Here is a 72089-nt window from a genome sequence, read left to right as displayed (position 1 = left end):
GACTCCTGTTAGTTTGCTGGTTGAGGCAGGTTCTCCTGAATCAGTTCACATAAAAACCAAACTGCACCTGAGCAAACATTGGAAGGTGGGGAAAGAGTTGCTTTCAGTTCACAGCCACAAAAGTTAGAGTGACTTATGCATGTTCCAGTAGGGAAAACTTTCATGGCCAATTGTTTGATAAGATACGGCAGGAATTAATTTTAGCGGGGCTAGTAAACATGAATCATTGTATGGCTGGCCCCATTCTTCTGGATTTAGAGGTGTATTTGGAGGAAAAATATTAATCAGACTCTGTCTCAGTTGCTCTGATGCCCTCAGTCAACTGGTATGAGATAGCATATAGGAAAGCATTTGCATATATATTCTCTAGATAACAAAAAGAGTAAGTAAAGATAGTCCATGTGCTTCTTATGGTAGGCTTAATGGTTTGTAGCCACAGTTTGAGCTCAGCCTGGAGAGCATCAGGAACAGAAGAGCAGGTCAGTGTGCAAAAGCACATTACATCCAGCCCAGCAAAATGGCTTCTGAAAGAGTGCTCATCTCATTGATAGTTAGTCACTGGATCAAACTGTTGACAAATTTCCTTGTGTGAAATCAGGGAGGAAAAAAAACAAACAACCTTTTCCAAGCAGATGTGATGCACTACCAGTGTGTGCTAGCAGTCTTCTTTTCACTTAGGCAGAAGATTTCAATATGGGCATAAATTCTTTCAGGTGCTGCTCATTAAAACTGTGGTGAAGAAGATAAAGGCACAGCAAGTTGTCTGTCTTACTATTATCTGTCTGGCCTAGCGTATACTTTGCATGTTAGGGTAGGGACCACTCTGTCTAGTGTCTCACAATGTATTGATAGTAAGCACTGGATCCAGACACGCAATGTTGGATCATATCCAGAAAATGTTACAACTATATGTGTATATATCAAACTTGAAGTATTTAAACAGACCCCAACTCTGGTATATCGAAGTGTCTAGAAAACAAGTTTCTTCAAAAGAGCCTTTTCTACTTTGGAAGAAGCAAGAAAAATAGTAACAGGCAAGATACATTACAATATCTGGGCCTCAGTCCAGGAAAAGCACAAGTTTCCAAGATCCTCAGATTTTTACATTGTGGCCTATATTAAGGTCAAACCTTTTTTAGGTGCAGATTTTTCTTCTGGGTACTTGAAGAGGAAACAATGTTGGTTTGTTTCTGTTTTGTCTCTTTATGATGCATAAAAGAATCCTGTGATACTTGTTTTTTAAAAGGTTGCAACTTGGTTTTTATTGCTAGGCTCTATTCTTGTCTTGTCTTCTCGTTTGCAAGCAGTCTTGCTGGAGCTCTTAGGGCTGAGGATTGTGGATCCCTCCTTGAAGAGGAAGGGTACTGCAACTTTAACAAACTTTCTCTAACATGCTTTTTAGGAATCAAAGAAAGCCTACGAAAGCTTGAAACTTTGGAGTCTTTGTTCATTTAAAACAAGTTTTGCTTTCATTGTATCTCATAACCCTCCCGGTCTTCCAGACCTCCAGAATCTCACTATAGTGATGAGATAAATAAAGCATGAATTGCTATTGTCTGAAAAAAAGGCACTGGGAAAAATATCTCAAAAATAACATCAATAAAGAAAAAAAAGCTGAAAAAATATTGTGTCCTTTTGTATAAAATAGGGATGGCCCTTAAAGATTTTTGTAGGATAAAGAAAAATTCCGTCAGTGGGTTCAGCAGTTCATCTTTTCTGACCACAGTAAGGGAGGGTGTAGCCAGGGCATCGCTCTGCTCCAGGTACCATCCCCGTAGAGAGCAAACTGGCATTGGCACAGGTCGGCATCCAAGGCTGCTTTCTGGTCCTTCTCTTGAGTTCCCTTGAGGGCGGTGCTGGGGTGACTCCAGGTCAGGACTCTGTTCAGCCTGCCAGGGCAGGTGGTCCTGCCCCACTGCTTTGTACCAGATATTATATCTTACTGTCTGCCCTTGGCCTTGCTGATGAAAATCCTTTCCACTCACCCCCCTGCCTGCCACAGTTAAGCCTATGCACCAGTTGTTTTTAATGTTGCATGTGGATACATGCAAATATCATTACTAAGATGCTTTCTTCGGGTTTATCTTACTTTCTATTTGCCTTTGAATGTAAAGGACCCCAAAGGATTTCATACTGGTGCACGTACTGACCATTCAGTGGCACTGTTAAGGAAAGAGAGATAAGATATAATGGAGATTAATCTCTTTCTAGCCAGTCAACTACGTAGTATAACACTGATGCTACTTGCATATTTTTCATGAATCACTGACAAAATAGGTATCAATCTCATGAAAGAAGATAACAGTTTCAAGTGGCTGCTTTATTATACCTTAGTAACATGTACATCCATTGCACAGACTTTGTCTGCACACAGATACTGTTTGAACGTTTGCATGTATTGACAGTCTGACAGATGGATAACACATTAGACCTACCATGTATGTGCTGTGCAGATGTCCGTATGTCCACCCTGAGCTAATACAACCTGCTCTCTGTGTGGGTTGGCTGTTGGGTCAGTGCAGTTGTACTGGCCTGACTTGGCATGGGAAGTGCTGAGCTGGGCCCCTCAGTGTGTTCAGCGTAGCTGGACATCACAGGCTAACGAGAAGCATGTTACTGCTCTTGCTTGGACCTGTCTGTGGGGCAGCCAGCAAGCCTAGGCAAATGTCCCAACTCTTTTTTCAGTCAGATTTCTGGACAGATAAAAGAGGATATGTCTGGTGAAGCTGGCCCCTCGAGTAGCCTCAGTAATCTGTTAGTTCTTGGCCTCCTGTCTGCCAGTTTAATTCACTATTTAAGGAGTCTTCTCCTATGCGGTTCTGGAGTGCCACAGAAGTGGTTTGCCTTTGGTGCATGCATCTCCTCTCCTGCAAAGAAGGCCAACAGAAGGGGCAAAGCTAATAGAAAATGGGTTGTCTCATAATCCCCAGTGACTGAAGGATCCCTGCAACCTTGCTAGAGACATCATAATTTATAGTGAAAGCTGAAGTGGTGCAGAAGAGTCAGTTCTAGGCACTTTCCAGGGTGAACTCTGTGCATTTCCACAAAGACCTTGTCATTTCTATGTTGTTTTCTGGACTGTTCTTGAATTAAGTGGTAGCCACTAATCTCAGTGTCTCATACTGTGAAACCTGGGAAGTCCATGCCTTCTACTTCTGCCTCATACAAAAGCTTGCTTCATTTACAATGAAAGATAAGGGCTTCACTTTTTTCAGCTAGAGAATGTGTGGGTAGTAAAACATCCAATCTGTCAAATTCTTTGTGACTAATAAATATTAACTGCTTCATGTCTTCTAATTATCTCAGTTTTTTAAAATCTGTGGCCAACTACTTAAATATTAACCATCTGCCAAAAAGCACTCTTGGAAGGTTTATTCTACAACATGCAGGCAACATTGTTGAAAATGGAAACTTTTAATACAGTGTCTAGATGGATACGACAATTTTTTTCTTGAGTCGATAGCGTATTAAATTTTGTCAGGGTCTCCACATAATGACACCTCCCGTCTCCTCTAAACATTCCTCCATTTGAACATGCCTAAAGATCAAATTGGCACAGAAAGGCTGAAAAACTCCCTATGTTTAGGATATTGAACAGTTAGTTAACTCATGTTGAACACAATGGAGCTGGCCACAGGATATGCCCATTGCCCCTTCTATGTGATGCAATAACTAAACGCAGTAGGATACATGCAGAACAAGAATAATGATACTCATTTTCAATTCAAACTTAGCAAAGCAGATGTATACCAGCTGGGCTCCCAACTCATGGTCTTCTCACTTTCACTTTATTTTGTATTCTTCACTTCTCTTGATCTGGTAATGTCTGGAAGACTGATGCCTTAGGGGGAAAAAAGGAAGAGAGAGAGAGACTTTGAAATCCCAGGCAGCAAGCAGGAACAATCCAGACAGCAGGTGATATTTCAAAGCTTCAGGTCAAGATGAGTCATCAAGCCCTGAGGCCTTGTATCCCTTCAGATCCCCAGAAGTCTTCTGAATTCCAGAAGCTTATTGACCTCTTTAAAGGTAATAATGAATAATCAATACTGTATTTGATCCCTCACATAAAGGTATTACAACAAATGACACTAGATCTTTTGAAAAGAAGAATAACATTTTGATCTTACATTGTAAAATTGCTATGCTCAAGACTACCTCCTGGCTCATATGCTTAATTATGTAACGACATCCAGCTAGACTACAAAGGACTCTTGCAGAAAGCCAGGCTCCTCTGAGAATAAAGTGTCTGACAGAAAATGGTTAGACTCTGAGATCCTCTGCTACAAAATGATGTTTCTGATGAGGGTCCTATGTTGTATCTTTTTTAAGGTGTTCTATTTAGGACAGAGCAACCAAAACAAGCCCATTCTCAGTACACAAGATGCTGATTTTTTTGGGGGGAGACAAAGCAGATTTCAGGTCCGGTTTCACTAACACATGAAGAAAATGCCGTTTGGTGAGACCTTCCAAAAGGCTATAGAAGTGACCTATGTAAGGTTAAAATTCCTTCCCTCCTTTCCTATCATTCTTCCTTTCCCACCAATTATACTTTCCCTCCATTGTTATATTAGAACTGACTTGTGAGATACAAAGGGTGACATCACCCTTGAGCTGTTCCCTCACTAGTCAGTGAAAGTAAAATGTCTTTTGGCTGTGGAATAAACTGTGTTGTGTTACAGATGTCTGAGCACACATGGACATAAGGAACTGCATTTGCTATCCAACCAAGGCAAGGAGCCCTGCTGAATTCAGGAAGAAGTCCTGGAGAGGTGACTGCCTCCTTTCAAGATGTCAGGGTAGTACTTAATTTCCTTTTTCTCACTCTTTTTTTTTTTTTCTTTTTTTTTGGTGAAAGCTCTGAAATGCTTGTTTTAACTTGTAAGTCAGGATCCTGGGATGCCTGCCACATTGGCTAACGTTTCAATCTGAATTCCATGTGGGACTTACATGTCTTTCTTGTCTTCTGGGTTGGGATATGTACATCTTTATTGGTTTATGTAACAGTTGTCTCTCGTACATAATGAAGTGCGAAGAGAAACAGTATGTACAGGCTTGGATCTGGAGCTTGAGACTAATATTTCCACTAACAATGCACCAAGGGCATACTACAATACAAAATCTCTAGTATTGATTCTGACATGGACCTCACATCATCCCTGCTAGTAGCAAAGTCTATTTGTGGAGCTCTGACCCTGGTTCTGTGTTGCATTAATGGCTGAAAGCTCTTCATTCAGTGAAGAGGCAAAGCAGCTTCGCTTCCCATCGTTTTTAGTTGAGGACAAGGATTTAATGCTGCTTCACAAGCCGTGACTTCACAGGTTCTCTGGATGAAGAGTCTTGCTTTTATTATCTTTAATGTGACTAATGATTCTGTGCTCTGTTTATGAGGTACAGCAATTACTTGCAGGTGATTTACTTTCTTTTCTCTTCATTGTGCTTGGCACTGACTAGGTGAAAATGAGAATGTCTTGTTATGACTCTTGCAGAGATTCCTAAGTTGAAATCAAGAGAGAGGAGTCTTTTAAGATGGTCAGAGACCTACTATTTTCTTAAGTCTTAGGGATGAAAGGACTGACACCAACTCTGATGGAGTCCTGTTAAATCAGGTTTCAAGCATGCTCTGCTCTCCCAGTCCTACCACTCTCTTGAGTGAAGTTTGCATCCGTATTGCTTTTAGACCAAGTATGTATGGAAGGAGGTATTACATGATAAGAAAGTATAGCACAGTCCTAATGTTGGACTAAAGCTTCTTGGTTTTTATTGCTAGGTTTTTAGTGATAGGACGAGGGGAAATGGTTGGAAGCTTGGGCTTTGTGTGTGTGTATGTATATATATGTATGTATGTATTTGTGTGTATGTCTATATATTCACGTGTGTGTTTAGGTATATATAGAGATATATGCCACAGTTTCTTTTAAGGTAAATTTATAGCAGTTGTTGACAGCTGAAGCAATAACAAGAGGGAAATTAATATATAAAGGAACAGATTTCCTAATGGTTCTATAAGACAGCTTGTATTGTCTTTCTATTTCATAGAAAACTCCATGACTGTGCATCTAATAAACTCATGAAAGTTGGGATAACAAAGTGGTGGAATGCATTGACAATGAATGCAGCTCTCTTTCAACTGGTGATGGATTTTCTATAGATGGTATCAGTAGGCGCAGCAGAAATGAGACACAGTGTATTCCTTCCCTGGAAGAGCGCTGCAGCTTCTGACTTCTGTGCCTGGAACTCTTTTACTGTCTTTTGCTTGCTTTGCTAGTCTGGTGATGCTATCAAATTCTCATGTAAGCTTTTGTTTAGGGTTGTTTTTTTCTCCCCTCTCTCCATTTTCCCTCCACCCCGCCTAAGCCCCAGTATTTCCTTTCATGCCTTGGCTGAATGTAAATGAAACTTTCTGGCTGCCAAAGGCAAGCCTATAAATAAGCATAATCAAAGCAAACTTCATTTAAATGTTAAACAAAAACTGTGGTCTAACCCTAGCTCAGTCATGCCCTCTGGGATTGTCAAGTTAGTAGCATTGTACTAGCTTTCTTGTATATGGCAACCACAGTGACAGCAGTCTGGTAGAGAAAGATCCAGGAAGGTTTAAATTAGTTGAAATGCTGGTAGCAGTCAAGTTATGGCAACACAGTACTCAGCACATGTTAATTAGCTGTACCTTTTCACGCAGGTTGGCTGAGCTCTGTGTTGACACAACTACTGTTTGTTTGCAGATAATTTTTAAGTCTAGCTTGGGCTGCACTACACAGCAGCCACCATATGACTCCAATTTAGACATAACTTCAAGTACTGTCAGCAGGATTGCACTGAAAGGGCCTTGCTCTTCTCCCATCTCCCAGGGGAGATCAGTGAAAAGGAGGCAAGGTCACAAAGTGGGACCGTCTTGGCCTGTGACCAAGGAGGACGTATACTGCAGTCCTTTTCAAGAAAGCATGCTCATAGAGCCTGTTTAAAATCTCTGTAAGTCCAGATTCAAGGACTGAGTTATGATTAAGGCCCTCATCTACTGTCTATTAAACACTTCCACTGACTAAGAGGGCAGCGGGAAGAGTCTGAAAAGCCAGAATCTGCAAGCAAATAGTACTTTTCCATGGATGATACCTTTGATTTCAATATTTACATCCTAAATCACTATTCAGCCCTTTGAAGGCTCTGACCCAGAAGGCTCTACCTGCCTCGAAGGACTCCTTCCCAAGAGAAAGCCTCTCCCTTCTCTGTGATTAACTGTCAAAAAATATATCAGGCTTGTCTCCCATGTTGCCTAGTCGTCTCTAAAATCCTATTCAGACTAAAAAAAAAGCCCTAGCAAACAATGCACTGAAGGCAAGATATAAGTAAATAAAAATGTATTTTACAAGAAAAGAGTTGAAAGAGTTAAAAAAAGTATAACAGAGTCCGTTCCAAGCGTTTACATTTTGAAAACATTGATGAAATTAGTTTTTCACTGTTTTACCAGCAGTACTTTCAAGCTTCCTTCCCACGCTGTTGCGCAAGTTACTTGCAGAGTACTCGGGGATACAAATCACCACGCCTGACTCCTAGTTTCTCTAACAAGTGCTCATGCTGTGAAAGAAGCGGCATTCGGCTGCCCTGGATTGAGCAGGCTGTCAGACATCCCCAGAGAAGTTACCATGAAAAGAAGCTTCTTCGAAACTTTGTTTAGTGAGGGCTGTTAATCAAGGCCTTGATGCTCTCATTAGAGAGGGGAGGAACCATTTAAAGTCAGGAAGCTGCAGTATATGAAAGTCATGAAATTGAAATGAATGCATCTTTTGCCAGCTGGTTTCACACCCCCAGTTGGCAATCCACAAAGGTTTAGAAGGGGAATTAAATCCTTTTTTCAGCAGAAATAACTATTTTTGTGATTATCATATAGATTCCATGAGCTACACTTTGGTCCTATCAACACAGGCAGGCAGCTGCATGAGAGGTGGAAAGAGAGAAAATGATTGAGATGAAATCACCACCAACAGCTACTGCAGGCAGGAAGGCAGTGTTGGATCCCAGCCACAATACTTCTGCAACCTGGTTTGAATGGGCCTGATGGGATGCCGTAATGTAACCTGCACTGAACAAGCTACGTGGAAAGCTGTCTGAGATGGGGCTCTATTGCAAAGAAAAAATAGAGAATTCAAAGATTCCTTCCAGGCTTTAATTGCTTTTATTTTACTTGTTTTGCTCTTGGGGCTAAGGTTGCCTTCAGTGAAATGAGATTTAAAAAGTAGAGTGAAATAACACCCTAAATCAGAGTCAAGTGAGAAGACCTTAGAGAAGAAAGGGTTTTTCTAAGTGTTAGTCTTTAAACCAGCTGAAAGGCCCAAATGAAAAGGGTGACTGAAGTTTCTTATCCTGAATGGAGTACAGTTCTGTTCTTATTTGTTTTTCTTTTCCTGGAATCACTGGCCTTCTAAGTCCATTCAGTGTTATTAGGGTGGAAATGATTTTGGTCAGGAGATTGCTGCCTTACTTCAGAACTGGTGACTCAGCTCCCACCTTTATCAGCTCTGGGCATAGTCTTACCCTCCAAGCACAAATGCTGCAACTGAGTTTCCAGCTGCAGAGCAAATCTGTTTTGTGTATCAAAGGTTAGGATCATGTCCTCAGCTGTGAACTGCAGGAGTATAAATACTTTCTGGCAACTGGACTTTTGTTGTCTGGTGTATCTCCCTAGCCAACAATCGTGGCACCTGCTGTTTCTGATAGCAATTGCCCCAGCCCCTTTTGGATTACTGGAAGTTCACCCCTGTGCAAAGAGCACATGTATCTCGATGTCCCATTGTGATTATTTAAGAAGTGCCTGGGAGCCTTGTAGGGACTCAGCCCTGGGATGAACTAAAGATTAGTTTCTATTTACTGCAAAGTACCAGAAAGTGTCATAGCCAAACATCCCTGGCAGGAAAGAAGAGAACAGCTAACTGTAGCACTCCAGCTACCTCACCACTGGTGTGACTTGAATGTTCAAAATGGCTTTGGCTGCGCACGCAGGTGGAAGGTCAATGTATTTCCATGTTAAAGCAGGAAAAGGGAGGCTGAGAAGGAGAAAATAAGTGACCTTTTTGAGCGTTCTTAAAAACTACACTTATTTAGATGGCAAAAAGTGAGGAGGACTATCCATAAACTCTAGGCATTGGTTTAGTGGTTACTAAATATTAGGGATAAAAATTGTTTTTCTGTCTAGAAGATGGCATGACAGTTCTTGAAGGCTTACTAACAAGACTGCATTGTACCACCCCATTCCTCTAAAGATCTCACCTTGTGAATATTTCTTCTGTTGAGAAATAGAAATAAAAATGGGCAGGTCATGGTTTTAGAGACTATTTTTTAACTCTGTCTAGAAGACTCCAGTGATTTATCCAGCAAAACTGAAGAGAAATATCCACAGTCTCTTGTTGCTGGTTTGCCAGTTATTAAACACTACTCAAAAACGGCAGATCAGTAGTACACAACCTTTTCGGAACCCATGTGTCATTCTGACAACTTTCCAGGACCAAGAGGGGCAGACTTAATCTGCATACATATTAACATAAATTTACATAGGAATTGAATCAGAGATGAATGTGCACAGTTGTTATTATTGTGTATTTACAATAAACTTCACTGTAAGTGTTGACAGCACTTCACAAAACAGAGAGGAAGACAAAACATTCTTTGAGAGTCAAAGAGTAAAGGAAGCACCATTTTCCTGAAAATGGTTCCTCATGTCTTCCCAAAAATTTGATATAGCCACAGCCATTGAGGAATGCAGCTCTGAGCCTGTCATATGGCTATAACATTTGCATGAATGGCAACATAAATCTGATCTTCCACAGAGAGGAACGCGCTGTGGTCTGTGGTTGGAGGGACTCTGATTTTTTTTTTTTCAGTGATGGAGGTAAGGATTCTGCAATTTCTGCACCCTCCTCCAACACTGTATCTCAACACCTACTTTTTTACTGATCCACATGAGTTCCACATCTCTGAGTTCTATACAGCAAGAGGAAAAGTTTCACTTACGTTTTTCTCTGCTTGTTGATTAACTGTTTATTCACTAGAGCTGGCATTTATGAGTCAGAGGTGAGTTCTGAGCCTGTGCTGGAAGAGGGGTTGCAACACTGCTACACATTTGAGAGCAACACAAGGGAAATTTGCTATCTCCTGGTATGGGAAAGTCAGTGGTGCACAGTAGGGATACAAGTACTACTCTTTCATGCTATTTCATTCCAAAAGAAAGGACCCCCTCTGAAAAGACCTTTAAATAGATGTGCTTTTGATGTGGGGCAGAAGGAGAAAAAATATTCTAAGGTTGATTTTTTTCAAGAATTAATCAGCAATGGGCATTGACATTTAATAAAATGGCCTGTAGCATCCCTGGTCATAGAAGATCCTGGGAAAAACTCCAAACTGCCAACACAATTGCTGGATAAGCCAGCCTAAGGGACCTGGAGGGCACTGCCAGAAGAAATATTCCCTTTAACTTTCAGCCACAGTGGTGCTGTGCATTCATTACCAAAGAGGTGGAAGAACAGCACGATGTGCTCTGAATAAATTGTTCAATATACTTGTTTAGATCTTGGAGTTAACTCTTATTTGGACCATTTTACTCAACGCCTTTTCTCTTGAGAAAGTGCAGAATAATAAGTAAGGAAAAGGATCTACATGTCCAGCACAGGTCTCTCTGTACTATGGTTTTGGCAGTCATGTTGTTCATGATAGGGAGGGAAATGAATTAAAACTTAAAACCATATGCCTGTCAGTTCAGCTAAATCTGGTTTAGACACAGGGTTGAATGTGGCAGCTTGGGAAACATCTTGTTCAGAACTAAGTGGATACCAGCAATGGTTTGAGGGTCAGATGTGGTCCAGGTGTAAATCAGAGTAAGTCCCTTCAACCTTTATGGGAAACGTACCATTGTGGGAGCCTGGTGTTTTTCAGAATGTCTTTTGGCAAGTCAGACCTCCCTTAGGACCATGGCGTTGAGAGAAAAGCAGCTGTGAGTTGGGGCTCACAGTCCCAAGCGGTTTGCCATGGCAGCTTAACTAGTCACCCTGCATCAGCTACTGCTCATATGTGAGCTCTTAGCCTGTGGCAATTTATCCTAATCTTTTTTGACTCTGGGTTATCTGTGAGCCTAGGTCTGAAGACCAGAGAGAAACAATGAGCTTTTTAGAAGATAGTTCTTCAGTGGGCCCAACCTCAGGCTGTAACTGCACCTACAGGAATAGGAGATTGATATGGTAGCACATGGCTCTTTGTCAAGTTTTTCTGGGCTGTTTGCTTCAAAAGCTCATCTTTTATTCTGTGTGAGTCATTTGCTACTGGCACTCTAAAACAGGAGAATGAAACAATCCTGCAAATCTTGGGACAATTATTGGCCATTCTAAAACATGTTCATGCCTTATGTTTGAACAAAAAATCATAAATAACATTATCGCTGTGAATCAGAGTAACCCATCTCAGGGCTTTTGCTTACAAATTATCTCATAAATTATTCAGCCAGTTCCAGTTTTGGGTAACTTGCTGAAGGGAATCTGGGTCATAAACTGATATATCCTAAATTGGGCTAGTAACACTGTGGATTATATAAGGACTTTCACTGCAGAGCCTTAGGTCCTATCCCCTGCTGCAATAAATATTTAATTTTTTTTAATGGAGTATAGGATAAATCCAAGAGACTGGGAAAGCTTTGGTTTAAAATACACTATAGCCTACTGGTTAGGGACACTTCCCAGGAGAGACAGGCTCAGTTCTCTGGTCTAACTCTGGCAGAAGAGGGAGCTGAAACTAATCTCCAGCCTCCCAAGGAACAGATCCAGCTGCCAATAGATGGGAAAGTGGTCATGTTCCCTGCAGGTGCTTTCTGTGAGGCACCCACGTAGAAGAGAAGTTTGGGAAACACAAAAGTCAGACAGAGGAACGTGTAGTTTGTGAAAGTGCAGGTACAAGCATCAAGCTCCTTAGAGCCAGTGTAACACATGTCTCCAGCAACTGAAATGTAAGGTAATGTTAAGCATCTGCAAACGTAGTTGACCAAATGGGTGGAGTCTTGAAGATCTAAGTTTGAATTCAGGTGCCTAACGTGGCAGACCGTTACTTTAGTCTATTTAGGAGTTTAGGATCATGTGCTTTTATGTTTACTATAATCTTTTCAGCTCTTTCCCAGATTGCTATTTTGAGCTAACCTCAGTACCCACAGAGGGCTCCATGACCCATCCACCGACTGCTGAGTTTGCTATGAGACTAACTGCAACTCTGAGCCTGGTTTTTCCCTCCCATCTGGCAGCAAAAATGAACTGCTGCTGACTGAATGACCACTGATTCTCTTGGAAGCAGAGCTATGTGAACAGCAACAGCCAACTCTGTCACCATTTGTGAGGATTTGTAGCCTGGGCCCTGAGACATCTGGCTGAGATATTTACACAGTCCCGTATTGCACTCGCTGAGGCTCCGCGTTCACATCTGGAGTCTAGACTGAGTGACTCTATGGACTGGCCTTCAAGCCTCCAAACAGCTCATGTCCCCCTTGTTCTCTCACTTTGTCTTTTTATTGCTTTACTGGTTTATTTATTTGCTGTAGGTGCTTCTATCTCATCTCCTCAGACATTCCTGTCACAGCCACTTGAGAGCTTTAGTGAGGAATGGCAGTGACTGGTAGGGGAAAAAGGCTGTGTTGTGGCAAAGCTTCAGTCGCATGGTTATGGTAATAGGGGATGCCTGGTGCTTGATTACACTGTTTCTTCTGTGTTCTATAGCTGTGATTGTGGGAAATGACAGTGCTTATCTGCACAGTTTGCATTCAACACAAGTGACAGGGAGCAGGAGTTTCTGTAAGCTGTTAGAGGTGGCCACGTGGTTGAGCCAGGCAGGGAGCTGAGCTGACCATTACCCTGGGATAGATCCATCAGTAGGCTGCAGGTACAACCTGGGTCATCACAGAGCTGTTCTACCTCAAGTTGGTTGGAGTTGGTCCCCGTTCGTTGTCCCACTTTGAGGATGAGGAAGCCTAAAACAGGACACAGTGGTTAGTATTCAGTAGCCTAAACACAGGGATCTGAGGTTCCTGAGACATTGGCACAGGACTCGTAGATGCATCACAGGTCCTGTGGGAAAGGCTTTGGCCATCTAAAAGAGACATCCAGGTTTAGGAAATTAATCTTTTCAGTTAGTCATATGTTCTGTCTTTATGCTTAGTTGTGTGTTGTTCTTCCATTGTTCTTCCACTTGTGTACTGCTTTTCCATGTAGGTGGTGATGAAGCCACAACACATAATCCAAGAATGACTGAAAGAGACTTCAGGGCCTTGGGATGGTTGGTGAGGGAATCTGGAGCACAGGTCATTTTTTCTTTTTCCTTCGAATCACAGCAAGAAGGAAATGCACCGGCAGTGGAAGCAAGGTACAAGTATCCTGGGAAGAGTACGGGGACACTGCCCGGTTGTGTAGGGATGGCGTCAGGAAGGCCAAGGCACAGCTGGAGCTGAACTTGGCAAGGGATGCAAAGAATAATAAGAAGGACTTCTACAGGTCTGTCAGCCAGAAAAGGAAGGTTAAAGAAAGCATACACCCCCACCTTCCCCCGGATAAGCAAGACTGGCAGTCTGGTAACAACGAATGGGGAGAAGGCTAAGGTTCTCAACAACTTTTTTGCCTCAGTCTTCACTGGCAACCTCTCTTCCCACACCTCTCGAGTGGATGGGCTGCAAGGTGGGGACTGGGGGAGCAAAGTCCCTCCCACTCTAAGAGAAGGTCAGATTCGTGACTGCCTGAGGAACCTGAATATACACAAGTCCATGGGACCTGATGAGATGCATCCCAGAGCCTGATGTAGTTGCCAAGCCACTCTCCATGATACTGGAAAAGTCATGGCAGTCAGATGAAGTCCCTGGAGACTGGAGAAAGGGAAACACTGCATCCATTTTTAAAAAGGGTAGAGAGGAGCATCCTGGGAACTACCGACCTGTCAGCCTCACCTCTGTGCCTCAGAAGATCATGGAACAGATCCTCCTAGAAGCTGTGCTAAGGCACATGGAGGACAGACAGGTGATTCAAGACAGCCAGTGTAGCTTCACCAAAGGCAAGTTCTGCCTGACCAACCTAGTGGCCTTCTATGACGGAGTGACTACATCAGTGGACAAGGGACGAACTATGGATGTCGTCTATCTGGACTTCTGTAAGGCCTTTGACACGGTCCCTCACAACCTCCTTCTCTCTAAATTCGAGAGATCTGGATATGATGGGTGGACTGTTCGGTGGGTGAGGAATTGGTTGGACGGTCGCATCTAGAGGGTAGTGGTCAATGGCTTGATGTCCAGATGGAGATCGGTGACAAGTGGCGTCCTTCAGGGACAGTATCTGTACTGGGACCAGTGGTGTTTTAATATCTTCATTAATGATGGCAGGATTGAGTGCACCCTCATCAAGTTTGCAGGTGACACCAAGCTGAGTGGTGTGGTTGACACACCTGAGGAACTACATGCTGTCCAGAGGGACCTGAACAAGCTTGAGAAGTGGGTGCATGTGAACCTCATGAGGTTCAACAAGGCCAAGTGCAAGGTCCTGCACCCGGGTCAAGGCAATCACCCCAGTATCAATACAGGCTGGGGGATAAAGGGATTGAGAGCAGCCCTGCTGAGAAGGACTTGGGGGTGCTGGAGGACGAAAAGCTGGACACGAGCTGGCAATGTGCACTCGCAGCCCAGAATGCCAATTATATCCTGGGCTGCATCAAGAGCAGCGTGGCCAGCAGGTCAAGAGTGATGATTCTCCCCCTCTGCTTTGCTCTGGAGGGACCCCACCTGCAGTGCTGCGTCTAGCTCTGGGACCCCCAGCACAAGAAAGACGTGGACTTGTTGGAGCAAGTCCAGAGGAGGCCACAAAGATGCTCAGGGACTGGAGCACCTCTGCTATGATGACAGGCTGAGAGAGTTGGGGTTGTTCAGCCTGGAGAAGAGAAGGCTCCGGGGAGACCTTCTAGCAGCCTTCCAGTGCATAAAGGAAGCCTGTAAGGAAGATGGGGGCCTGTTGCGATAGGACAAGAGGGTAGATTTAGACTGGATATAAAGAAGAAATTTTTGACAATGAGTGTGGTGAGACACTGGCACAGGCTGCCCAGAGAGGTGGTAGAAGCCCCATCCCTGGAAACAGTCAAGGTCAGGTTGGACAGGGCTTTGAGCAACCTGATCCAGCTAAAGACGTCCCTGCTCATTGCAGGGGGGTTGGGCTAGATGGCCTTTAAAGGTCTCTTCCAACCCAAACTATTCTGTGATTTTATGTTTGTTTTTAACATGGGATGCTAAGAGCTTTTGCCTCATGCTGGTGCTGTACTTTCACAACAGGCGAACTCCTGCTTGATGTGTCACTGTCCTCAGCAGTATCGGTGGCTGCCACTCCTGCCTGCGCTGGGAGCAAGTCTTCCCAAATGTTATTGTCCTTATTCCCAGCCTCTCTTAATTTCTTCCTCTTGGGCATTTAGTCTGGTAGTTCCACTCGCTCCTCTGCCTGTCTCATATACTCCTTGTAATGGTTTTCCTTTGTTTTAGATTTCCTGGTTGCCTAACAGCCCTGTCGGCCACTGCCAAAGAAATACTGCTAGGGAGTCAAGGGCTAAATATTGCTGACAACAGTGTGGTTATGACCTGGAAATGTAGTGGAGAAACTGAATGGGCTAATGGTGAAAATGTGCTTGAAAAGATGGGTACTGTGGATGTACCTGTTTGTGTAAGTAGATCTGTGTGTATTTGGATATAGATAAGCCAGAATCTACATTAAGAGAGTGTCACAAACTCTATAAATTCAGGCACTGAAATACAGTTCAATTCACCCTTTAAAGAAGCATAAAAAGGGATTTCAGATATTCTCTGTGCGCTCAAAATAGCCAGCAACAGCATGATGGCAGTTCTAAGTAAAGGGCCTTAATCAGACTATATAAAAAGACTGGAATGATGTTTGAACAACATGTCCAGCTCCCAAGCATTGTCTCTTTCCTGATATCGATGACACCCATTGTGCAATAACAACATTTGCACAGCAATATGTCCTGTTTTGTACACAGAGAATATATTGAAGCAGCCATAGGGCTGCACTAGCCTTGGCTAGAAAAGTCCCCAAGGGCCTGTCTGCCAGCTGCTGACTGATGTAGAGCTGCTCCTGCTGATAATAGGGTACGTGTGCTGGCTTTGAGCTGAACTAGGCAATCTGGGGCACAGTCAGCTGTGCTCAACAAGGATCAAGTTCAAACGTGTTTAAGAAGTTAGTTCCTGTCAGTGGTGATTTAAGCTAAGTAGTTTTGCTGTGTATTGGAAAGAACGAGGATTGCTCACAGAGTCAGCTACTTCATCTTGCCTGTCACAGGGGTGATTTCAACACAGCCAAGGGAGTCAGAAAGACAACAAACAGCCAAGATCTGTGACATCCTAAATCATTCAGACACAAGCTGCTAAAGATGTATTTCCATTAGATGTTTACCTGCTTGTATGTAGCAGAATTATGCTACATACTTCACTCTCTCTTTCCAAGTAGTTGAAATCAAGAGGTGCCTAGACTTCTTTGAAGATGTAGATCATTGTTCCACACTGGAAACAGCTGTTGTTGGTTGGATGCTGCTGATCCACTCAGGAGGTCAACAGCAGCAGGCAAAATGTCAGTGTGGGTGAGGCTAGAAAACATAGATTTTTGCTGTAGAGATTGACGTACCATCATTGGAGAGCAAATATAAATTCCCCCATCCCACTAAATGCTGTCACTGGAGAGGAAATTAAAAAATGCTTACTGCAAGATTCAAGAAACATAAATAAACTAATAATTGGGCAAAAGAGCATTGTACATGACATATGGGTTAATGTCATCCAAATTTACCATCAGCCACATTCCTCCTAAGAACATCCCATGTGCTAAGCAGAATATATGTGCGAATAGTGTTTCACACTATCCAGTATCACAGAGATCAGCTCTATGGTTTTCCAGGCTTGGGAGCCGGAGTTGGCCTTGTATCTGAACAGTCATATTGTGAAGTTGCTGAGCATAGCTCCTCTGCATTTCCCAAAATTATTCAGTTCCTTCATCAGAAGAGCATGTGTTGCACAGCAAGAAATGCAAGTAAAGATCTTCCTAGTGATTATCACTTCCTGGAAGTACCAATGCCATGATGGAGAAACTGAGTTCTGGAGCAGCAGTTCAGCTGTAACTATTCAGCTTTATCCTGAGAGACACCCATTGAGGCAGATCTTCAAGCAAAAGTATTTAAGCCCTAGGTAGGCCTCTGAGTTTATAAGTAAAACCCTACGTCGAGGTTCCTGCTGGTTTTGTCAACAGGAGTTTAGCTACAAGGAAAAAAAAAGGAAAAGGCACAGTAATTAAGTACATTTCGGGCTTGGACAAACTATAGTTGAAACAAAGATGACTTCTTTCTGGAATAAATTGTTTTGTCTGCTAAGCAATCACTTTATAGTGAAATGGCAGGTGAAGATATAAGACTAAAATGGTTTAAATCTTGTTACCCTGGCAAGAATCCCACTGACCACGCTAGTATTTCACCTTTGCATGGATTAAGAGAACAGCAGGATCTGAACAACTGGTCACTTAGTTGGGTTGCTGGTATTTCTAAACCTCTAATAAGGCAGTGCTGAATGCAAATATGTTATAATTTGAATACAGAGATCTTACAGTATCACTCAGGCCTCTTGAAGGCAATGCATACAACGTACGAATGGAAGCTGTAATCTATAATGCCACAAATCCTTTGTGAGGATTATCTCTGTTATATCAGATATTCTGACATCAGAGAATTACATGTAATATAGACACATAAATGACTTAGTCACAGAAAGATCCTTTAGAAAAAGGTAGTAGAGAGGAAGTTTTGTTTGTGTCTAAGCTGTGGGGGAGGGGGGAAGGCTCTGCAAGTGACAAGTGGATCAGAGCTAAAGTCCTGTTTGGGTTCACTGCATATCTTGCTCACTTGGGAGAATTAGCTGAGGGAACTGAGTCCCCACTGTCTTGATTTGGATGTAGTCATTTACAGCCATGCAAAGGGGGGATGCCATACATCCTTGTGCCTCCATTTTCCTTTAGCTAGGTTCAGCCAGTCTGCATGAGTGTTAGGGGCTATCGAAAGTGTAAGACAATCAATGATTGAACCCTGTAGCTCCACATTGGCCCAACAAAAGCCTTGGATTTTAATAACTCAAGATCAGGATAGGATTGCTTGACTCATGAGGCTCAGTTGCATAGCTAAACAGAAGATTTACTCATTGCAGAGCCACCCTGGATTGATCTTTGGTAGTTCTCTCCTACTGCCTTCACTTACTTTTCTTTATAGGACCCTGCTAGTTTCTTCAATGAGAAAACTGCTAAAGTATGATGCAGTTTCCCTGCTGTCTGTGACTTCCCTTATGTCTACTACCTGTCTCATCTCTTTTTCCACCCAGATGAATGGACTCTAACCTAGCCTTGTACACTTGCTCTAGTTACCTTATTCCCCTTTCTTTCACACCTGTGTATCACTCTATTTTTCCTCACTCTGGCTCTTTTTCATTAACAATAAAGCAGATTTGGTCTTTCCCTTCTTAGAAATAGTTACCTAGCAGCATCCCTTCCCTCTCCAGTTATCAACCAATTACCTACTCTTTCCTTCCTTTCATCTCTAATTGCATCTCTAACAGTACTGAATGTGTTGGTTTTGCCTATAAGCCAATGTCAGAGGTGCTGTCTTAGACCCTCTCCAGTCCAGCCTCTACACTTCTCATTCATCTCAAGCCACTCTCACCAAGCTCTCTAATGATGGCAGGACAAAAGGAAAAGAAGGGAAAGGACATGTTGGCATACCTTGTAATTTTAAATACCTATTTTGTTTTCTCCTGTTTTGGGAACTGATTAAAACCCCACTAAATTTAATGAAGTCTTCCCATTGATGTAATGACCAGGACCAGCAAAATCATACATTATGTGAGTCGAGGTTCAAGAAGGAATTCCAGTATTTTCATTCATGGATGGCTCATTTCCTGTAGCTTTCACACTGTCCTTTCCACTCCACTGACCTCTGTCTGATCGTATACAATCTCCTTTATACTCCCTCTTACAGGATAAGTAGTTGGATGTGCATAGAAGAATGTTCCATTTTCTGAAAGAATTTCTCGGATTCCCTGAAGAGATTAGTACAAAATTTTAATTAGGGGCATTGGCAGAGTTCCCAAATGCTGGCATATTAAGCTGTGGTTTTCATTTTCATCGCCTGTTTTGGTTTCTATACAATGCATCGGATTTCTGATGAGTAGTTTACTTAAAATTATGCATGTTTTGTCCCTCCAGCTTTCGTCCATCCCATTGATACAGAGGAGTCATGATTAGCAGCAAAGTCTTGTCTTTTCCTTCCAAAGACTGGGGATGTTGCCCAATATTCTGAGGACAATTGTCCAAAAGATGTCAGAGTTTGAAGTGACCAGTAAAATTTCCACTAAAACTCTGGAAAGCGTACAGGATGCAAGTGTCATTAATTAAGCTCTAAGAACCTACAGTGCTGTGGGAACCTGGCATAAAATACACAAGCTGAACTTTGTTTGCAACTTCCTTCTATTTAGGAATTCATTAAAGGGCTGAAGCATTTGCAGAGATTTCAGGACCCAGTGCTAGAATGGCTAATTGCTGGCTTGGTCTTTTGTATACAGTGCAGCACATAAAAGACTGTGATCAAAGAATGCAGGTGCTGCTGAGGGCAATGAGAATGCAAGTATGGTGATTGCTTGCCGGATATAATATATAATGTTTCATTTAGCTGTTCTTTGCTTTGGTCTATGATAGGATTTTGTAGGAATTGCTGAATGATTTTGACTGAAGTGATTTAATAAATGTGTTGTTTAAGCAGAGCTAAAAGTTAGTACATCTTTCATCTTCCTCCCATTTTTCTTCCTTCTAGCACCTGAGGGAAACATAACCACTACTGCAGATCTAACTTAGATGAAGGCTTTAGTAAGTTTAAGTTTCACCTTCTTCAGTACATCAGAGGTGGGTATCACAGTTAATTTTTGCTGGATTTATGGTTTTGTAGTGGAGGAGAGTGAAATTGGACAGTACAGCTTAGTTTACGTATCTTCACAGTGAGAGAAAGAAATCACAAATAATTTTATGACTGTATCTACCATACCTAGATTTTCTTCAGTTCCTGCTCTAACTGTTCTCATCTTGCCCATCTTTTCATATCTTGTTCTCATCAAACAGCAACAAGAACCCTATGGTGAGGCTTTTCCTTTTTGAACAACCAACCAATTTGATCACCCCCCAAAAATAGTACAAACCATATGAAACAAGTGGAGCTGTGGACCCTGTCTTGGAAAGCGTGCATGAGTGATTAAATAATATGCCCTTCTGTCACCATTTTTGCAGGGAGGGGGATTAAAATCTGTGTTCACAGGCTGAGAGCAGGTGTCTGTGATGAGATCCCACGCTGTGACATGCATGCAGCACATTCTTACATGAAAAGCCCTAGCTGATGAAATGACCACAGGAAGACAACATGGAACCCTCCCGACACAATCAGAAGAAGTTTAATTAAGCTCTATAGTTAATTTTAAAGTGAGTGTATGCCTGTTTTTAGAAGAGCATTAAGAAAACTGAAAACATAGCGCTTTTTTAATAATATTCTGGTTTTTCTGACATTCCTCAAGCAAACTGTCTTGCTTCTTGCATGGCCAAATGATACGATGACTAAGAAGTGAACACACACACATCTTTACGTAGATGGGATTTAGTAACTTTTCCAATGTGGTTTGAGAGTTTGTTTCTTAGTTGTGGACATTTTTTTCTTTGGCAGAAGGCAGCACTGAACCCACAGTTTCTGCAGTTATTCTTGACACAGTTGTTTTAGTTGTGATTATATGACTGAAAGCATACAGAGACTACAAATTCCCTATAATCTTGTTAGAACTTTCATTACAGAAGGTTAAAAAAAATCAGGCAAGACTCAGAGAAAAGATGAATATTTGTGTTACACTGATTAAAAAAAAACCCAACACAAACAAAACAAAACCAAAACACAACACCAGTAGTACTGGTGGCAACAGTACTTTGCCTTCTGTTATTGTGCTTTTCCACTATGGAACTTAAAATGCTTTTCTGATTTCTGTGAAGCGACTTGTGAAATTCTTTACATGTCCATGACTATGGCTATCGCAATAGTGGTAAAGCAGAGGTTTGAAAAGTGAAGCCACTTGCTCTGACAATGCAGTGAGTCAGTGATGAAACTGGAAAGTCAAGACTAAAGTATCTATGTCCATCTTAATGCAGAATATGTGGTGAAAAACTGTAGCCTAGCTATGTACGGATTGATGGAGTGACAAAGAAAAGCTTAAGGCTTCACAAACACCTTTACTTTTCTCCAGAGAAGAATTTGTTCTCTCTTCCTGGTCTTGTTTTGTTTTGTGGGTTTTGGGTTTTTTTCTTTTAATCTCAATACAGGCTAGGTCCTTCTCAAACATGAAAGAAGGCTCTGTCTGAGAAATTCATTAGCCAAATTGGACATAAAATAATAAGGAGGTGAGGAGGCAGCAAGGGATGGGGGTGGGAGGGGAAATATGGACAAGGATAGCTAGAGACAGTTCTCTGCAAGGGTAGATGATTGAAACAATAGTACAGTACCTCGACTAATATAGAGCTAATTAAAACTGTATAGGACAAAGCACTTCTAAATATACTATAGGGAACAATCTTTCTATGGTAAATCCATCCCCAATGAAATGCCATTGACCTCAGTGGGTTTTCTTCTGGGATGACTTTGGCCCGATAACCTAATAAGTCTTTTCTGTCTCTAATTTCTAAGGACCTTTTGTCAGAAGCATACCAAGGAACTTCAGTCTGGTTTTCAAAAGTGCTGAACACCCAAAACTCCTACTGAATTCTCCAGGAGTTACAGGACTCAATATCACTGCAAATTAAAGCTGAATGAACTGTTCGATGTTTGCTGTGAGTTTGCTTTCTGTACGGTGCCATCGCATCTGCAAAACAACCCTAAGTTAACCTCCTATGCATAGGTACAACACCTCACACAATGCAATACAGAGCTTAGCAAAGGCCTCCAGGCACTTATACGATAAAATTAATTACTAAAAATAACAGTAAATTATAAATTCACAGTATCTGTATTTGCAGGGCAATAGAGAACACGTATTTGGACTGATTATGTATAGATGGACCTACTTTTGTTACCCAGTTTCCGACTGACTGTGGTCTGATTTGTTGGATAAATTATGTCCAAGGTGTTCATAGTTTTTGTGAACTTAGAAAATTTGTCTTTTTATGACTCGGTAAAAGCCACATTGAGAAACAGTAAAAAATAAATGAATGTGTCTTATTATTGCCTTCGGTAAAGAACCAGTGACTTCACTCAGATTCATGTACTTCTAATAAACTCTTTTGTGTACCCATTAAATTTACAGCGGGAGTTACAGTTAGCATCTTTGAGATGACCAGGACTATCATGTAAAACCACATCAGGCTTGTTTTGAAAGGTTCAGGTCAAACAGAACATGCTCTTTGGAACGTTTTTTCCTCTTACTGCACTAGTATTGTGAAGTCTGCTCTGCTTTGGCTTCCACTCCTATCTATATACATCATATAGATAATAATAGTGTTTTAATAATACACTTCTTTCTCTCACTTAACTTAGTGGTTTTACCTGAGGAAGAAAACCAAGCAAACAAATTCCCAACAACAGAAAACCCCATCATTTAATGAGCTGTGCTTTGGTTTTATTCTGAGGGCTGTCTCCGAGAGAAGGATTGCTAGTTTATCTCTGTTACTTTAGAAAAAATGATCTGTTTGATTATTCAATGTTTGGTTTTTAAAAGGGCAGCTCCTGAGGATCTTAAAGAACTCTATAATGCAACAGGGAAGGAATGTAATAGACTGGTTTGGGATAAAAACCTACAATGAGGGGAAAACATAACATACAATACATTGGGTGTGAACATTTCCCAGAAGATTGCTTGAGCCTCGTAGTTCATTTACAACCAGAGTACAGTGATGCTGGGCAGCCTGCCAGTGCTTGTTATTGTAGCACTGTGTGAGCCAGTTCCCTGGTGAGTAACGAAAAGAGAGAGAGACTAGACTTTGCCTTTCATAGGTGTCCCACGCTTTTCTCTCTGCTCTCTCTGAACACTCTCCCATTCTTTACATCAAGGTGGTTTGGTGCATCCTACACTGTGCAAATGTCATGCTACTAGTTTTGCTTGTGGTACTTTCACAGTTCAAGAGGACTGACACAAGGCCGTATCGCCTCAGTGCACTGGAGATTTTAGATGACAGCCCTGCCTGGCAGTGTAACAGTAAGGCACCCGATGATATGTGTAGTGATGATGAGTAACACCTTGTCCTCACAACAGAAGTATCTGGGAAGGGAAGCATTCCTAGGAGTGGGTGCCAGGCTAAGTTGCATGTCTACACTGAATTTTGCAGTCAGATGTGAGCCAGGGTAGCTTGGGCTTAATACTATGCTACAGATGCCAGTGAGGACTCTGAGTTGTTCAGAGCACTGGCAGACCTCTTTCATGTCAGCCTACAAAATAGTGCACAGATATAGAGGAGTTAAAGGCTCCCAGTCTGGTCCTGAACATATAGCAAAACTGAGTATGGATGAAGGAGGCCTCCCACATTCTTGTATCTATATTCTACCTGGAAATTCATCCAAGAACATTTCAAAACCAGCAAACATGGCATGGGGTTGTTTTTATTCCCCCCCTCCACATCCACGCACCTACTCTTCAAGCTGATACATTGCCTTGAACCCTGGAACTACAGCACTCTCTGGGAAGCACTTGCACAACCTCCATCAGAAGCATGCTGGGCTCCCAAATGTGATAAGAAGCTAATAAAAATGATCTGGGTGTTAAAACAGCCTTAGTGAAAGAATGGTTAGCTAAATAGATACCATCTGTCCCTTAAAGTGAGCACATCCTTGTTCTGACCTGGCCTGACCATTATGAGCTGTTGTTTTTTGCGGTGCAGTCCATATGTGGACTGGCTGTTCTTCCCAGGACCTGGGGCAACTGTTTATGCAATGTGGACTTCATGAGAAACAGTTTCAGTTGCAAGGATTTTATATTTTTTTAAAAGGATTAAAGATTGGTAATGAAAACAAGATTTTCGCCTAATACAGAAAAGTACTGGACTGCAGCTCAACTGAACGCTCGTATTAGCCTGTACAGCACATTTCTTTAGGGAAGCCAAAGAAGGCAGGAATCCTGAAGAGCTAAAAGCAGCATACAAATTACCAAGAGAACGTTCATGTCAATAACAAACAGTGCAAATATTTTCCAAGGGACACAGGCAGTTAGCACACAGCACTGACTCTACAGATTTTAAATGGATTTTCTTTACCTCCTCATGAATATATGCTTGGATAGACTGACACTACAGACAATTCATTGAGCTACTATGCAGATACATGGGGAAGAGGTTAAAGACAAGAATGAGGGGTGTTTTGCTCTGAGAACGACTGAGCAAACACTGGGCCTCACGGGATTAAAGCAAGAGTTCAGTCTACCTAGAGCAAAATCCTGCAGAGCATGAGGGCCCCAAGAACAGAACTATCATACTTACCTAGAGAGGCTCAGGTAGTGAGACCTGCAGTGGAACAGTCACACCACATAGCTAATTTAAGCAAATTCACACTGTATTGTCCAAGTGAATCTGAATATCTTCATGGGTGATATAGAGAGGTCAGCCTAGCTGAGGTGCCTCACTGAGATACCTAAATGTAGACAGGTCAATGCTCCATGATGGATGTCAGGGCCCTGAGGGCACTAATGGGCCTTAATGGTCATGACCAGCCTGACTTGGGGCCTCCACTCCACCTCTTCCCACGGACCCAAGAGACCCATTTCAGTTCAGGCCCAGGCCTCCATCTCTGTTTGAGCTGTGTTGTAGGTAGAATGGAATGGAAGAGTTGAGTTGGAAGGGACCTGCATTGGTAATTGAGTCTAACTGCCTGACCACTTCAGAGCTGACCACCAGTTAAAGCATGTTATTAAGGGCATTGTCCAAATGCCTCTTCAACACTGACTTGTGTGGGACATCAACCACCTCTCTAGGAAACCTGTTCCAAGTTGACCACCCTCTCTGTAAAGAAATGTTTCCTCATGTCAAGTCTGAACCTCCCCTGATGGATGCAGCTTTCAGCCATTCCCATGCATCCTGACACTAGATCCCATGAAGAAAAGATCAGCACCTCCTTCTCCACTACCCCTCTGAAGGAAGTTGGAGAGAGCAATGAGGTCACCCCTCAGACTCTCTTGGAACTTCTCCAAAAGATACAGTTGTTGTCCACTTTATATTCTGAATTTCATGGTATCCATGAACTAGAAGAAGCTGTATCTCATCATATATTTCTACAGCCCCCATGCTTCATACCAGCTGAAGCTCTGAAGGAAGAGATAGATAGCCCCTACATCAATAAACCATGCATGAAGAACAGCACTGCAGAGATAGGTAACACAACGTTAGGAGCTTCTGCTCCAGTTTGGAAACATGGGAGTAGGCAAATTTGGCCGCTCTTGGAAGCCCCTGAGATGGCTCCAAGTTAAAGGGGAACATCTCCTAGGAGGTGTGACAAGCTTGTGGGATGAGGGGGCAGGTCTTGCTCACATGCTCTGGGAACAGCCGATCGCCAGTGCTGGGGTCAGGAAGGAATTTTCCACAGGGGCAGATTGGCACTGGTCCCCAGGGGTTTTTTGCCTTCCTCTGCAGCATCGAGCATGACCACTGGTCAGGGCAGGGCTCCTCTGGGCCATTTTGGCTAGGTTAATGTCTGCTGCTCATGCACCACGAGGTTGGCCTCTCTTGCCCTGCAGCTGGGGGAGAAACGCTTTTTTTCCCCAAGGTGGGCTAGCAAGTGTCCCCAGGGGTTTTTTGCTGTCCTCTGCAGCACTGAGCATGGCCCCTTGCCAGGGCTCCTCTAGGCCATTTTGGCCAGGTGCCTGCTGCTCCTGCTCCACAAAGGTGGCTGTTGTGCATCCACGGGGAGGAAGCTTTTGAGGCTCCCAGGGCAAGCCCCAGGGTGGTGCCCAGGGGTTGCTTCTTGCCCTCAGTTTCACTGAGCCCAGCCCCTTGCCAGGGCTCCTCTGGGGCCATTTTGGTGAGGTTCTTACCTGCTGCTTTTGCACCTTCAAGGTGGTACTTGTGCCCTGGTTCTCTCCAGCTCTCTTTCCAACTGCAAGTTTGTAGTGGGAGTGAGCTCTGCTTTTCCCTTGGCTCCAGTTTCCTGGGGGTTCTTGCTTGTGCAAAACAGCCTGTGCTGGGAAGGGCTCCAGGCTTGCTGCCCCATCCAGAGCTGCCACTTTTCAGCTCTCCCTACATGCAATGCAAGCGCCGGGAAGGCACGAGAGTTCTTTTCATGCATCACTGGCCAAGAAGCACAGTGGACCAAGTTTTGGAAGGCAAAAAGGCAAGGAGGTCCCATGGATGCCCAAGAAGAGGTGGTTGACACTGCAGGGGATTATGAAGGCTTTTGGTGCTTTAGTTGAAGAGCTGTAATGCTTGTGTAGTTTGAGAGTGATGTTGTGCGAATCTGTGTTTCATTTTCTCTGAATAACTTTTGATTCGAAAGTGAATCTATCACCCTGGGGATGTGTGCTTTTGAGTAGGTTGTTCAGGCATGAGTGGTCTCAGCAGTGCTTGTAAGACCTGGGGCAGGAGAACTGGGGAGGCCTGCACTCAGGGAAGAGCAGTCAGAAAGGAGATCTTCATATACAAGCCATCCTGCAGTCCTAGAGTTAGAAACACTTCCAAGGTCAGATCCAGACCCAGCTGGCTTGGGAACATGTGGGATCCCTATTCAGCCCAATTACAGTGACAAGAGAAATCTAACAGTATATTCAAAAGTTGTGTAGGTTATAAATGTGTACAACTCCTATGTTTTGGAAGTATGTTACAGGATGGAAAGGATATTCTGTAGTTCTGAATCAGAATGAGTTTCTGGTATAAGGAACACAAGAAGAAAGTTCAGAATTCAAGTTGTTGGGGATATTTTGGGTTGGTTTGATTTTTCCCTTCCACCCCTATGCCAGATGATGGCATTTGCAAACAGCTTGAATGAAAGTGGCCACTGATTTGCACGCAAAGGGGTGCAATGGTTAGAAAAGTGGATCCTTGAGAGGGTTTCAGTTCTGTGGCTACATATGTAAAAAGCCCAGAAGGGCTCTTGTGAGGAGAGAGGCCTGTGGAAGTGACATCACTTTGATCAGTTTAGGTGACAGCAGTGTAGTACTAACAGGTTGTGTTTTATAAAGAACAGACATAGCAGTGATGTTATTCATCACCTGCTATGCTATCTTTTGATTAAAGCTCAAAAACGCACGTCTTGGGATGGGGTGCAGAAGCTGAGGCCTTGCTAGCCAGTTCGCTGTTCATAAAAGAAACTCTTCAAATGTTCATAACTATAGCTAGAGGACAGCCAGATAAGAGGTAAAATTCTGTCCTGTTATTTGAAATTTTCAGGATTAGACCCTAGTGAGCACATTTCTTGCTGTTGTGGAAGGGTAAAATGGAACATCTTTGATGGGTGTTTCAGCTCAGCCTTTATGAGCTGGTTAGAAGGGCTGATCTTAGGACCTGGTCTACTTTCATTGCATGTGTTACACAGATTTCCTCAAAAAGGAATCTTGTGCCTTAGCCAGGAAGATAAATAATGAGAAGACATCTGCTATTTAAGCTCTGGACTGACCTATAAATCTTAATGACAAATGCAATCCCAGAAGCAGAAATCATCTACAGATTGCAAAATTCTCTCACTTTCTCCTTTTCGTTCTCGCTTTGTTCTGTGTGTGGATTTTGGGGTAGTTGTTGTTCCTTTAATTCCTGGTGATATGGGAGCCCAAATGTTGGATTTTTTTTTTCCCCTCACTGTTTCATTATAACTGATAGGAACTGCTGTGAGGAGCGCATGGCAACCATAATAACACAAGAGGGATGGAACAGACAGCCCTTACAAGGAGCTGACAGGCAGAGAATAATGACAGAGTAGAGGATGGATAACTAATAGTTTGGATAATTTACTCTTGAGAAGCTCTGGAGGGTGGGATGCTTCTTTGCCTGTTTATTTCAACCTCACATGCTGCAGAAACGAGTTTGCTGAGCTGCTTTAATCCTTTGCTGCATTTTCTGCTACCAGGGCATGGGAATCTGCTTCTCTCTTCAGTGCTTCCCTGTGGCCTGCCTCCCAAAGACAAGATTGGTGTTAAGAATAACAAGAGGTTTCTTTCTCCTTTTGCCTCTAGAGCTGCAACAGAAGGGGCTCAGCAAACATCTAAAACAACTGTATCTGTGATGCCCATAAAATCAAAGAGGTTAGAATTCAAAATCCTGTGAAGAATGTCAGGTTCAGTATTCAGAGGAGGATCTTATTGTGGGACATGGCTCACCTGCAGCATGAGTAAAGATAAGGAAACTCTTGTCTTGAATTTGCCTGAAATGCTGAATGGAATTGGAGAGCCTCTCACACAGCAAGTCATTCTGTTATCTGTTTGTTTATTGCAAGGTCAGGCTAATTTTATTCTCTGTTTCTCGTTGCTTTATTCTAAACATTGGAAGAGGTGATGTTGGGGATGTCTCAGGAGATTGTGAGTAGCATATGGACCATTTCTCTTGGTAAATCATAGAACCATCTGCCTGCAAATGGGCAGGGATGGAGTAAATCTTCTCCCGAAGCTGTTAAGAGATCCTTGCATCCCATGAATCAGTATCCTTGGTCTGCAATTTCACAGGCAGGTCTGTGGGTAAGATGCCATTCACTTACCTGGGACAGGAGGGTTCCACCCCAGAAGTAAGCTGGGCTGGAAACTCAACCATCTTCTGGGAGTGGTGCTTCCAGGCCAGAAATTACCCCGTTCTGAATTACACTAGAGAGACGTCACTGCAACTCTGGAGTGTCAGGGCTGACACTATTCAGGCAGACAAGCAGACTAAAAATAAGGTAGTGTTTTATGGTCGAAATGGCAATTCAGGGAGTGAGAGCTAAAATTAAACACATGGTGATGGTCTGTTTTGTTGTTTCCTGTGCCCTGAATACCATCTGCTTGAAAATCAGGTGAATCCAAGTGTTATTCTGGTGGTTTGTCCTTATTAGATGGACATTTTCTTAAGGCGGAGCAAAGAATTTTGTCTAAAAGAGGAAATAAATAGGAATCTAATATATAAATGCAAAAGATGCTGCAAACTGATCAGTGATCAGAGGAGGGTGTATGGGTTTGACGGACATCTGGAGTAAAGTAATGCTGTGCTCTTTCAATTACAGGTTTAAGACTTCCACAATTGACAGATTAAAGGTGTTCACCCTAATCCGAAATTATACTTTCCCCAGTCAAATTGACCATTGTGTCAGCTTCAATTTGTTCAGATGCGTCACCCACCGTGTCTGATTGGACTGATTCACTTGCACACTCTTTGACAAGGTCCCTGTTTTGTGTTCACTCCTTACTCTTTCTATTTCCCTTGTCAGACAGATACTCTAGAGGCATTTCCATTATCTCCCATGTAGCTGTACCTCAGAAATGTAGTGGACTGGAAAGAAAAATCCTTAGGCCAATTATTTTGACATAAACTCTACTTATCAGAAAGCACTAGAATATGAAGCATAAGTTAAAATAGCTTAAAAATAGGACACATACATACACACCCCAGGCAGGCACCCATGTAACGCTGTGCTCAGTGTCTGCCATGACTGAGAATGGATGAGCACTTTTAAATAAGAAACGACCCAAATGTTGCCTCAACATCCAGATTGAAACAAGTCTCTCTGAGAATGCAAGTGCTTTGTTTTAAAGCAAAATGTTGTACAGATCTGCCCTGTATTTTTTCTGGTAGAAGCAGAAGTGGCATATTGCTTGGAGAACAGTTAACCTGTCATCTTCCTGACTCTTTGAAAAAGGAACAAACATAAACAATGTTTACAAATTTCTAAGAACCATGCTGGCACTGATGCTCTTTGGGTGAGGAGAGGGAAGAAGAGATGAGTTGCATTTCTCTTCCACAAAATGAAGGAAGAGGAGGTACTCGTCTCATAAGCGTAAAGACGTGAAGTGGCGTTTAGATCAGTGAGTTACAACCTTAGCCAAATTCATCAGCTAGTCTGTCCCTTGTGAGCCAGACTGTTAGCATGTCACATCCTGCTCCAGAAGGTTCCCACAGGGAGCTTTCAGAGAGCTTTTAGTGGCGTACCCTAACTTTCCGCAAGAGTACAGGCAGTCCTGCAGACAGCAACATGTTAACAGTGAGGGGGGGTGGCAGAGTGCAGCCTCATGGGCTGTGGATATCCAGTGGTGCCACCAGAGTGGACAAACTCAAGGATACGCAAAAGGGATGAATATGCTTGATCTTATCTCCCTTGAGCTTCATGTAAAAAAAAGAATCACTTATTAGCCCTACATACTAGCAGTGCATGGTTGTGTGACTGGCACTCAAGCCCCGATGAAGCTTATTTCAAGGTTATGTAGATGCACGTATAACTAATTTAATTGTCCTCTCAGATTCTTTTGCATCTCTGCTAGTGTTTGGGTTTGGGTTTGGGTTTGGTGGGGGGTTTTTTTAGTTGGTTGTTTTTTTGTTTGTTTGTTTGGGGGGTTTTGTTGGTTTTTGTTGTTTTTTGTTTTTTCTGTTGTTTTATTCTTTAAAGTTATCCATGGACATAAAAATGAATTACTTTTGAATAGGTTACAAGTACATAAAAATGTCCAGTGCTATCTATCTCTGTAATCCATCTGTTACAGTTTCACACACAGCCATTAGTGGAGTTTCCAGGCACTGCAATAGACAACATGTAAAAGAGATACTACATCCAGAAAAAACATTATTTGTCTATGCACCAAAAAAGGCTTGCACTAAAGCTGAGGGAAGTTTTTTCTCTCTGCTTGCAATAGCGGTGTTGAGTGGGATGCATGCATGGGTTCTGCGTAGCTTGCAGGACAGTGGCATGCTACAAACGCTTGTGAAGCAGGACATTAAGGACTGGCTACGGATATCAGTGCTAGAAAGTCCTTTGCTTTACATTCTGGAGACTCCCATAGTTAAAATACTTTTATTCTACAGGGCATTTGCAGAATGTTTATCTTTCTGCCAACATTTTGCACAAAATGTTATATATTCCTTGAAAGACCCAGAGTGAGTTGCTGGATTTTGGTTTGTAATTAAGTTTTGAATTATAGAGAATGGGGAAAGATTGCACTCTTTTTGTAACGGCTTTTAAGCAACTCTAACACCTTAGAGGATTGGCTTAGATGTTTGAACTTTGGCACATACTTTATCCCCAACCACAGTGGTGCCTTTGGGCTTTCTGAATAGTTATCGAGAAAGATATGAAATGTGAAATATAAGAGCACATCAGTACCTAGTGCTGACTATTTATCTAACAGTTTCATTTGCCTCTATGGGGTCTAAAGCATATGCCTCATACATACCCTTTGGTACTTTTGTACAGCAGCAGAATTTTTTTTAAATTACTGATTTTCCAGCTTTCCATAGCTATGGCTCACACTACATGGAGGTAAGTAAGGTGGGAACCATTCCTTCTGTCTCTTCGGGTATGCCTGCAACCCTCATGCATAAGCAGGCTGAGCGGAGACTTTTAAGATATATGCTTGCATGGGATGCAACCTGTGAGGAGAAGTCTTAGAGCAGCTAGGGCCCTTGTATGTTTGTTCACTGTAAAATGAAAAGGTAGCACTGGAACCATTTATTTGACTCAGGGTTCAGTTTTCATGGAGATAAGCTGTAGCTGTCACTCCCACTTTAATCTGGAGTTCAGAGATTTTTATAAGCAACTAAGCCATGCAAGGCAAGAAGGCAGAAACAAAGAGGGACGGAGGTGAGCTTGACTCAGTACCAGTTAATAACAGTTTGAAATAGAGAGGTAAAATCATCAGAGATTCAGCAGGAGGAAAAAAGGAGAGAACCTTTATTGACTTGACAAGATCTAAAAACCCTGTGAGAAGAGGCAGAGTGGAAGGCAGTGCACCAACAGGATGGAGGATCAGCTCATTCCAAGGAGAAACAGAAGTTGACATGTCTCTTCTTGACTGACAGCACCTTGGCCAGCAGAGACTCACAAGGTGACTGCCCCGTGGATACTGAGAACATGAATGCTTAGTCTAATAATGTTAGTCCTGGCCCACTGCTGTGTATGTTAGCAATAAATAAATCTATCTTTATATATGTACAACCCTGCTTTGGGGCCTCTATGCCCAGTAAAAGATGCCCAGAATATCAAAGGTTACAGTTAATGTGATCTTCTGTATCGTGCAGACTGCAGTACTGGCCTCAGTTCATTCCTCCTTGAATCAGAGGATATCTGCTTGGAAAAAAAAAAAAAAAACAAAAAAACCAAAAAAAAAAACGTATTCTCTCTTGACAGAAAAGTTTTACAATTATGTATAGTCTATTGTAGCCCTTGGGAAATAATTCCACTGTTTAATTATCCTGAATGTTCAAAATCTGCATGTCAGTTTTATTCTGAATTCGACTGGTTTCAACTTCCAGCCACAGAATGTGATATATCTTCTAAACTAAAAAGCTGACACATTATCAGGTTTCTGCTGCCTGTTTTGATGGTGATTAAATAAGCCTTTTGCCTTCTCCTTGACATGCTAACCACACTCTCACCTTCAGGTCTGTGCCCCAGTCATGAGCCCATCATTCCCCTGAGTGGATCTTTTCTGAATGCTCATAGTGCTTCAACACCCAGAAACAGGCACGGTACTGCAGAGATTGTGCCACTACCAAATACACAAGAGACCCATGAGTGGGAGGAGAAACAGTATTTTCTGTGAAAATAACTGAGCACTGCAATGGCTTACGCATCACTCTGAGATGCCACCTACAGTGTCACCTACCACACCTCTGGGCACTGACTGCTGGGGTGGCCTGTGCACCCCTTCAGAGTGAGGAATTCTCTGTTGGCAGATACAGGCCTCTACCATCAGGCACGTCATTTGCTTGTGCCTAATGTAGAAAGTGCTCCAGACTGGTGACCTGCGATCTTTATCACTCCCACTGACTCTTTTTGTCAGGGTAAATTTGCTCTGTAATGCAGTTATGTTTCTGTCCATGTCATTAATAAAAGTGTTTGATAGCAGGGAGGCAAAAATTAATTTCTAAGGGAGCTTGCTCAAGTCTTACCTCTTTGACCGAAGTCACTCTGCCTTAATTCTTCCTGACCTGACACTCGTAGTAGGGAGTGCTCTGCTTACGTGGGTTTTATACAGCACAGAGGGGTAGGTCTCTTAACACCTGCTGAAGCAAATATGGGGCCGTGACAGGACAGTCCAGGCAATGCAACGCACTGCACTGTAAGCCAGGTGAAGTCCTGCCCACCTCTCACACCAGACCAACACGCTATTATTGGGTCCGTTTCTTCTCACCTCTTTCATGCTGCTTCTCTAACCCTTAGGTTGAAATAGGGCCAAGAGCTGATCCTTGGAGCCTGGCACTCATAATACATCACCTAAGTGACTCCTGCTGCTCTTCTGTTTGCCTGTGCCAACATGCTCTCTTCAAGGTTGCCGGCTTATGTTCACGGGGCAAATGGCGACTTAAAGTTTAATGTTTCCTGACTTCCTGCTGCTTGTTCTTGCAGTATCTATGTTGTTATGGTATCTGTTGTAAAACCAGAATGACACATAAATGTGAAAATCATGACTATAAACCAGCAAGCAGTACAGCAGAAAATGAAGGAAAGTGCAGGGGATTAAATGTGTGTCATACAGGGAATGCATTGCATTAACTAAGTACAAACATACATTTTCTTGGGTTTTGTCTTTTGGAATGAGAACAAAGGGGACAAATCAACAGAACAGGGATACCCCAGTGAAACTTCACTGAAGTCAGTAGAGTTACACCAGGGATACATTTAGCTGATTCTTTCGCTAACGGCTGTATGAAAGCCTTAATATAGAGTTTCTGCATGTGTGAACTGTATGCCAAGACAAACGCAACGTGCTAAATGGAACCTCTTGATTTATTCAAATAAAAAATATGTTACTAAAAAACAGTGGATAATTGGAGTGGAATGGATCCAGACTGGAATCGTCTGTCTCATGTCTCCAGAGTGTCTGAGGGAGGACCAGTAAGGAATATCTTACTTGTATACTTAAGCAATGTAGGATAAGCAGATAGCAGGTAATTTCTTGAAACAGCTAAGGCCCACCAAGGGACTCAGAGCTCTTTAAAAGACAAAGGTTGTAATTGGATGTAAACCAGCACTTTTGGCTGCAGCTGATGTGGACTAAGGGATTACCAAATACAGCTTGTTCTCAGCTGTGGATCAGTCATCTTCCTTATAGGCATTTACCTCCCTCTGCCCCTCCATTTCAGATCTGCTACTCCCCAGCTGGCCAAAATTGTTTAAGTATTTATTAAAAAAAAAAAAAATCTTATCAGAATCTTTAAGGCTAAACAAGCTTGTTTTGCCTTAACTGGCTTGGAGTGTGAGCCTGGAGATGTGCTATGAATGTGGTAGCTGTCAAGTCATGCCAAACACCTGGGGCTGGGCTAGAAGAGGCAGTATCTTGGTGTGGAGCAGCAGCAGCCTGAACAGCTTCTCTTGAGAACAGTCTAACTTCAGTGTTTGAACACCATGGACCTTCCTGTGATTGCCTGTTAACTGTGGAGGTACCTAGAGCCCTCCAATGGCCACCCCACCCTTCTGCTTGTGATGACCTGCAGCACCGTTTAAGCAGTGTAACAATTGAGCTGCTCAGACCTACCTCATATCAAAGGTCTGGTGGATTTCTCAAGCTCTGGGGTTCCCCTGCCTTTGATACCTGGTATAGCTAACCAAAAAGGTGCTCCCGGAACATATCTAACTTGCGCTTAAGGGCTAGGGCTGGGAGAAGGGGAGGGGAGAAGTGACTGTGTACCAAATAACTTCAGATATGAGAGACCTCGTTTTGAAGGAACACTAGAAGGCAATCTAGCACTCCCACATGCACTGTTGGCGCAAAGAAGCTTCCTCAAGACATGAAGCTGTTCTACTTAGCATGAAATAACTATGCAAATGCCTCTAGGAAGAGGTCAGAGTAATTGTAAAAGCTAATGCCCGTATTAGCAGTGCATCAGGTATATTGAGTGTCTATGGTGCCCATAAAGGAGCACTACGGAATAAAAATCCTCAGCAAAGTTCTCAGCCACGATGGGTCATTGTTAGGAATAACAGAGCAACTTGGGGTCCACATAGGCACTCACAGCTGGTGGCAGGCTGTTTTAATATTAAGGGACTGTCTGTGACAAGAAACAACTAGCAAAAGGAGAATGAGAAACTGGAGAGAAGCTAAAGCATTCCAGGAAATTCCATCAAATCCTGGATATATATCATCTCACGTGTTGAGAAGTGTGATGCTGCAGCACTGGAGGAGTTATCTTGGTTACGTGAGTATTGCAGTATTGCTATGTTTGGTGAAAATACCTGTTAGAAGGGCAAGATGGAGTGACAGCACTTGCTTAAATGTATTGGGGTAGAAAAATACTAAAATACAGTCCACAGAAAGAATTAAAGCTGAGATTTTCAAAACTACTTTTAGGAAGTTGACACTCAGTTCTCCCTCATTTCTAGTGGGAAAAGGGTATCCAGACTGGACACCTTTGAAAATGTCTCCTTTTTTCAAAGGGATGTAAATTCATTTTAATTGGTTTGTATTTATCAACTGTTTAAGCACTTTAGAAAATGTCCCCATGAGTCAACAAAGATGTGCTAATCGATTACATGAGTGAGTTTAACATTAACATCACAGTATTAAATTAATTCCTCAAGGTTTAGTATATGGCTTCTAAAAGAAGTTGTCTTCTATTGGATTGGGTTATATGAAAAACAGTAGTAACTTTAATGCTATCAAATCCAAATTCTTTGGAGCAGTGTAAATAGCCTGACTTCAAGATCCTGAAGTTTGAATACTGAAATATGAAATCATAACGTACTTTCACAGCCTGATCCAGTGTCCACAGAATTCAGACAGAAAATTTCTGATGACTCCAACAAATCTTGACACATGCTTTATAATATGGCTTTTTACACCCTATTTAATGTCTGATCTCATACAGCTTTGTTCCTGTAACAACACCCCTAGAGTATCTCATTCTGTCCAGTACCTGACTTCTGCCTAATTTCTTAGAAATCACAAGATCATTTGCTGGCACAGTGGAATTCAGAGCAAAGTCTAAAGGCTGGTGAATATGTAGCTTCTTTAAACACACATCTAGACAATGAGGTTTTACAGAGTATAGGATTCCTTGGGTTTTGGTTAATACTACACAACTCTGGTGAGAGGGCGAGAAGTCTCAATTCCAGTTACAGTTTGTGAGATTCAAGAGTTACGCACACCTTGAAACACTAAATAAGCATGGTACAGAATCAGGCCTGTAATAACTCGTAATCCTGGGAGCCCGTCCTGCAACCAAGGTCATCCACTGGAGAAGATAACATTGCAGTCCAGCAGTTAATGTACTGGACTGGGCCCTTGGAGCTGTGTACTTTACTCCTAGCCTGCAAACCATATTGTATGGATTACTAGAACTCTGCCAGCCTGGGTTTCCCTCCATTTAAAGGAAGAGAGTGATAATTTTTTCACAAAACTCTTTGGTAGGTGCATGCTTTATTTGATTAGGACCAGCTTGCTCAGACAACAAGAAAAATTCAAAGCAGCAAGGATTTTTTAGACATTAATTTGTTTGTGGCATGTTTTGCATTGGTAGGATAACAAACTGAAAACCACAGCTCTCTTTGAACCTCACTTTCTTCCTGCACACAGAGTGTTTCAATTTCACAGCGCACCACTGATTCCAGAGCGGGGGGGCAGAGGGCAGAAGAGAAGTGATGATTTTGGCAGCGACTCCGTTACGATTTGCTAAAATAGCAGCTTGGCAAATCTGTTTTCTCAAATATCTCATGTTTTGTTAATTACTGACAGCTTTGTTTTTAACTGAACGTGAAACAATGTGGAGAAATGGGCAAGCGTGGCCCCTGACTCACCACTGCCCGGCTGAGCTCGGCAGGTGGGAGCAAGCCTTCTCCAAGAAGGGGCCTGAGCAGCAATCGCTGCCCCAGTTCATGAGGCTGAGCAAGGGGAGAGGACCTGGGACCCAGTCATGTGAGCCGACAAAGGGGCTCTTTCCACCCTGGGCTTTCTGGGCCAGTAGGAGGTTGGAAATCTTGCCAAAAAGGAATGTGAAACAGGGTGCTCAGCTCCCAGGGTTTCCTGGTGAGATACCCCTTTCTGCAGCTGTGGTTTGATATGAGGCATGGGGTGGCTTGGGGGAATTGTTGCCCTCTATCCTGTGTGGAGAACTGGGGGGACCTGGCCACTGTAGACCACCAGTGACTGGAAGCATCCCTTCAGGGCCCAGTGTGCTTACCGGGGAGTACATCTTCACGGTTAGGTCAAGCCAGGTCACCTTACCCACGATTACTTCAGACTAGGGACCACATCTTATGAAAAGCAGCAAAGTGTGAGACGGATGTCTGAAGTAAGTGTGGGCAAAGTGGGGGCCAGGGTAGACACTCCTCTTGCAGTTCATCTGTCACCATTTCCTGGCCACCTGGAAATACTTTGAGTGATGTTCAGCCTCCCTGGGTCAACCAACACAGGGCGTGAACAAAGTATGGTCTCTTCGGGCAAGCTTGAGAGCCGCACTTTGATCTGGGATCTCCTAGGGAGAAACATGGGAACTTTGTATGAGCAGGTGCCTGTCCTGCACCTCCTGCCCTCCCTGCTTCTCTCCTAGTGAGCATGAGTCGTCCCTGGTACCAGAACATGGGGAAATTCGAAGACATAGGAAAGTGGAAAATTCAAAGCTAATGAAACACAGATGATTTCTTATGCCTGCATGCATGTTAACTAACCTATTCGCTGCTCCAGGAGATCTCAGGGCCAAGAACATAGCAGATTTTTTTTTTTAAGGACCTGATAACTAATGAGATAAAAATATCCAGCCAGGTTAACAAATTTGTTAAAAAAATCATTAAAAAAAGCAAAAGAAACTCTTTAAATTCAAGGTTTATACTCATTTCTAATGAGTGGAGACTAGGATTTAAATATTCCTGGGAACCAGGGTTCCTAAGGATGCTTGTGTGGTGACAAGATACTGGACTAGCAACACTGCTGGCCATGTAAAGCTATCTGTGCATAACTGTGCTCCTAATGATCCCATGGCAACTTATTTTTTGGCCTTTGTTTATTGTATTGAGCAAATGTCACATCCACTTTTTTCTCTGTATTAGTGTAGCTCATCAGGCACTCTGTGTGTCTGTGTGTTTGTATATGCACAACACAGACATAATTACACATAAGTCCTTTGGTGTCACTTTTCCAAGAGCAGTGTAACACTTCGCATATGAAATGAATTTTTATAGAAATAATGCTACAGAGATAATTTTTTCCAACCCTTTTTTCCTTTTTGCTAATACATAAGAGAAATGGAAACAATGAGTCAGAATATATCTGTAATCACATGGCATGAAGAGAAATTCAATTTCAGAAATGCTGAGCTTTGTGTGTCAGTGCAGGAGGAAGTCTGCAAACTTGGGCTTTACAATGCACATCACAGCTCTGGCATTTATGACTGATAAACAGTTTTGAGCAGCAGCAGCATCTCAGCCCTGATTAGTCAAAGACATTTGCAACTGTCCTCTCACTGAAGTTAACTGGAGCTGAGGAAGAGTTCTGGGAAATTGAGCCTGTAACAGTGAAAGCATAGTGCTGGGAATACAAGCTACTAACTTTTCCCTTCCACAAACTCATTGCTTGACCTTCAGCACATCAGAAGAAGGACAGGAGTCCAAGAGTGATTTGGGGCTGCTTTTCCATCACTGGGCTGTCCGTCTTCAACTAGCACTTGTCTTGCTGTCCATCAGGATCTCATTTCCTCAGTCTGAAACAAAAGGGCAGGGGGGAAAAAAATCCTCTATAAAGGGATCCCAAGTTATGAAGCCCAAGCCCCAGTCCCAGAAAACCTTGCTGACAGGTTTCTCCCCTCTTACACAATGCAGAAGAAGTATTTCTCTGTGAACTAAGATTCTGCTGGATGAAGCACTGAATAATGTTACTGCTTGCAGTCATCCCCTCCCAGCTCCCCATTCCGCACACTCCCTCCTGCCCCAGAGGCACAGAAACCTCCTCATCCCAGTGCCTGGTCCTCCTCTGGGCTGCTGCAGCAGGCCTGGGGACCAGCTCTGCACACCCGCCCCTGCACCCCTGGCTGCTCCCCCAGCACTCCAGGTGCAGGCATTTGCCACACTTCACTCTGGCAGGTTGTTGCCTTGACCTCTAAACAATGGAACTGTTTTTAAAGAAGGAAGGGATAAAAAAAAAAACAAAAAACAAAAAACAAGCAATGGCTGGGATTAAAGCAACGAAAAAAATTACAGGAGTGCAAAGTACAAAGGGGGTTAAAAAAGGAAAGAGCGAAAAAGAGACTAGAGACTTAAATAGCATTGAGTATTTGAATTTATTTTGTTTGAGAGGAGTTTTTTTAAAGCTGCTCGGAAATGTGGAGGGGGGTGTGTCATACAGGTGTTGTGTATACATTTTTCCAATTAGAAGAATCTCCTTTATATATTTAGCACTATTTAGAGGCGACTGGGAAGATAAAGCTGCTGAGGAATGCTTCAGGCTAAAGCTAGGTTCTTCAAACTGGCTTTTGTTGCGCCAATGTGAATCACTTAATAATTCATGTTTCAGAATACATTAATGCAAATGATAATTTTAGCTTGCTATTGAATTTTTAAATATGCACTACAAGCAATTTATGTTTCTGTTCATTTTCCCAGGTAAAACTGTTTAGACATTTTTAACATATGCTTGGTTTCACTCATCATATATCATCCCATTGTTTTAATTTGGAGTAATTAAAAATTAGGAGCATCACAAATAATACATGGAGCCCTGTGTTCATGGAAAAAGAACAGGGAACTGATACTCAGTCTTGCGATTTGAATGAAGGAGATTTTTCAGTGATGCTGCAGTAACAAAATAGCCGTGTCCTGTGTTTATGCAGATAATCTATATCTAAATAGTAATTACTGTGATTAATCTGTATCTATGTCTTTAAATCATTAGGGTTTTTTCTTGAATTATTTTTAGATTTACAAGAAATACTTGGTGTAGGAAGGACAAATATGTTGTTCCTCTCCTACTGGGCTGGCTAGATAATTAGAAGCTGAAAGTCAGAGGTTATTGAAGATTCACTTTCTTTTTTTCTTTCTAGAAAATGTCAGCTTTAGCCCCACTTTTCAGAAACATGGTGGGAGCTTGAATGGCAGGTGAGCTGTGAGACCCAGACAGCCCAAGTTGGGCTTTGCCCAGGCAATGGTAAAAAGCTCTGTGAATCTTGCGCTGCCCCCGACACCTCCAAGCTCCCCATGGGTCAGGATCCAGTCCTGCCTGCCCAAGTGACAAGGGTCCAGCAAGGTGCTGGGTTATATTTAAAGCAGCAGCTGGGGACAGGGACCACAGCATCCTGCAGTATCTTCCTCTTCCACAAACACTGCATGTGCCCTCTGTGACTTGTTGCGAAGAAATAAAATGTCTGCAGAGAGGGGCAAGGAGTGAGGACATCCTAAGGCCCAGCTGTCCCTTCTCTCTTCCTCACCTTTCCAATAGTGGCCCTCCAGCTCCAGCATGCGTGTGGGGATGTTAGCTTGGCCCTTGCCATGTTCAAGGGGTCATGTAACTTCTCTCCTTATTCAACCATGCCTGTAATGAAGGACAAGAAAGAGACTTCCACACTCCCTTCTCGACCCCTGGTGCAGATGGACCACCCCCTCACCTTCCCACTTTTCCCTCCTGGGCAAGAGAAATAAAAAATGTTGCCTTCCATCCCTTTTCAGGACATCCTTTACCACTAATAGTGTCAGACTGCATTCCACAAACTCCTTCTAGCCCCTGGCTTCCACTCAGCCGTGACTGCTCAACTGTGATAAAGTGGTAGCATTTCCTAGATGTGAGATCTACAGACAGATATGACCCCCTGAACTGCTGGACATATCCCTGAGCTCCCATATGCAAATCTCATCGTGTACTTAATCAAATATCATCCATCCAGGGGGCAAGGAAAAGAAAAAAATAAAGGCACTATTAGAAAGGAAATGGTAATGAGAAGAAAAGAGATATCAAGGAACCAAAATAATTTGTTATAAATTAATATTACAACCTGGGGATATAAATATGTCTGGTTATTGGAATGCACATTCTCCCCCTTAAAACCATTGCTAGAAGCATAAAACTTCCCACGACATGCTGTATTGGTCAATGTATCTCTGTAAGAAGGTGCTTTGTATCTCAGAGGTAGCATAAGAGCCATTAGATGTGGGTGTTGCTATGGTAACTGCTCTTTTTTTAATTGAATAGCATAGTAAGTAGTCTTGTAAAGCCCACCAACCCGTAACTTGCTGGTGCCCTGAGGCAGCATTAATGCAAGCACCTTTTCTTTGTCTTATTTTCTTCCTAGAGAGATGCAGGTATCTCAGCATAAGTTACATCCTTACAATGCTACTAACTGCCAGGAGAATAAGTCCAGCTGCCTTAGTAAAGGGATGATAAACAGAAGGTCAGGTAAGATGTACCAGCTTTATTCCAGGCCACTGTATATATCATGGGTTCAAGTAAACAGAAGACTTTCCCCTTCTTTTGCAGCTAAGATGGGTAGACAATGTGCCATCTTTCACTTCTTTCACACACAAAGGAAGACTGCCCCTGACCCTACCCACCCCAGGCCATGGTGCTGTATTGCAGCCAATTAGTAAACCATCGAAATGAAGCCTGCCAGTATACCTGCCAATTGGATGAGATGACTTTTGTTTGGTATAAGATTTGTTGTTTTTCTTTTAACGTGTCAAGTGGACATGTATCAAGTGTGACTCGTTCTAAATCTCCAAGACTTTCAGCTTTTATAGCCCTCTTCTTTTCAGAACAGCAGTGGTCTATTTGACTGCTGAGCTGGATCCCCTGCCTGGATCTTGGATCCTAGCTGTCCTTGCTGCTGTTCATGTTTTAAGTCAGTAGCAGAGTAATTTTTTAAGTACAAGAGCACCAGCCCTCCTCTGAGCAGGGAGACTGTCTCCCCGGTTGAAGTAAGGCTTGTTTAATTTGGTCAAACACATCAATTTTTCAGCTTCAGCCCCAGAATTCCCCTTGACACTGCTGACAGGCATGTCCTGTCACAGTTTCACTGCAGGATGCTCTGCACAGGCCTGTATCTACAGTTTCATTGTCCTTGGCACTTGCAGCTCTCTCCTGGAGTCTCTGCCAGACTGTACTTGACCTGACCGAAGCATGCTCATACACCTATTCAGAAAGCTGCCAGTGGCCAAAGAAGAACAGCTAACTTTTCCCTCGCCCTTCCCCTCCCAGCCCAGCCCCTCAGCCTCAGCACAGCTGCGATGTTTTAGGCAGTGCTCGGGCAGGTCTTGCCCCTGGCTGAGCAGAAGAGCTCCCAGGAGAACCTGGGACTGCTGACTTTTCTCTCTCCATACATTGAGGTGTTGTGTCACTATTTGTATGTTTGTAATTCCCCATGACCAATTATCCCTATGCTATTTTGTGCAAGCCCACTGAATGGAGCACTTCATCATCATGAAGTGGAGATTACCAGCTTTGCTGCTGACAAAATAACTAACTGTAAGGCTTCTTTTGTTTGGGATTTTCACTTATATGCTGTCTGGGGCAAAGTCCACAGCTAAGATCTTGGGAATCCCCATTCAGGTGATGCCAAACAAGGGTGGCGCTGACACAGATTTTTGAGATAAGCATGGTTTTTATTTACCTTAGAGGTTTCCTGGTCATCTAAAATTTCTGCTTCAAATATTGTGTGGTTTCAGTTTTGGCAGGGCTCAAACTGATCAGATCCAGTGGGGTTTCCTACCTAAGTCTTCCAAGAAGCTCTCAAAGCACCTGACACATGCCAGCAGGATTGAGCTGCCCAGGTAATACCACTTTCTTCTAAAGTACTATTGAGGGAGTGGGCACTCTCCAGTCTCCAGGCTGTATCCCAGACTGGGCAGGGCAGGGACAGTTGTTCCACTGTCAGAAAAACAATTCAAGATTTATTTGGTTAGACTTTACTCCCAAGCCCCTGCCTATGTATTTTTTCAATGGCACTTTGATGCCAAATAAAAAAAAGGGTAGACGGAAATGATGCTGAATAGAAATCTCAGCTTCAGACAGCTGCAAACATTGGGTACGTTAGAGATAGGAGCTAAGCAGCATGGCCAGAGCCCAGGATTTATTTATTAACGAAAAGTGAGAAAATTCATCCCACTTCAAGAGAACTGAAGTGAACTTTAGGTGGCACGTAAGCCGGTGTTGCTCTGCCATTCAGGAAGTTAATTTCCCCCTGGAAGGAAGTTACGGTCTTTAATCAAAGGCTTGTGAAAAGTGACTCATTTTGCTAGGGTGGCAAAGGCTTCTAATTCATTTTGATATTTTTGGTCCCATCTAGGGAATGTCCTTTATTGGAAGAGACATTTAAAAAATAGATAAAAAAGAGAAGGAAATACTTGATGTGCACTTGAGGAGCCTGGATTTGTTCAAATACAAGCATGGAAAGCCTGAGTGATCTTCACATTCAGATCACAACTTCACTGTAAAGGAAAGGTCACTTTTGCTTATGTTCTGGGGCAGCTTTTTCTCTTTTGTCCCCTTGGTAAGATCTCTCCTTTTGTATTATTATGGATGTACCTTGGTTTTGAACTTTTCCTTTTCTTTTTTTTCTTTTTTTTTTTTTTTGGTCTTTTTTCTGTCTTTTTTTTTTTTTTTTTTTTTTTTTTTTTTTGGTACAGAGAAGTGGTATTTCATCTTTTAAAAGAATTACAAGAAAAAGAAATAATATATGCACCACTGTGGAAAAGCATGTCTCTGTTCATACCTTTACATTTTACAGGAAAATATGTCATTCCTTTCAGATCCATGAATTAAGATGCACTATTTTTTGCTGAAGGCTATTTTAAATTAGGCTAATAAATTGCTGCTCTCTGCCTTGCGTGATAATGCATTACATTATCTACTGATGTACACGTATTGTTTGACTCTAATGGTGTGGAAATTAAATGTTAGACATGGGCCAGATGTTCCTATAGATGAAAATGAAGTATGACTCTGTTGTAGCTGAGTCTCAATGGGACAGAAGGTAGACAGTGAGGTTTTTTGAACAACAGCAACAAAAAACCTTAAGTGGGTCATTCGCATCCACACCCAAGATCCAGCCCTAACACCGAGCTGTTGAGGAGCATTATCAACCTGAGTTCCGTTATTATTCCTCAGACAGAGCTAGTGCCTTTCTTATTTCAAATGCTTCAGTGCTTATAAAGCCACAAAGAATGGCTTGTAGAGATGGTAAATATTTGCTGTCCCTGTCAGACTGACAGAAACAGTTTGGGGTGCATCCCTGGCTCCTGCCTTAGCTACAAACATTTTGAAGCTCTCCCTCTGCCCTTCCCCCTCTTCATGTGTATTTTCACGCAGTGGCTGAGGGGGCAAACAGATGTACATTATAGTGAATATTAATGAAGGTCCCCCACTGGTATCTCCTCTCTGGAAAATATGGGGAGAACAGTTTAATATGTCCCTTGCAGGGCTGAATTACCCAGTGATTCATAACTAAGTACCAGCAGAATACTGCTGAACATGGATATTTAGGATATTTGATAATAATGGACAAGGGTGTTTTCAAAATTGGTAATAAAGCAGCTTTGCTTTGGGAATGTTCTGACTTGCTACAGCCCGCTAGCACCTTAAAAAAATATCCTAACCATGACATTAATTGAATGTCTGTATTTGTGTGTGCGTCTGTGCATATATGTTCATACTGTGTGTGAGGTGGGAAGGAAGGACAATTTTTGCATTATCAGTAGAGCTCTGGGAGCAAACCAGAAGGTAAGACACCGGCACAGGTTGTCCAGAGAAGCTGCGGCTGTCCCCTCCCTGTCAGTATTCAAGGCCAGCCTGGATAAGGCTTTGAGTGACCTGGTCTAGTGGAAGGTGTCCCTGCCCATGGCCGGGGGTTGGAACTAGATGGTCTTTAGGGCCCCTTCCAACCCAAACCATTCTGTGAGTTCCCGGAGTAGTGAGTTGGTAATATATGGATGCTTTATCGCCAAAAAGGAGAGCTGAGCTTTCTTTTCTTTTTGCCAGTCCTGCTTGCAGGAGTGTCCCCCTTTGACCACTGAGCTCCGTGCAGCTCTGCACTGTAACACTGACCCACCATGCAGATGGCCCCAGATTGGCATGAGAGGGAGGGTGGTGAACTGCTGGGTGGGTGTGGGAATGAGCAGTGGCATGTGAGTGCAGAAAACAGCTTTGCAGCCAGAAAAAGGGCTTGTATAACTGCTTCTGGAGAAAGGTGCTGTGAGGTGCCCTGAAGAGTGAAGTGAGGTGAAGGAGATCTGACTGTGGCCATAGCACCACATTGCTGCAGCACAGGCAGTGGTGCTCAGCTGTATCCCGTGAGGGGTTGCAATGATCAGTCATTTCGGAGGCACAGACACATCTGGCTGGAGAGCTCTGAGCTGCTACTGTGTCCTGACCCAGCCTCCTGTTGGGGTAATATTTCTGCAAAGAGTTTGGGTATAAGCTTGTTTTTGCATGCCTGAGCTCACCGAAGGCCAGGGATCATAAGGAGTTATGTTATTCCCCCTGATGAATGTGGCAGTCAGAGCCCCAATGGCGAGCTCTGTGCCAGCCACATCCATGTCTCCCACAGCTCTGTGAGCAGTGTGGCATGGTGGAGGGAAGATGGGCACACGGTGTATCCCAGCACAGCCCATGGGCATCACCACCTGTGTCGTGGCTGTAGGAATCACCAATGGGACCTCAGGGTGAACACACCAGAATCTCTACCAGGGACAATCCCGCAGCACTGACCCCAGGGGAAAGCCAGCATGGGGTCTTCAGCTTATGAATCATAGAAAGTAAGACTCATTCCTCATCTAGCTGCAGTGTTTCTCAGGCCTCTTCAGTGGTAGGCACTGTCAGATATACTGGAGAATGTTTTCATCACAGCTAACAGAGGGCTATCCAGATTGCTTGTAACTGTTTTTAGCACGGTAAACATTCAAACCAAGTGCCTGGAGAAATAAAAAAAAAAAAAAGAAGCAGCAGCCCGTCCTTGCAGTAGCTGATCATTTTTAATCAAATCTCGATCTATCAATGTATTTACAGTGTGAGAGGGACAGAACCAGCCCTGAATGATTTAGGATGTGGGTGATCTGAGGTGGCTGCAAGCTCTGTGGCCCTCTGCAGTGGCCAAACCCCATCAAGGCACTCCTGCTGCCACCATGAGGACAAGGCACAGGGGCAGGATGTTCCCATCAGCCTGGCCTCTGTCATACAGCTTGTGGGCCAGGAGAGTCTGCCAGAGCCTGGAGTGCGTTCCTGTCAGGAGGTGAAGTGGTCCCCCACCCCACTGAGCTCCCACGGAAAGCAGTGTTTGTCGTGGCTGGGTGTCTTTGGCAATACCACGAGAAGCACGAGCACTTCTGCCTGTGCTACTGCAGTGCCACCTTCCTCCCCAGTTGGATGGTGCTGGGCACAGCTCAGGAGTGCTGGATGCCATGGCAGGTGGGCACCATTTGGGATGGGCACCAGAGCACAGGGCGCTCCTCCTGGGTGCCCTGCACCTTTGACATCTGCAGTCCCACTCCTCCGTGGATGGGGAGAGGGTGAGGGAGGCATGAGTTACCTTTTGGGCTCTGGGCTGAGGGATTTACTCTTTCTAATGAAACTGGTCCAAAGTACTTTAAAATGTGATGGTAGAGAGGGTTCATTTGACAAAACGTGGTATCTACTGTCTTCACAGCTCTTCTCTCCCAGAGTCATTGTTAGCCATGTTGTTCATGAATGAAGAACAAAAAAAAACCAAACAAACAATAAAAGAAGATAGTTGCCAGTTTTTATGCCAGTTTTGATACCAGTTTTGGGTCTGAGTGGAGGCGGGAGGGGGAGAGAATAGCATGCATTCATCTGCATTTCAGGAATAATGAACCTCAAACCTTAAATGATTTCCTATTTGAAAATAATGCTTAGATAGATTTTTATTGACAGATCAAATTTAGCTCCCTGTATAGTCCACAGCATCTAAGCTCACGTAAATCACCTGTAAGCTTCTCCTCTTCCCCACCACTTGCATAGCAGTGAAAACTGTATTTCAGATTTAACTGAAGCTGATCACCAGGTAGCTGGAGAAACATCTGAGAGAAAGTGAGGGGAAAAGAGAGAGACTTCAGGACTAAAAATGTGCAGAAAAAGTGGGAGAACAGTTTTAAAACCTGAAACCATACAAATCTTTCTTTTTATCTATCTAGCATTCAGATAGCAAAGGCTACCTCGATCAACACATTCATATACACATGTTCACATATGTATTCACAAATCACTAGAGACAACCTGAACCAGACACTTAGCCTCTCCACCATGGACAGTATTAGGTGAGAATTACTTCAGATGTGACTTGATATTCTAAGTTTTTTACAAACTATTCCTGTCACTGAAGAGGATCATGACAGCACTAGGGTTTATACGAGGTATGTATCCTCCCTCCATAAGATGAAATGTTTGCCTGTAGGTCTAACTACACATTACTTTTACCCTCTGTGGATAAAATATATGATCGTGGCAATCTGATCACTATGGCTTATTGACAGTGTGCATTACCTCTTTTACTATCTGTTCTCATGAGTGAGCCGGCCTCAATTTCAACTCTCAGTTGTCTGGTCTGGGCTCACCACTAATGAAGGATATGAGTGAGAAAAGAAAATTCTTCAGAAATCAGTAAAGTGGCTCTCAGCTCCGCGACATTGTTTCCCCTTCAGGATCTGTCTGTACAACCAACCACATACAAGCCTGCGAGAAAACATTTGCCTTGAAAATAAACAAGATGATAAACCTTGATTTAATGTTCACAACCGGTAGCTCTGTTTGAGGAGTCCAGACTGAATAATGCACGATACTTCAGAGAGAACTCAAGAGCTACCTGACCTTGTTGGGTTAGTGAAGACAAGATGGGGAGCTCTTCCTGAAGCCCTGAGCACTCATTGCAGGCTGTGCCATGGGGAGTTCCCGTGGTTCCTTCCTGCTCCTCCCCACAAAAGCCTCTCATCGAGGAAGCAGGGCAGACATTCCCAGTTTTTCAGCTGCACTTTTGTGATGATCTTATCACAGCGGATATTATGGATATGGTGGATGCAGTGGCTAGTATCTAATGGGACTTCAGTATGGCCTTTGACACTGACTCCCCCAAGGTCCTCATAGACAAGTTGTTTATGTATGGGCTGGATGAGCAGACAGAGAGGTGGACTGAAAACTGGCTGAACAGCCGGGCCCAGAGTCTGGTGATCAGTGGCACGAAGTCTAGTCGGAGGGCAGTAACTAGAGGTGCACCGTCCAGTCCTGTTTAACATCTTCATTAACGATCTGGATGATGGAGCAGAGTGTGCCCTCAGCCAGTTTGCTGATGACAAAAAATTGGGAGGAGTGGCTGATTTGCCAGAGGGTCATGCTGCCATTCAGAAGGAACTCAACAGGCTGGAGAAATGGGCTGACAGGAAGATTGTGAAGTTCAACAAGGAGAAGGGACAAGTCCTACACCTGGGGAGGAACCACTCCCTGCACCAGGACAGGCTGGGGGCCACCCAGCTGGAAAGCATCTTGCAGAAAAGGGCCTGGGGTGTCCTGGCGGACACCAAGTTGAACATAAGCCAGCACTGTGCCCATGTGGCAAAGGCGGCAAATGGCGTCCTGGGCTGCATTAGGAGGAGTACTGCCAGCAGGTCAAGGGATGTGATCCTTTCCCTCTGCTCAGCAATGGTAAAGCCACACCCGGAGTCCTGTGTCCACTTCTAGGCTTCTCAGTAGAAGAGAGACATGGACATATTGGCAAGAGTCCAGCAAAGGGCCAAAGATGATTAAGGACTGGAGCATCTCTCCTACGAGGAGAGGCTGAGAGACCTGGGACTGTTCTACCTGGAAGAAAGAAGGCTCATCGGGGATCTTATCAAAGTATATATATACCTAATGGGAGGGTGCAAAGAAGACAAAGATAGGTTCTTTTCAGTGGTGCCCAGTGACAGGACAAGAGGTAATGGGCACAAAGTGAAACACAGGAGGTTCCCTCTGAACATCAGGAAAAAGTTTACACTGTGGGAGTGACCAAACCCTGGCACAGGTTGACCTAGAGAGGTGGTGGAGTCTCCCTTCTTGGAGATAATGAAAGCTGTCTGGTCGTGGTCATGGGCAGCCTGCTCTAGGCGGCCCTGCTTGAGCAGAGGGGGTTGGATAAGATGGCCTCCAGAGGTCCCTTCCAACCTCAACGCTTCTGCTATTCTGTGATCTCAAAGACGTTACAAAAGGTGAATAAATGAAGCCTCTGAGACCCCGTTTTGTTAAGCGTGCTGTTACATCAGGGAACTGAGGCATGTAGTCATGTATCTAGGTATACAGTGGATTGGTTGCTGCGCTGAGAAGTACTAACAGGATGACTTGATGTGCAGCCTTGTTCCTTTAAACAAGCAGCCAGGGCTTGTTATCTGGCCTTTGGCACTCACAGTCAAAATAAGGGTAGAAACAGCCCTCTCTCATCTCTGAGAGTGCCTGAAGTGGCCTTGATTACCTACTGAGGCATCTTAGTCCAAGAGAACAAGTTTCTTATCCATCTCATAACACCTCCCGGTTTTAACACGGCATGTGCCTTTTGTATTAATTAGTTATTCTGCAACTCATGTTTCAAAGGACTGTATCTCTTCAGCGGGAGGAAACCACCGCAAGCCAATAGGAGCTATTCAGACAGTATGTCTCAAGAAACCATCAGGTTTTCCACGCTCACATAGTACCAGAAATTTTGGCAATTGTACCTTCCATTTACTGTGGCAGAAAAAATGACATCAATTCTTAATTCAGTGGAAATTACTAAATTAAAAATCCTTAAAGAATCTGGATCCAGGGAAGTTCAGGGCTTGATTCTGCATCTATCAACTGAATGGGCATATTCCTCTTGTACTCTGTGAGACAAAGATTAGCCCCTGGTTAAAGGAGCTTCAGGCTAAACACAAAGAGCATTTAGTGATGGGAGGTGGAGGGGAAACCCAGCCTAAATTTTTTCCTTTTCTTATAGAGGTGAGTTGTTGTAATTCTGGAAACCCTCACTTTGCTATAGGTCTCCCTATGCGGCCTTCCCTGAGGGAGATGGGGGGTGTGTGTTTCTACATATTTGCCTCAAAATGCTGCATACTTGATGGTTGTACAAATTAAAGTGATATGATCACTGTCCTTTGTTATGGTTTCTTACAGCACAAAGGGACTCCCACAGCAGCCAGGCAGTAACAGAAAGTGAATGTCAGACATTTTCTATCCCTTCACCAGAAGGTGCCCAATGATCCTGCACAGGAGTTTCTCTCCTATCTGTGACAGGTCTGTGATAGGCTTGCCTTCTTCTGATTGGCAAGTTGTCCACTTTGTAGGATTTTCTCCTTTATGTCTGTGCTGTCATGGTCTCTGCAGAGACTTCCACAGAAGCTCTTAAATGAGAGCTTGTCCTTCCTTTTTATGATGTGGTCCTGTGGCCAAGGAAAACTGGGCCAAGATATCCAAACTCACACTGGCCACCTCTGCAAGCAACATCCAAGCAGAACTGCTACCATACAAAGCTGTGCACATTTCAACTGGTGACCCGGCTGACTGATCACTGCTCACGTAAGCCAACCAGCCCTCTTATTAGTAATAGATTTAGCCGGAACGATTACTTAATTAAAAATGTCTTGATGAGTTCCATCACTGTAGGAAGCCAAGATCAAGAAGACTTTATAAGAAAAGTCACTGCAACTCCAAATTAAAAACCCAGCCTCTCTTTGCTCTTTAATTCCCACTCCAGATTCACGTCCTGGTGAGTCATGACACATGCGCAGCATATATGTATGAAATAAGTTAACTCTTCTGCCCTTCCTCTACTACAGCTGCTTCCTCACCCCCACACCTCATTCTTGTTTCTGGACCTTATTCACCAAAACCTTCTGAGCAAGAAAGAAAGAAAGAAGGAAAGAGTTTTCCCATAGCCACTAGTGCTGTTATGACAGTACAAGCGTTTAGTGTGGATTTAACCTACAGCTTCAGCCCAGGACTGAGCCTGAGCTCCAACTGATGATGTGAGCAACCCCTCTCCCACACTAAGCTAATCACAAAAAGCCAGCTTGAAGAGTCTGTGCAAGTTGGACAAATTAGATTCCACATTAACCTAAGGAAAAACTTTTTCACTGTGAGGGTGACAGAGCACTGGAACAGGCTGCCCAGAGAGGCTGTGGAGTCTCCTTCTCTGGAGACATTCAAAACCCACCTGGATGCATTCCTGTGTGACCTACTCTAGGTGTCCTGCTCTGGCAGGGAGGTTGGACTAGATCTTTCGAGGTCCCTTCCAACCCCTAACATTCTGTGATTCTGTGAAACGTTAAATGGCAAAACAGATGGGAAATAATAAGTCTTTATTTTACACTGTGAGCCTACCAAGAATTGTTTGCTAGTGACAAAATCTCTGCAAACGCATCCCTGCAGATAGCTTGAACACGGCCTCATTTCAGAGCTGCTACGTAAAATACTGTATAGTGGTTTCCTCTTTGCAAACACACTTTCATAAAAAAAAAAAAAGTTAAGGTTAAACAGTTCAACAAGTGCTTCAGGTTGGACGCCTGGCCCCAGACAAAGGAATTTTGTCCCATTGAAAGTGACTTTGACAAAATGCTCCCAAGCACCCTCCTCCTGTGCCACAGGGAGGGCAGCCATGGGTACACAAACAAAGAATGGTTACATCTGAAGGAGAAAGCTCAGTGAGCTGGCATAAGAGATGCCACCAGAGATTTGTTTGTTGTATAAAGCATGAGGGTCTACTGCTGGCCAAGGAAGTAAATAGAATGTGTCTGCAAGCTTATCCTCCTACAGTGCTAAAATGCTTCCTTCCTGTACTTTTTAATCTTTATTTTTGATTAAATGCCATGCCTCTGCTGTCTGCCTCTGCTCCCTTCTCCCTTCTCCAATGGTTCTCTTTTCTTTCAGCTTCTCTTTTCTCTATTGCCTTGTCTTATTTGTTTTCTTCTTGGACATTTTGTGAAATACCCTACCATGTACCATCATGTTTTACCCTCTCTCTCTACTCTATAGACTCCAGGTAGTCCATGTAAGCTCCCCTGGCAGCTGTCCTGCAGCAGTGTTTCCACACTAGTACTTCCTTCATCCTTTGCCCCTAGCCAATTATGGGCATTTCATTTGCACAAGGCACAGGCACATTCTTTTTTAAAGACCTTATCCCACAGCTATGTCAAGCTCCTAACACCGTTTGCATCATCTAAAATGCTGCATTCTTCATAGCCGAAATGAGAGCCTGCTGGCTTGCTTACAGTGACTGGTAAAATCGCAACCACAAGAAGCCTAAAATATAAAATTAATCTGTGTGGGCTGGTTCATGACCCTGACAAAGCATCTGTCCATCCTCGTCTTTGGTCTAACACTGATCTAAGCATAAAGAAATTGGCAGATTTTTGTTCCCTAACAGCACCCTTTTCTGAGAGATATAGAAGGAAACATAAACAACAGGCCTCCCTGGGAAGCATATGGTATAGCAGCAGAAAATTGTGACTCCAGCAGTGGGACTCTGCCATGGTAACCTCACTTAACATGGGGAATACTGTATCTTCTAGTTGGTCCATGCTTTCAACCTCCTTTAGAGAGACAATAATTTACTCAGGAACAGTTTCAGTGGAGCAACCCTAATGCCCACATGAAAATTCTACTCATTGTAAAGAGAGGTCACTTCCCCAGGGCAGGACTGGACTTCAAGATGCCTACTGAGGTTCTGCTGAGGCTCTGCTCTTACAGGAGTGTGGACAGTTCTCTAGTTCATCTCAGGCTCAGAGAAAACCTGTGTTCACTTTTTGCCAGATTTCATTGCTTAAACACAAACTCAGACACTTGCCTGGTTTTGCTCACACAGCAGCAGCCAGCATCTTCTCCTGCAGCCTCTGACATCTCTATTATTGGTGTTCCCATTCTCCTGAGGGGGAGAACTGGCAACAGGAGGCTCAAGGGGGCAGAGAGGAGAAGAAAGAGGAATTCCAGCCAGACACTGCAGGGATGTTGAATTGCCCCTTTGGGTCTTGGTCTGCTCACTGCACACATGTCAATCTGTGGAGCAGGGTTCACAGATCAATCCCTTCTCAAGTGCTTTGAGCAAATTCTTGAATGTTAGAAAAAGCCATGCTTGGATAACCGACGCAAGATGAGGCAGCCAACTCATACAACACGCACCAGGTCACACACATGGGAGTGCCAAGCAGACTTGTTTAGTATGAGATGTTATTGGTAACAGGAGAGAGAGCGGTAAACATTTCTAGCAGTGTCTCACAGCCTCTACTGTGATGATAATGGTGATGACTGTGGGGAGACCAGGTGTTGCTATTAGGCCTGCTCAAAGACCGTGTGGATAGATGACCCATCTCCACTCTTTCATCCTTGATGGATGTCTCAGCAGTCTAGGTGTCTTCCTACACACAACGGTGACATTCAGCTCTAGGGTGTCATATTGCTCTGCAGTGAACAAGGTCTGCAGGCCAGACTGAACTAGCCCACCTGATGGATAACTGCTTTAGAGGACAGACAGGTCACAATTTCTACCATGAAGATCTTCCCATTGCAACACCCTGCTTTCCCATTCTCAGAACTTTACCAAACTTAATTGCTTGAACTAAATTATTGAACTGAATATTTTCCTGTTATCCATCCGAAGCTAAGGATCTGGGAGATGTTCAAAATGCTTCAGCCTTTTTTTTTTCTTTAGTTGAGATTGAAATCAAGGAAAATTATTTGTTTAGGAAAAAAGAAAGCATACAACCTTCATTAAGATGCCCTAACACTGTGCTACTTGAAACTTGGTGTCTACTTTCAGGACGTTACTGTGCATATGCTTGTTTGCCATTTTAGTGGACATTTTTCTCAAATCTGGCAAATTGTTATATATATAAAATGAAAATCACCGTATGTTCATGTCTGGAGAAGACTTTTAGAAGCTTAGCAACTGAAGTATCTGAAGAGTCCCACTTTCAGACTCTTCCAGTGAGGACACTTCATCCTCTCATGCCTAGAGACCAAATTATACGGTCTTGCTATCAAGTGACTTGGTATGTTCCAGCCAGCAGTACAACCTAGTCCTTCTTTGCAGTTGCTGAAGGATAGCGCGTCACTGTCAATGGAGCACAAAGCCATTATCTCTTTCAATTCCCACTTCTCTGTCTGCTAATGCCCAGAACAAGGAGTGAATGGGATGAGGTAGAGTTTCGGGAAACAGTTAAAAAAGGGAGATAATTTCAACCTTAATTCCAGTGTTTTCTCATTTTTTAACTTGTTTGATTCTGGAATTTTTGTATTCTTCTTTTTTGATGCAATTATATGCTATCCAGTTAAAATACCCTTTTTATTTACAGGCAAGCATAAGAGTAAAATAAATGCATCATTTTCTTTGCACTGCAGCTGCATAAAAGGTTTATGAAATTGTCTGTGACAGTTCCTTGACAAGAAAAAATGAAGATATTACTATAGTAACATTCAAAGGTGGTTGTAATCAAAATAAAATAATTCAAACTAAGGCAATATTTGCTCACATAACGTGAGTCATTTGAACTGTGAATTCCTGACAATGGTGAAGAAGGGGAAAGTTGTCAAGGAAGAGTGACAATGTGTCCCCACTTCATACTGCAGAATCCAAATCACTGACAACCAAGGAAAAGACAATACCACAAACATGGAACATATATTCCTCTTTAGCAGACTTAAGATATGCACTAACAGTGGGCTGAGTTCTGCTTTCACATATGCTTTGGACTGCCTCTTGATTTCTGTACAAGCGCCTGTTTATAGCAGTGATATATCTGTGTAGAGAGGGATTCAGTACCCTTTGGATCAGGCTGTGAACATGAAAGACACCACAGAGATCTTCATGACAGATCAGAGATACGCAGAAAGAATCTGAGAGCAGATTTTGATCTGCACAAGAGCATGGGATCAAATGTGGTCATTCCTGCCCTGGCCCCCCCAAAAGTATATGTAATAATAAAAATAAATGTAAAACCTCTCTGCTTCTGAAGATCTCTGAGCTCTTAAAAGTAGCTAAAAATTATGTGCCAAATTCTGTTCTTCCTGTGCAGCTCCATTGATGTGCCAGGGATACAAAGACAGCCTGACATTAGGAGATCAGCACAGTGCAGGTGGGATCCAGAGCACCACAAAAGACGACAAGGTTATGATTTTTCCATCTAGAAAGACTGATGAGGGACTCCTGCTCTGAGTGATTTCACTTTAGATGGCAGGCAAATAAACAAATGGAATGGAAGACTGTGCCTATCTGTCTAACGTGCTGTAGCAGTTTGGCTTGATACAATGGCACTGCAAGTTTGGGGAAATAATCCTTGGAACTGTAAAAGTGCAGGGAAAATGCAGCCATATCAGACACAGAGCCCTCCATCTCTCAGCACTGGACCTATCTGTCCCTAATATACATTTACTCAAGAGTGGGCAAAACACGTGTCAGGTTCCATAAACATACCGACATAAAACTGTACCTTGGAATAGCAGCCTTGTCCTGTAAGACAAAGAATGGCACTGATGATACAAAGTTGATTTGCCTGATTGCCATTCATAGCCTGCCAGAGAGCCTGATTCCAGATGAGGCAATCCTGCAGGCAGCTACTTGCTTTGGTGGAGGGGAATGGCATGCATGGCAGGGGGGATGAGAAAGACAGGAAAGGAGCAAAGGAAATACTATGGCTTTACCCTCTAAAATACAATCCTCTCCTTTAAGAATAAATTTTTCAAGATCACCTTGACAGACAGCGTAGCCAGCTCTGAAGTAGGAAAATTCAAAGATATTGTGATTCTATTGCCTAAATTTTAATTAGTCTGTGGGTAAATGGGAACTTTGAAGTTGTCTACACTGTGATTTTCACATGCCCTGTTGACCTGAAGAGACCAAAGACTCCAGCAACATTCAAAGCTGTCCTCTGCACATGTATAAATGATTCCACAAAGTGCAAATGTGGTGATTTAAGTCTTAGCCTGAAAGATCTTTTTAGGATGTGCATGCTAATTCCAAAAAGAGACCTTCCACACAGATGTGTAGGTCTCCAAAGAAGAGCTGCAAAGTCAGGTTCCCACAAGTGCTGAGACTTGCAGACCAAGTACTGACCACTGTGTGTTAGTTTAGCCCAAGATGCTCTGAGCAATAAAATAGTGTAAGTGATAAAATCACCCAGTTTATAGAAAAATCAGGTTCTGTTCATTTCCATGAAAATCCCTGCTTTGGTTGAGCTACTTTTGACTTACAGTGAGAGATGAATTTGACCTGCTCTTTCTCATCTGTTGGGCTGCAGCTGTGCCCTCTAGCACTGTATATGTATTCCAAGCTCATCTAGATGTGGAAACAAAAGCAGAAATTAGATGATAATCTTCCATTCTTCCTGTGTGCTGCCAATACCTGTTTGTCACTATAATGGTATTAATCATCTTTTATTTATAGCGGAACATTGGAAGCTTCTATTTTTCCCTTTTGATTTATTTGTAGGACAACAGGTGCACAACTTCAGCAGGTGTATGGATGTGTGTATATGTTGAGAGTTTGCTGATAGCCACAAAGCATCTTTAGTAAATTATTACTTGTATCAAAGCTGCCTATATTTTTATTTCATGCCTAAACTTAATTCCACAGCTGTTAGCCCCCACAGTCCATTATTTGCTTTGTGTTGCAACTCCAGTAATGGAACTCATAGGTGCAAGACCTCTTCTCTTGCCCTCCAAAAACCCCCCACAAACAAAACATGCCTAAACCATACACTGCTTCCAGTTTGTGAAACTTGGGAAAGGTACTGAAAATGTATCAACAGTTTCCATTGGCAACTGCTGCAGAATAGCATGATACCGGTTCAACAGCTGACATGACATGCCTTTCCATATGTAAAGCTGTGCCTTAAACACACAAGAGACACTAAGAATAAACTTCACAGATTCTTTTTCTTTTGTCTAACAGCAAACGGGTTGTGAAGAAGTGCTGGATGCTTTAAAAACATGCAGTTATAATTTTGGATCCAAGCTGTGAGAACACTCATTGGAGACAACTGTTCTCTCATGGGCTAGCCTTGAATAAACAATCACAGCTCTGTGTGATATTACTTCTTAACCAGATTCTAGCATTGAGCTGTTGCCTTGCCATGGTTACTTGCCTTTTAAACCAAAGTCTCTTTTCCTTCCTTTTTTGCCAAGATTCTTGCTTGCTTGGCAGTGGCTCGTTCTCATTTGAACCTTTGCCCCATTTTAATCTCCACCAAATTTTTACTCTAAAAGAACCTTTTCACTGGTATCTTTTTGTTGTCCTGAATTTCTTTTCTGCATGTGAGAACTTACTCAGGGACAAGGCTTATGGGAAAGAGCCCAAGTGACTGTCTTCTTCTGAGTATCCAGCAGCTGGCAGGCATCTGTGAGGAGATTAGAAAACAAAGCCGCAACAGCACAAGACAGTAGCCACTCCTGAAATAAAATTAAATAGGAAAGAAGGACACACACATATACACACACTAACTACCAGGTCATTCATTTGGAGATTTATTTGTGCTTGTCAGCTCCTGAGGTTGCCTCACTTGAACTCATCTGAAGATAACATCATTAAAACCCATGTAAGAGCATCACTCTGCCACGTGGGGGGCCAAGGCAGAATCTCTCACTTCTGTTGTGCCCCTGGAATTGGCAGAGCACCACTGGATCATATTAGAGATCCCGTGGATCATATTAGAGCCCTAGGGAAGGGGAACATGTCTCTGGTTGCTTTGGGGTAATTCTCCAGGCAACCTGGAAGAAACAAACCACCAGCTTCTATGAAGAAGCTAAAGTTCCACTTACTGGAGGAGAACAGGTCATCTTGAAACATCTTGACTATTTTTTTTGTTGTATGTTTTGTGGAGATTATGAAAGGAGAAGATAATTGGCAACTTGCTGAAGGCTTTCTCCAAAATATTTCTAGCCACATAGTTGACTAATATTATTCCCACTGCTGAAAAAGAAAAATCTCATTCTGAGAATGAAGAGCATTCTCTTACTTGTTCATTAAGTTTCTTATTCATGAGAAGACATCACCTTGTGGTTGCTTAAAAGAAAGGCAATTACACGGGCATATGTCCATACATATAAAAGTACAAAGCCACAGTAACAGTATTTCTTACAAATATTAGTTATTGATAAAATCCACTTTCTTACCAGGAGCTTAACTGCCAAGTTTCCAGTGTTAGTGAAAGCACAGTTACTACTATTCAGAAATCTCTCAGTCTTAGGCTGTGTAATTTTTGACTGAGTTTTTAATGTATTGTAAAACTAGTTCAAGCTTTTGGGATAAGAGACTCCTTTGGTGTGCTGTATGTAAAATGACCCAGAGTAACATCCTTCTGGTTATGTGCATCAGATATTCTGATAGACAAACCAGAGGCCAGTAATTTAGCCATCTTTACACACAGATTGATAAGGAGCTGTGTTCTAGACTAACATATACCTAAGACCATCTTTTCACCACTAAAATCTTCTAACATTCCGACATTTAAATGTAGGAAAATCAGCAACTTCCCTCTTTCTTTTAAAATCCTATGAAATATTTTATATGTCAGAAGATTTTAAATTAGACAACTAAAATTCTATCCTTACTCACTCTTATTTATTAACTTTTAGAGTGCAATTTTCTTCACAGTAGCAAAATCAATACTCTGAAATAAAATTTCTAACAGGAATTTCCTTTCTCATAAAATTTTATTGGCATTTTAATTTTTCATCTGTATTGAAATGGTAAAATGTAAAGAACAGTGCTCTTTTTCTGCTAGTAAAAAGTCTTTATTTACTTTGGAACACAAGCTGGAGGTGCATTTTCAGCTAAGTTCAATCATTTTCTACATCCTTGATATCTCTTCACTTGCATAGAATCCTGGCTGACAGAAAAATCACTAGCCAATTGACTAGAGCATGCTTTACAAGTGAGTATTGGGTACAATCTGCTTCTGAGCCCCCTTGCATCTGAGTTGGAAATGGGCAAAAGTGCCCATCCAAACACAGCACTACTACACAGAATCAAGCTGTTCCCTTGGGGCAATTTACCCCTAAATGCCTAATATACAAACTTCTAGTTGAATCTACCTGAATTACTGTGGTTTTCTGTAGCATGCGTACAGCAGCAAATCATTGTGCTACCTTGGGCACAGAGGGGAAGTAAAAGGGCTCAATGTGTCGCTTAGTCCAGGATGAGAACACAGACATTTCTATGAGCAAGACAAGGTCCTTTCCCATAAGAAAGCAGGAGACAGAGAAGGAAGGCTATACAAAGTTTGGGCACATGGTAGTAATGCTTTGCTCCATTCCAGGCTCTCCTATCTGATGATTTCAAAACTATTTGTATAGTTTGAGTCATTAGAAGATGCCAAGATGGACACAAATATTATGCCCACGCTATGTCAGGAAAGCAGGGATGCTGCCAAGTTAGGTAACTTCAGTCCAAGACTCACACTGAGACCCACACCTAATACAGCTCCTGCTGCATGCTTATTTCTTGTGCTAGAACTGGTCTTTCTGGCAAATGGAAGCCTCCTTTGATATCTGTTTCCTGCACGGAGAGCAAAACCAGCACAAAATGGTTACCTCACAGAAGTGTGGATGAGAGCACACACAGCCATGCTCTGTCACTGGCCATGCAGCTCCCACCAAGTAGCAATTAGCGCAGAATTTGCCCCACAATATGTAGGTAAAATAATCCTAAACTGCTGGCAAACCCCCGCATTTGGCATCATAGCGGTTCTGGTAGTAAGTCAGGCTCGCACAGCAAGCATAGCTCAGCCTTTGGGAAGGAGGCTTCTCCCCGTACAATGTTGACTTGAGTCCCAGTGTAGAGTGTCACTTTCCCACACTGAGTAGTCCCTTGTCTGTGAGTAGTGCCTATGACTTCTACAGGGACTACTTGCAAAGGACAATGCAGCTCAGCAGGCCCTTTGTAAGTGTGTGGCCGCGATTCATTCATCAGTAACAATGACCCCTGTAATCATTTACAATGCCTTTGGGCCTCCAAGTGTAAAGAAAAGTGCTGCTATGCCAAGCCAATGGGAGAAAAACTTGTGTGGTGGTGGTGGCTTTAAAACCGGAATTATGAAGCGTTATTTGTATCAAGAGATGAAATAACAAGAAGTGGGAAGGGTGAGAAAACATGAAAGGAAATAAGCTTAGGGAAACAGAAGCTGGAAGTAATCAATAAATCATAGAATAAAGTAAAGAGAAAGAACCTTTAAAGTACCCAAGCTTAAATGTCAAGAGTATTAGAACAAAAGAGCTCCAAGCAGGAGAATGTGTGACAGAGAAATATGCTGAAACTGACAGAAAGCACGCTCGCTTCTGAGCGTGGAAGAGTACAGACAACAAAGGGCAACAGAGAAGAACAGAATAAGAAATTAGGAAACCATGTAGGTTCCTCTTCCTTAAATAGTTTGAACACACAGGATTGATATTTTTGCTTCTAGAAGATTCTGAGGAGTAAAACTGGGAAAAAAAAACATCACGGTGGTGGAAAAGATCAGTTTTAAACTATATAATATGCTGGGAATGTGCCATCATACATGCATGAAGGTATGCCATCAATACTGCAGTGTAATAGTATCTTGCTTACATTGCATTACACCAAAAAGAAACAGAGCCAGCCAAGGCAGAGCTGTTGTTATATTTATCCCTAGACAAATTCATACAGCTAAAATTTGTTTTTTTTTCTAATTACACCCTTTCAGTGATGCACGTAATCACACATAGCTCTAGTTGCACATAGCTCTAGGCACATCTATTTGCCCCACTGAAATCTATGTACATAAACATACACTTAAGCACGAACTCAAAATGTTTTTCCGAGCTGAAGCCTATGTGCTGATGGATTACCTAGTTAGCTATAAATTGCATGGTTACATCTGGTTTTGGCTACTGGATCAGAAGCAGATACCTATTCTGTTTGAAGCAAGCTTATAATGGCTGTCCTTCTGGCACCACCTGCGTGTACATTGTGAAAACAAAATTTTCTGTTTAAATGGGGTTTGCAGTCAACTGAGCAAAGGTTGGTTATGCTCTCCTCAGCAGAAACCTATGTGGAAAGAAACTACCATGCTTTGATGTACCTTGAAGAGCAAAATTTGGGAAGCCCTCACAGAGGCTGCTGGGACACGTCTGTCCCAGTGAAAGGCAGACAAGCCCCTGGCCCTGTGCTTTGGGTGATGGACTTGGCCAAGCATGCATGTGTAAGGGCTCCCGCAGCTATTGTGCCACACTGATGGGCAACAGAGCTGCGCCACAGCTATTCATAACAGCCCTGGTGGCATCGTCTGCTGCACAGGCCTCTTGTTTGGGCCCAGGGCCAAACAGATACCCTTTGCAAAATGTGTGAGGTCAGGATACGGCTGTAGTAAAAAGTCATTAAAAACCACACACACAGGGTATTTGTTGTTGTGGGACTAAAGCATCACCTAAAATCCATGTGGACCACTCAGTCAGTGGCAGGGGAGAAAAAGGGCATTGAATTGGTTGTAAAATACTGTAAGTTTGAATTGGGTGGTGATACTGATATGGAAATAGAGAAGCTTAGTCCAGTTTAGAGTCTTCATGGAACTATCTTGCCCTTTTGCTGTGTGCACACAAATGACAGTACTGATGTGCAACAGCAATGTCAGCAGGTAAATTGAGTGTTAATGCTTGTGTTAATGTTGCTGAGCATGCCCATTATAAAAAAGAGATTTTTCCAAAAACCTGATGGGTCTGATGTGCACAGAGTGCTGAGTCAGGAAAAAAAAAAAAAGGTACTGCAAGTGCTCATTTGACAGCAAAAGATTTTGTGGCACACCTCAACCACACATTTAAAATTTCACTCATAATTTTATGAAATGTCTCTCATTCAAGTTGTCAAAGCCTGACAGGCTTGGTAACAACATCAAGGGGTAAATGGTCCCTCATCTTCTTGCTTTTGCTCAACTGAATGATCGATGAACAAACTAAAACTGACAGCTGTTCTGAAGATATCAAGAACTAAAGGAGATACAGATGATGTTTCTACTTCTCCCTGTCTAATTCAGCCTAAAGTAGTTGATATTCTGTTCGAGAAAAGATTGGAAAAGCAAGAAGAACAGTAGCCTAGATCCTGGCCTTAAGTCTGGCTGTTCTGCCCACTCCAAGCAAGGCCACTAGAGTGGCACAAGGCACGGCAGCTCACAAAACTACAGAGTCCAGAGCTCCCAGGAGTCTACTTCCAACAGGAACCAAGGAGCTGGGAACCCAGTGAAGGAATAAACATGAAAGGTTGTCAGAGTGTCCCCAGGATCTGCACAGCATTTTGACAAATTTGACTCCAAGAACAGCAAAACAAAATCTCAAGCTACAGTCTTTTTGTTAATTACTTGACCTCCATTAAAATTTCAGGATTTTTTGGTGATGTTGGCTCTCACTTTAAGAGAATGTCTTCAGTCCACATCTTAGTTTCCCTGAATTTCCCAGTAAAAAAAAAAAAAAAAAACAACAGTAGTGATGTACATCAAATTCTGTGTTTTTTCACGGCATATCAATATTTGCTGAAAGCCAGTTTTGACCAGATGTACTTAAAACCTTATTCTAAGAATTAACCAGGGAACCAAAGCATGCTACATGAGTAAATGGCCACACAGATCGGCTAAGGTTTTGAACATTAGATCAACATTACAACAAACCGTGAGAATGACATGCAGACCAATGACTCCATTCTCAAGTTGTGAAATACACTGGAGGGGGGGGGTGTGCACCAAGTGACACAGGGACACTCCACACAGTCTGCTTAGGAGCATTTTGTGATCAGGAAATCAGATATCATTAAATACATGATTCCTTAGAAGTTCTTCAGCTCTCTCCTATCGAGCCCATAAGGTCTACACTGAAGTTGTTGTGTGCTTGTCCAACCTGGTAGACTTCAACAATGAGATGACAGGCTTGGCATATTAGGCAAGAGCAGTGGATGTGATTTCTCTCAACTTTCGCAGGACTTTTAGCACTGTCTCCCATAACATCACTTGCATACCATGCAACAAATTGATGAATTACAGAGTAAACAAATGGACAGTGAGGTGAACTGTGAACTGGTGGAACTGCTGGGCTCAAAGGCTTGTGATCACTGGCATGTCCAGCTGGAGGCCAGTCACTAGTGGTGTACCCCAAAAGAGGCCACTGGGACCAGTACTATTTATTGTCTTCATCAATGACCTGAATGGTAGGACAGAAAGCACCCTCAGCAAGTTTGCAGATGCTATAAAACTGGGAAGAGCAGTTGCCAGAACAGATGATTGTGTCTCCATTCAAAGGGACCCTGACATACTGGAGAACTAAGCTGACAGGAATCTCATGAAGTTAAACAAAGGGAAATGCCAAGTCCTGCCCCTGCGGAGGAACAGCCCCATGCACCAGGACAGGCTGGGGCCAACTAGCTGGAAAGTAGCATTGTAGGAAAGTTCCTGGGGGTCCTGGTGAACAACAAGTTGACCAGGAGCTAGCAATGCACCCTCATGGCAAAGAAGACCAACAGCCTTCTGAGCTGCATAAGGCAGAGCATCCCCAGCAGGTGGAAGCAGGTGATCCTCCCCATCTGCTCCTCACTGGTGAGAAACATCCCGGAGTGCTGGGTCCAGGGCTGTACCCCCGTACCCCAGTACAAGCAAGACATGGACTTACTGGAGCAAGTCTAGTGAATGACCACAGAGATGATTAAGGGTTTGAAGCACCTGACATACAAGGGGAGACTGAGAGCTGGGACTCTTCAGCCTGGAGAAGCGAAGGCTGTCGGGGGATCTCATCAATGTGTATAAACACCTGATGGAAAAGACCATGGAAGCTGGAGCCAGACCCTCCTCAGTGGTGCCCAGTGACAGGACAAGCGGCAATGGGCACAAAATGAAATACAGAAAATTCCTTTTAAATGTAAGAAAACCCATTTTTTACTGTGATGATGATTTAACACTGGAATAAGTTGCCCAGAGAGGAGGTGGAGTTTCCCTCCTTGGAGATATTTAAAACCTCAATGGACACAGCCCTGAGGACTGAGCTAGAGTTTCCCCTGCTTTGAGGAGGGAGGCTGGAGTAGATGATCTCCAGAGGTCCCTTCCCACCTCACTCAGCCTGTGATTCTGTAACAGGAACACCTCTATCTACACCTTGCAGATATTGCTATACTGAACTTCCGTTACTTTTATTCTGGGAATGACAGACATAACCAGAGATTTTTCCAGAAAGTGTAACAGTTGACTGTCATTTCCTTGACATACAAGCTGAATTTACAACTCTACTGCCATGCTTATTTTTTCCTGTTTCTTCAACTTTGCAGAGTGCTCTCTAATGAACAAAGTCTATAGCATATCTCATACAGTGAGAAAAGGCAAGAACCGATCACCCTTTATTGAGAAAGAGCTATTTTGAAAGCTGCATTTGTTACCTAGTTCTGCCGAGTCAGCACAAAGCCTTTCTTACTTTGTTGCAGAGCACTTTGTGTGCAGCGTGTATACCATGGTATCCTTTGTAAGCATGCAATATTTAAGGGCAGGTACTACTATCCTGGTGTTAGCAACTCTGCGTGGTGCCACTGTTCCAAGAGAAACTCGGAGATAGAAAGACACTTTCAGGAGCTGTAGTTTCCTCCTATTTCATAAGGTCATCTGTCCATCTCAGGCTATCACCAATGCTGGGTATTTCTTTCGTGCCTTTGCCTGCTCCTTCTGTATCTGCGTGGAACACAAAAGAGTAATCTCCTTCTCTCCTCCGTGTTGTTTTACTACAGGCAGATGCTATTCCTAAGCGTAGTGGCAGGTCTCAAATCAAATATGTATCTGTTTCCCCTGCAATTTTAGGACTTGTGACAATTCACAGGCTGCACTCTTAATGCCTCAGTTCTGATTCAGATGTTCCCCTGAACCAGTATCTTTCTCCATGTCCCCCACATGGCATCACAGTTGTATAAAACTACAACATTGCCACAGCTGTGAAACCTCAAGTCAGTTCAGAAAAACCTCCGTGACAGCTACACAGACATCTCAGCTACCTCCTAGAAAAAAAACCTCACCAAACTCCAGACAGAATTTGGAGTAAAATTGACACTTATGCTTGGGGATAAGAAGGAGTCACAGACAGCAGGGGAGAGAGAAGTGCTCATGAAAGACTTCAAAATGGAGGGAATTCATTCTTGCTGATGAGAAGGCCTTGAGGAACTCAACCTACAAATTATTGCATTGTTGCAAGAATGAGAGAAAAATCACTCATTACAACAAAAGCATCATAGAGCCATTCAAGCACATTGAAAGCTTTTCTGAAAACATGTCTTCTGTGGAGCTACGGAGCCACAGGAAATTTTTTTCCAACTTTGTTCCTTTACAGTTCAATTTTCCCTGCTATGTTACCTGTTATTTAATGTCATTATACATATATACATATATATAAATGTAAATGTAAATATAAATATGTGTGTGTATGAGTATGTAGGAATATAACCATGTGAGCATATGCTTGTTTATTTCTGTTCTGTGCATGTACAACTACTATAGCAAAATCCTTTAGATGCAGAAATGTTTTGCAATTCATTAATTTTTGCCTTCTTCCTGCATTTGTAATGCCAGCACCAGTTAATTTACAGGGATTATTTCTTGCGCTAGTCAGCGGCAGCAGTCCCCATCTGAGGTAGCAGTGAGCTCAAAAATAATTTTAGGCCAATATTTGGCCAGAGTTGTGTGCTAAAATAAACACAGGGCATATGTATTTGTGTATGATGAGGCTCATCCTGCCCTTCGCTGCTGCCCAGCTGCTAAGTAAACAGTCCCCAATCCTTTTGCCAGCAGGATGTTTGGGAGCAGGGAGGCAGGGTGCTCCTCAGCACCCCGGGCCACTCATCTAGCAATAAGCAACACATGCTCCCTGCCAGCACTCTATGCAAATTGCATAGCACCTGCCTTGGGAACTGGAGACCTGGTCACAGAGGAAAGGCTGCGGCTAAGCCCCTCTGGGCAGCGACACCCCACCTGGCCCTGAAAGCCACCCCAATCCACCCAAGGCTTCAGGGTGGCACACAGCTGAAACACGTCTGGGAGCATCACTGGTGGGCAGGGAATCAAACAGGTCACCGAGTCCTCATCAACCTGCTCAGTGCATGCGCTGAAGTTAGTCACTACCAGTAGCTACTGTATTTATAGAGGTATGGCATAAGTTTGACGTAAGATACAATTTGTTTTTTCTGTACAGCAGGGCAAAGGTGCCTTTCCCTGCCCCTCCTTCAGTTTTTGGATAAACTCTTACTTGTTTTCACAGGAACATTAGCTCAAATCTGCTGCTACTGTGCACAGCCAATAGAACTATTGCTTGGAAAGACCATATGTCACATAGAACTGCTCAAGAGGCATGAAGCCCTGCTTTTTGCCGATCCTTTAAAGATACAATTTTATGCTCAGTTAAAATGGAAAAGAGCATTATGTTTAAAGATAAACCCATTTACTGTGCAACCACTTTGCTAAATTCTGTCACCAAATTACTTGTTAGTACGACATTTGGACTGCCTGGTTTTTTTTAAAAAAAAAAGTTGTTACATCTCTCTTTCTCCTTGTTTATCAGTTGCTATGACAATGCTAATGACAATATCATCACAGACAAGTACTAAAATCTGTTACTGGAGGCAAGAAAAGACAAAATCAGTTCTGAAGAGAAAGCTCCCTTTATTAATATACTACTGGTTACCCTCCTTGACCTAGGTCGTTAGCCAATATTCAGGGTCCCTACAGGTTGTTTCTGTTTGAAGAACAAACAGATGAGGAAGTGAATTGGGCTTTTTAATGTGCTTTTGTTTGTTTAGAAAGAATGCACACAATGTCCCTTTACTCTGGGCACAGTGGAAGTCAAAACAACAGGCAATGCTTTCTCTTTTCACACTTTCAAGCTTCTTTTAAGCCACAACTCAAGCTTGCTGTCTCTTAGCTCTCTCTCAGGGTCAAGCTACAAGGGGTTTCCTCACTGGCTCTGGTGTGTCCTTGCTACTTTCTCTGTCTACTTCTCTGATGTTTCTGCTGTCACTTTCTGAATTGCTCTGTTTCATCATATGCCACCTTGTCACCAGCATCTGCAGCTAGATCTTGTAGAAATGCCTCGGCCCCCACAGTTCAGCACTGCCAGGCACGTGTGGAGCAGTATGTATGGTGCAGTGTACATGGTATGTGGCTCCTGCAGTCTCAATGAGCATCCCACAAAGTAGTTCTTAGGTTTTTTCCCTTAGGGAAGGGAAGCTTTCTCACCCACCATCTTCAGTGAGGTTTCATGGCTGACTTTGAGCATAACACTGAATTTATTTCCAATAGTGTATTTTTGCTCCCTGTCAGATCAGTTTCTGTACAGTAGTGCTATGAGGTGGGGGAGCAGAAAATATGTTACTATTTCCTAACAAAGCAGTCTCTGATGCAACTATAACAAAGTTGTGAAAAAGTCCTAGAGGAGTGAAACAGATTTGACAGCATTCAATTTCCATACATTTAGGGCCTGATCCTGCTTTTTTTTTTGCTAATGAGTACTAGAGGGAGATAATGCATGAGCTTCAAACTAAAGACAGAAATAATGGCCCAGCTCAGCAACAAAAGGCAGGTGTGTGATGGAGCTGCTGAGACATTTTCATGCCCAACAGAGGTAACTCTAGTGTTCCTGCTCTGTGTTCAACCCATCTCTGCTGTGATCAACAGGTCTCCTGTCCAGGCCTGACTGAGCTACACAGATACTGCTTTTGGCAGCAGCTCTGCTGCTGGCCCTCGGGGCTTTACTCTTCACTTGGAATAAAGGTTTCATATAGCATAATCTTTGCTTGGGCAGGGCAAAGATCTTTGATTTTCAACAGCAAAAACTCATAGCAGTTGTATTTTCTTTTGCTTTTAAGGAAACAAACTCAAGGAGTTTTAATTTATCTTGGGTTTATGCCACAGCTATTAATATGGCCCACTTAACAGATAAGGAAGCTTCTTCCAGTTGTTCTCAGACAAGACGCATGTCTGGTTTCCATGTACTTTCTTTTTGTCATTCCTTCCATAAACCCATCTCCTACCACTCCCCACCCCCATCTTCATGTAGGTGATGGGCCATGATGGGGTTCAGCATCGACTCTGAATGGAAAAGATCCTCTGGTATGACCTCACACACCTACAACTTTCAAAACAACTCCTTCACTACCACAGATAAACCAGTTAAAATTTTCTGAAGGCCCCAGCAGAACAAATGAGTGTTGTTGGCCACATTCACAGCAGTAATACTTTGGCATTGATGAGACAGCTGAAAGCTGTGTTTCTAGAGTGCATTGCCACCCATTAAACCGGGGGCATGGACCTGCCAGCACTGGTGAACTTCATGCCATGAAAAACCTCTGAATTCAATAGAACCTAACTTAAATCGAAGTTCACATGCCAGAACAGAGGAAGCTTGCACCTTTAATTAAAAATCTTAGGCCATCCACTCATCCAGCCAGTCACTAATCCCCAGGAAATGCCCTTTTTTGAGACCATTCTTTCTTAATTAACATACAGTGAACAGTACATATTTGGGTTAGCCTTGAGAAAGGGGGCAAGTTTTCTGCAGAGGGTAAGCAGCTCTTCGCACGGAGTATCCAGTTATGGACACATGGTATACAAAATAAAGTGACTGATTCCACGGAGTCCTCAGCAGAAGATGGAATTTCAATTGCCAATTTTCTTTTATTTCTGCTGAAAACCACAAGCATTCTGAATAAGAGGAAAATGCATTGAGGGTGGAGGGGGAAATCCATTTTCCTTTTAAAACTTTGAAGGACACAGTTCAACAAGCTCTAGTAAGATCGCCACATAAGAGACAATACGTATTCTCAGGTTCATGTGTTGTTAGTTTCTTCCATTTTCAATACATTGACAGTCATTTGATCACAGTCTGAACAGAAGATCTCCCCTCTCGAGCAAGTATCTTCAATAATCCACTCTACAATAATTGTTCTCTGTCCCAGTCACGCTCAGAGCAAGGATTTGAGAACACGTCTCCCACCCCTGGATCAATCCTAGGTTTGTACAAGTTGATATGTATACCAGCAGTACAATCTGATCCAGGCCAGAGGGGAGTACTCAAGTTTATTTCTTTTGAACCTGCTATGTGACTGGTCTTTATACTGACTTATCCTTATGCCGACCTGTTGCTGGCTGCAAGACAACAGCCAGTGTCAGTCAGCACAAAGCTGGGTGTTGAAGATAACCCATCAACATTTTTGGAACTAGTGTGAACCCAGTGTCATCACTTGCAATACAAATATAGCTGGGATGTATTTGATCACATAGGAGGAGCACTGGAACTAGACTTACCACATCACTGAACCACAGCCTCAGAAGCATGCCCTAAGTGCAAGGACATTGCCTTATGAGGCCATTTTGCCTCAATCTCTCCTTTTGAATCTGTTCTACTGCGCTTGCAATGGCTGCATATTCACTGAGTCAGAGAGCATGAGAATAACTCTTTAGTGAACGGCTTAGGGCACTCACTGGAGAGGGGAATCATATGGGCTCCAGCATGGACTGAAGCACTTTAGCAAAGTGTAACAGAGTAAGCAGAAGTGACAAACCACTTCCAGCCCCATAGTACTTGCTGGCCAGCTTAGCCAAAGCCATCATCTGAGGAGGACAGACACAGCATTTGGGGTAATCAATATCCCCGTCCCCTTGCTCTACCTGTCGCCACTGCCCATGTGGGAGACAGGTACTGTCCCATCCTGTCCTTTCCTACCCAGCCACTGTGTGGGCATCCAGCTCTTTTCCAGCGCGAGCTCTAAGAGCTCTGTGGCCCCAGGCCTGTGCAGCAACCCCACAGTAAGGTTCCAGCCTGCAGCGCTGCTGCTGCTGCACAGCTTGCTGCACCCTCCTGCCTGCTGCCTGCCTCCTGCCTATGTTCCTCCTCCATAACTGTTTTGCTCTGTTTATGACACCTGGCTTAGGGCTGCCATGTACCTTGGCAGGCAGTTTCCCCCAATTCTAACCTAACTGCTAGCACTTGGTTGACAGAATTCATCCATCAGGCCAGGATCTCCTTTGCGCCACCAGCAAACAAGCTGTCAGGATTAGTTCAAAGCTCCACCATGTTTAAAGAGGCCAAATAGGTGGTTTATTCCTTCCTGTGCCTTTACACCCTCCTCCTATGATGCAGCATTTGCTGCTGAACTAATGTTTGCAGCGGTTAAGCATCCTTTTTGTCAACAAACTGACCTACGACTTGCCTCAGTACTTCCATCATCCCAACCAAGCAGACCTACCCTCAGCTTTGTTAGTAGTGATCTAGTCACAGGTTTTTATTCAGAAATCTGTTCTCAATTTTGCTCTTGCTGATCTGGTTATTCAGACAACATAAGCATAAGCATCAGCATAAGCTGAGAATCAGTACTAGCGACAGTCAGCTAAAGCTACATCTTGTTTAACCCTCAGGCCAAAAGCCTTCTGAATCAATGGCTGTGACACCTTAACATTAGGTTAGACTGCACAGGCTGTTGTAACGATAGTCATGCCTATCCTTAGAAGTAAAATTTTAACACACCCCTTGTGGGAAAGGAAAATTCTGATTTAATGATACCATTTTACACTTTCTAAACAAAAGGCAAGGTAGAGCAGAATCAGCTCCTTGTTCTTATGCTTAGCTGTTATTTCTGACCAAAAAGTTTCCTCAGAAAGTCACTGCGAAAGTTTTTCTGGTCCCATACACCTAAAATCAATTACTGTTTTGAAAAACTGACATCAGCTGCTTGTGACCTGCTTTGCTGTCTACACCTTTCTCAAGATCATTAGCAAAAGTCCTAGAAACCCCAGTCCTGTGGTGCATGCCTTCTCTCCCTTTTCAGAACAGTTCCATTATGCCACTTTTGAAGGTTTCAATATTTCGTTCCTTATCCCAATTTAGAAGCATCTGCTAATAAATTGACAGGTTCTGACTCGTCCCAGTAATTTAGAGCTTTTTCACCTCAGATTCAGAGGGCTGTTTTATGGCTTCAGAAGGCTTTTTATTCACACAGTTTCCATCTTGAGTAGCTCTTTGAATGGGGTTGTCACAACAGCTATGTTTGTTGTATATTTTTCCTGGAACTGAATTCAATGTTGCCTATAAATTACAATTCCTCTGTCTGCAGCAGGTTTTGTTCTGCAACGGCTAATTTTTGATTTATGTGATTTCTCATCTTGCTAGCATCGAATATATTCAAAATACTTACATAAGGAGCTTATTTTTATTGGTTGCACTTGAAATTCATCCACTTCAGTGTGTTACCCTCTTTCATTACATACCTAACAAATCAGGGCTCATCATTTGCTCTGTGTTGTGCCCACTGTGTTCTCTGGGAATAGAAAGTTTGAACATCTGCCTCTAGCAAATGGGAAACCAGTCATAGTTAGGGTCTTATTATTACTGCTTAGCATTTGCATTGTGGTATTACTTGGAGCCCTAGTGATTGGAGCTCTATTTAGTTTGGATCTGTGCGTATCTATACCGATAAGGCAGTATGTACTCTAAATAATTCACAGGAGAAGAAATAATTCTTTGCTGAATGTCGCTTGCCAGCAATGAAGTTTTACTCGGTCTAAGACGGGAACATTGGCGTATCTTCTGTCTCCAGTAATGTCTCATTACAGTGAGGCAGTTTTTCCTGCCTTTGCTTTGCAGATTCCTGCTCTACTGCTTACTTCTAAGGGAGGTCTCTGAAAGGTGACCAGAACAAGCAGGACCACTGTCAGCCTGTGGGTGTAAACTGGCCACACAAGGTTTTATACTTGCTTCAGACACAATTTTTTCTAAAAAAAAAAGAAGGTGGAAAACCACTACTTTAAAGACTGGCCACACTGTCTTTATAGAAGTTGTAATTTTAAACTTTAAATTTTGATTTGGTTTCCCTGTGAAATAACCAAAGACAACAAGTGACTGAGAGCACCAAACAACAATGGGCCAGAGCACAGAGGGGTTTAAAAGCAGTCTCTGTGGTTCTCTAGGGGTTTAAAAGCAGTCT

The sequence above is a fragment of the Leptosomus discolor genome, chromosome 8, assembly GCF_034619465.1.
Source record: "Leptosomus discolor isolate bLepDis1 chromosome 8, bLepDis1.hap2, whole genome shotgun sequence".
NCBI classification, from domain to species: domain Eukaryota; kingdom Metazoa; phylum Chordata; class Aves; order Leptosomiformes; family Leptosomidae; genus Leptosomus; species Leptosomus discolor.
Note: the sequence above shows the minus strand (reverse complement) of the source record.